The following is a 59,999-nucleotide window of genomic DNA, read 5'->3' as shown; positions in this document are numbered from 1 at the left end:
GATGGTTCGATTTCCGGAAAGTTCTCATCATCCTGGGTATCAAAGCGTCATCTGGCACTTCACTGGTGGTTGAAAATAATCAACTTTGTCAATTGCTTGCGGATGTTAGGTCCACTGATCTTTGCAGTAGCTGGCTTCGCCGCATGGTGCATCCTGATCTTCACATAGCACCCAATCACACATTTCACGAGACGCACCAAACGATTGGAATCAACTGCAGATTCAAACATATGGTCATGCAATTCTGGATAAAGTTTCTTCATGCTCAATGCCCCTGAAAGTTCGGTCATAACCCTGACTGTCACAGTGTCGGCTGCATTCTTTTTTGGAAGGCCCCCGCCATGAACCTTCTCCTGCCATCGAATTGCTTTTTCGGTCAACTGGCAGATGTAGGTTGTAGAAGATGATGGCTTGACAAGGCCTCCACGGTTTTTTCTGTTCAAGAGTGCTGAACCACATGTCTCTGCGATGGTCGCCGAGTGGCATACTGAGCAAGGAATTTTACGCTTTACCATTCGGCACACAAATCCTGCAATGTAACCAACAACGTTTACCAGGTAGGGAGACAGTGCAGGGAGATCTTCAACTAAGGCATCCAGTTCACTTTCACTGGGCAGGTTTACGCCTTGCACGAGGTCTTCTGTGCCGCTTCGCTTTGCAGTGACCGTGTCTAGCTCATCATTGGTGCAAAACTGACTGCTCACATACAAAATACGTGTCTCATCAAGAGATGTACAGTTCCCGTGACCCCCTTTTACCTGGTTGTGTGTGACCAGTCGCTTATACGCAGCCACAAATTGAGAAACGGTAGGATTGTTGTTCCAGCCCCATTTAGCACGCACAGCCGCAAAGAACAGTTCGATGTGATCTTGTGAAAGCTTGTAAGTCAGAAAGTAACGGAGTGGAGCTGCGTTCGTGAGGAGGAGTGTAGATGCCAGACCTATCACACTTTCAATGGTCACCAGAAATCCGAGAAATGGAGTTTTCCTGGGCGTCTTGAAAATGGAAATACCTGATGCGTCAGTGAGCCCCCTAATGTACTGCTTGGCTTCTTCAAAGAAGTTCATCCAGGTACTCTTGTTGTTAGGTCGTAGTGGAGCTTTGAAACCCTTGGCCACAGGGTTGCGTGAATTCAGAAAATCAAACAGTTTATCAAACATACGAATAAAATTTACAGTTCCCTCTGAATGTTTGAACTGGAGAAGTTTCAAGTCTTCACGACAAAAATCTATGGCGTCAGCCACACTTGTGCTTAAAGTCTGAACAGCAAGGTTAACTTTCATCTTCTGTTTCTGCCACTGAATGTGGCCAGCGCGCAGTTTTGTTGCAGCATGCAGGCCTTCTTTTTCTTGAACTTCTTGTAGCTGGAAAATGTAGTGCCAGCTAACTAATGCACCTGATGCATCCCTGAGGCATCCAAGGGAAGAAAGAGCATTTCTAACTAACTTCACCATGTGGCATGCATCTAAGAGGCAGTACACCTTTTCTTGTGTCACAGGGTGAGGGAATGATGTTGACATTGCTGATACATCTTCAACGGAAGCCCCCAGGTCTTTGAACATTGTGAAGTTGCAACGGAGGCCATCACATGTCAGTGATGTCACGCGCACTCCTGCCTCATGCAACTTTGTCAGACATAGCTTCACTATGTTGGCACGTTCTTTTCCTGAAAGACCGTTGATAAAAAAATAGCCACACGGCACCTTCCAGTGCGAGTCCAGGGATACAAGCATGAAAACAAGCGCTTCAGACGCAACCGCATTGCTATCATCGTCCACTCCGTTGCCAATGTCAACATAGCCTCGAAATTATTTTGCCATCCCATTCAAGATGCTTTCTAATGTCCATTTCATCAACAACGAGGTTGCAGAGAAGTTGTTAGTTGTTCGTCTCAGCCTCATTGGCTTTTGCTCGGATGGCATTCATCGCTTCGCCTGTGAATCCAGGTTCTCCATTAATAGAACTATACCACTTAGTTATAGTTGATGGATGTGGCAAGGCACACTCAAAGGTCTCTCTCACATAGTTATACGCCTTTGTTGAGTAGAACTGCAGCGTGAGTGCAAACATACGCAGTGCAGGGGAATATTTGTCTCGGCTTAGCTTGGCAGACGACTTGTCGCTTTCACTGGCTGTTTGCTTGAGCAAACGTTGCGTCACTTCCAAGGGAACCCCGCGAAGCACCTTTCCAACATAGCAGAGGCATCTTCGGAAACTAGGTGCTTCTGCTTGAGGTCGTCAATTATTTCATTAAATGTTTCGACCCTCCTCCTTAGCCGACGTTCTCTTTCAAGACTGAGCTTCAGCTTTCTTTTCACTGCAGCTGCTGAATCTGTGCAAGCATCCAGCTTTCGCTTGAGTGTTTTTGGCGTGTCAAGGACCGCATAGTTGTGCTCGGCGACCTGAAAGCAAAGTATTGCAAGTTAGAGCAAAAGCTAGTGAAAGAGCCATATTTCATAAAAACTAATCTTGTTAAACATTAGAGACTTTTTGCTGGCACAGCACACATGCACTGTAGCCAAGCAGGCTACGGTGCGTTTACAGCTCACGGTATATAACGCAGAAGTTGAGCAACCAGGTGCACACTGGTTGGGTCTCCAAATTAACTTTGTCTACGACGTTTGTTTTTTCCTGTGCACTCGAAGAATAGACCCAGACAGGAATTTTGGCATTTTGTCTTGACTTTATATAATGCTGCCACAGCCATGAATAAAAGCTATGTTGCACTCAGCTGCAGAACGATTAAGGTACGAGGCAACCATATCAGAACTCATCGCTTGCTCTTGCAGCTATATTTCATGGTTAACATGAATGGGTGAAAAGTTCCAAACGCTGTACAGTAGTGTATACAGTACAAAATTACTGGTAAGTTTTTTTTTTACATTGAATAACCTGGCAATATCCACTGCAGCTGAGATTATGATGGGCTGAGAACAAAATGAGTTGCACCACTGCTAACCTAGTGCTTCAAATTGGATACTGGCCTTAGTGTGAAAAATGTATAACAACCTGTCTCATGTTAGTTACTGGGACATTGCAAGAAAGCGTCCTCATTAAAGAACATCAGAGTAATGATATTCAAGTTGGGCCGTACTGAGTGGCTGCACTGGGGCCGCATAATATAAAAAGGCAACTTGCATAAGTTGAGTTCGCTTGTGACGTGGTTGGCGTGCTGTAGTTAGGCTGGTGCCGTGGGGACGCATCCAAAATAGGGGTTCTCTGTTTAGGAGGTTTTCTCTCAGCAGTCCTCTGAAATAGCCATGTTTCATTCAAAGAATTATTCATAGTTCTTATTGCAAGTGGAAAATAATGTTAGTAGAATAATTATGCGGGCAAAGCATATTACAGCAATGTAACAGTTTGTGCATTATAACATTAGCATCCTAGACAGCTATTATATATAGTTACCACTAAGGTATGCAACACAGATACTAGCATTTGAAACACTTAAAGAAAAAAAATGGGTAACTGAAAATTCAAAACGACACGCTTTGTAGTGTGAGTTATGGCGCTGTTTTTCCAATTACGTTTTATTGTTTACAGTACTTTTTTTTCAGTGTCACTTCGGAAAACGCTTCCTCTGACACAGTTTGTCACAAACTCCATGAAGATGTTCTTGTTTGCCGTTTTAATGTGTAGCACGTCACTGGCAAAGACGCCATGCAAATATGTGCAAAGAAGGTCGCGCACATGCAGGCGATTTTTTCTAATCAACGTAGCATTCACTGCAGGGCAAGTTATACGTATACGTACGCTAAACGAGCGAAGTGCGACGGCTTAACGTTATTATATTTATTATGTCGAGGCCTGTCGTACCTTTTGCAAATGCTTTGGAAAGGAAAACAACGTGGGAACTGCGTCAGGCTGTAGCCGAGTCCGTGCGCCCGTTCTAACGAAACAAGTATCAGTAAAGTGGTCACTGCAAAGCCTGCTGCCTGGGGATGGTGTCCATTTGTCTCTTCTTAAGTTTGCGACCCAACGCTGGTGCAAATCCGGCCTAGAGCGAGGGAATCTGCGTAACAAGAGGAACAGCTGTAAAACTGACACTGATACGACACGAGTGTTTCGCTACGTATCGCGTATGTTCTACATAATATCGTAATACTTACAAGTGAAACGTTTTGCCAGACGACTTCTCTGGTCTGCTTGTACAGCTTATGGCGCAACAAGCAGGCATTTTTCGATGAAATGCGAGCGACACCGGCCCTTACGCATCAGTAGCTATGCTTGCACAGCGGCCATTTGCCCAACTTCCGGGACGAGCGGTCGAGCTTCCGGTGGCCGCGCGCCGGAGAGCTCGAAGCGCCATCCAGCAACCCTAGTGGAGATCAGTGGTGCTAAGAGGCAGACACGGACAAGAAGAAAGAGCTGCGCGTGCTACTCCGCCGGCTTGATAGCCAGCTCCTAGCGCCATGTTTTTATGAGCCTGCTACCGTCAATAAACGTCGCGTCGCCAGTTCTCTCTCAAGGCACGTGACAAAGGGTGGAGGTGCGGCGGAAAAGTCTCTTGTACGGCGGTATTATACGCGAAGGTCATGTAAGGCACGATGCGATCCTTTGTTTTGTGCTGGACGTGGATATCCATAGAGATCATGTCTGTGATGGTCTTGTTTAATCGTTCCATAAGTCCTTTGGACTGCGGATGGTAAGCAGTTATCTTTCGATGCTTGGTGTAGCTTAGTTGAAAAATTTCGTCCGTGAGTTCTGCTGTGAACGCCGTTCCTCTGTCTGTGATTACAATGAACAGGGCACAATGGCGCAATACAATGTGACACATCAACTGTGCTACCTCAGAAGCCGTGACTCGTGGGAGCGCCTCTGTCTCGGCATAGCAGGTCAGTCGCGACAATCACCACTTGTTGCCAATGGTTGACAGAGGAAAGGGCCTTGAATGCTGAAGGCGAGTTGGTGGAATGGTTTATGGGGTGGCTCGATCGGTTGCAATAACCGGGTGCGCGTCAGGGTCGGTTACGTTCGTCGCTGACATTCACGGCAGCCTTTAATGTACTGAGCGACACTTGCCGAAAACCCGCGCCAGTAATATATCTCGCGCGCTCTGGCAAGCGTTCGTGAGGAGCCTAAGTGGCCAGATGTGGGCTCGTCATGGCAAGCGAAAAGAATATCGTCCCGCAAGTCTTGAGGAACTACCAGGAGGCAGGCTTGGTCGTTTGAACCGGCATTTTTCTTGCAAAACACGTTGTCTCGCAGACTGAAAGACGTCAATACGCGACGTAGATGGCGTGGTATGGTTATTGGGCGAACCTCGAAGGGATCGATGATAGGTCGAATTTCAGGGTCGTCACGCTGCCGTCTGATTAAGTCTGATGCAGTCATGGCACCTAGGAAGCCGTCATCATCCTCTGACTCTCGACTGACAGATTTAATGGGTGCACGCGACAGGGTGTCAGCATCTTCGTGCTTGCGGCCAGACTTGTAACTGATAGTGACGTCAAATTCCTGTAGCCGCAAGCTCCACCGTGCCAGTCGTCCTGAAGGATCGCGTATGTTTGCCAATCAACAAAGAGCCAGGTGGTCTATCACCCCTTTGAAGGGGCGGCCGTAGAGATAAGAGCGAAACTTCGTGATCGCCCACGCACCCGCGAGACACTCCTGTTCTGTGGTAGAGTAGTTTGCCTCGGCACGGGACAGCGAGCGGCTAGCATAAGCGATCACTCTGTCAAAGCCGTCTTGACATTGGACGAGTACTTCTCCAATATATATATATATATATATATATATATATATATTGTAAGGAAGATGAACATCGGCGCAGAGTCAGCAGCATCGGCAGCATCAAGCGCGCAGCAGAAGCTCGAGCGAGAGGACTGTTCTCGGTGCATCCTACGCCCGGCTGTCGCTACGAACCTCGATAAATCTCCTTTATAAGTGGTGGAGCCGTGCTGGGTAACGTTCCACTCTACCATCCTGGAACTTCGTTCGCGGACGCTACCCTCTTCCATGCCGGACGCCGACCAGCAGACTCTTCCATCGCCACCTGTCCCTTGCACTGGCACCGTTCGCCAGCGGGAACCTCCCATCTTCAGAGCAACCGACGACAACGACGTTGAAGAGTGGCTGTCATCTTATGAACGGGTGAGCGTTCACAACAAATGAAATGACTCGGACAAGCTGGCTTACGTTTCCTTCTATCTTGCGGGCGTCGCCAGTCTCTGGTTCAGGAATCATGAGAGGGATATCCGAACGTGGTCGGCGTTCAAGACGTTGATTACCGAAGTATTTGACCGACCCGCCGTCAGGATACTCCTAGCCGAGCAGCGTTTGCGTACACGCGCACAGGACACGGGTGAGACGTTCACCAGCTATATAGAAGACGTCCTCGATTTGTGCAGGCGCGTGAACGCTGCCATGACGGAAGCGGAAAAGATTAAGAACGTCATGAAGGGAATCGATGATGACGCGTTCCAGATGCTTCTGGCCAAGGATCCGCGCACTGTCGGCGACGTTATCAGCTTGTGCCCGAGCTATGATGAATTGCGTAAGCAGCGAGCTCTGACAAGGCGACATACCACACCTAATGCGGCTTCACTCTGCAGCCTGACCACCGGCCCCGAACAAGCCTCCCTGATAACCCAAATCAAGGATTTCGTCCGTGAAGAAGTCACACGACAGCTGTCTCTGGTGTCCATCACTCCGGAGTCTGCCAGCACTTTGCCGTCTCCTCTCCGTAATGTGATCCATGAAGAGGTCGCGAAAGCGCTGCCAACTGTTCACCAGCAGGATGCCGTGGCTACACCGTTAACTTATGCTGCGGTTGCTGCAATGGCCCCTCGCAGTGCACCCGTACCACGTTTCCAGCAGCCTGTGCACCGCCCTCCTCCTCCCGTTCCCTGGGCTAGCACTGCCGTCTCTAACCCGTGGCGTACACTGGACAATCGCCCTATATGCTTTGCATGTAGGTATCCCGGTCACGTCGCAAGGTTCTGCTGCCGCCGATCGCAGGCGTTCGATGACGATCGACGAGCGTCCTATGTGCCGCCCGATCTAAATGCGCCTTACGGACCCTTCAATCCATCACCACCTCGCTCCTAGACTGATCGCCGTCCTCGCTTCGAACGCTTCCGGTCACCCTCCCGACGTCGCCGATCGCTTTCCCCTATGCGTCAGCGACCCGTCTCTAACGAAGAGGGAAACTAGACAACGCAGTTCTTGAGGCAAGAACTGCGCAAGTGTCGACATGCCGAAGTCCTCCTCCTTTACCTGCCAATGTCATTGATGTGTTTGTCGAAGATGTCCCTACAGTCGCCCTCGTCGATACCGGTGCCGCTATTTCAGTTATGTATGCCAGGTTTTGCCGCTTGCTTGGTAAAGTAACGACGTCTCTGTCTGGATTGTCGCTTAGAACGGCAAGTGCTCAACCCATTCGCCCTACTGCTGCTTGTAGAGCCCGTGTAACCATACAGGACGTTTTATACACGATTGAGTTCATAGTTCTTTCATCGTGCTCCCACGCCGTTATACTAGGATGGGATTTTCTCTCACGCCACAATGCCATCATCAATTGCGCTCGGGCTGAGATCGAACTTTCGCACCTTGGTGACCTGGTCTCGGTCGAAGCTCATCCTGCCGCTAAACTTCTCGTGAAAGAAGACACCTGTATTCCCCCGTGCTCTTCAGCATTCGTTCCAGTCTCGTGTAGTGCTATATTCGATGGGACGGTCTTATTCATGCCCTCTCATCACTTTGTTACCCGAAAAGCGCTTCCTTTGCCCTTTGCAGCTCTTGACCTCGCCGCCGGTGTCAGCACGATGCCCATTTACAATCATAATTCATCGCCGCTATCACTGCTCCGCCGCGAATTCATTGGTTACGTCGAGTCGGTTGATTCGACACGAATTGTCTGCGTCCACGACGAAATGCCTTCTACTGCCGTTTATGAACTGAGTGCCCTGTCTGTAGCCGACTCAGCATGGACAGATGTGCTCAGCCCATTCATCGCCGACGATCTGACAGATTCGCAGCGATCTCAACTTCTCGAAATCCTTCAGAACTTCCCCCGTTTTTTCGACGTTGCGCAAGCATCTCTTAGATGTGTATCGACAGTCGAGCATCACATCTACACTGGATCTCACTCACCGCTGCGACAAAGACCATATCGCGTGTCCGCTACGGAACGTCGCGTCATTGCGGAACAGGTCGATGACCTGCTTCGTCGGGGCGTCATTCAACCTTCACAGAGCCCATGGGCCTCTCCCGTGGTACTCGTCACGAAGAAAGACGGTTCCATCCGCTTCTGTGTTGATTTTCGACGGTTGAACAAGATCACACCGAAGGACGTCTACCCATTACCAGGCATCGATGATGCTCTGGACTGTTTGCAGGGAGTCGAGGTTTTTTCTTCGCTGGATTTCCGGTCAGGCTACTGGCAGGTTCCGATCGCAGAGGCCGATCGCCCGAAAACTGCATTTGTTACACCAGACGACTTGTATGAATTCACCGTCATGCCTTTCGGACTTTGCAACGAACCTGCTACGTTCGAAAGAATGATGGATAATGTTCTGCGTGGCCTCAAATGGAAAATCTGTCTTTGCAATCTTGACGACATTGTGGTGTTCGTCCCTGATTTCGCAACGCACCTGCTCCGCCTCCAGCACATAGTCACTTGCTTGACCAACGCCGGGTTGCAACTTAACCTGAAGAAACGTCGATTTGCTGTTCGCCAGCTCACAATTTTAGGCCATGTCGTGTCAAAGGTGGGCATTTGCCCAGATCCCGAGAAGCTACGTGCTGTTACTGCGTTCCCAAAAGCTACCACTATCAAAGAGCTACGCAGTTTCATCTGCCTCTGTTCTTACTTTCGGCGATTCGTTTGAAACTTTGCGTCAGTTATATCACCTCTCACGCAGCTCCTTGGTGGCTCTAGAGATATCTCACCATGGTCTCCAGTGTGTGACGACGCCTTCACAACCTTGCGCCGTCTTCTCACGACGCCACCCATTCTTCGCCATTTTAACCCTCAAGCGCCAACCGAACTTCATACTGACGCAAGTGGTGTAGGCCTTGGTGCTGTGTTGGCGCAACGTCAACCTGGCCACACAGAATACGTCGTCGCATACGCGAGTCGCACGTTAACCAAGGCGGAGGGCAATTACAGCGTTACAGAAAAGGAGTGTTTGGCCATTGTGTGGGCGCTTGGCAAGTTTCGCCCATATTTATACGGACGATCTTTTGACGCAGTGACCGACCGCCACGCACTATGTTGGCTATCGACGCTAAAAGACCCATCGGGCCGCCTTGCCCGCTGGGCATTGAGAATTCAGGAATATGACATCCGCGTGGTTTATCGTTCCGGGCGAAAGCACTCCGAAGCTGACGCACTATCTCGATCACCGCTTCCCCCGAGTGCCAGTCACGACTGCTCCTGCGAGTGCACATTGTCATCTCTGGACTTTGACACTATCGCTGCTACACAGCGTGATGATCCCTGGACTGCATCTCTGTTCGACCTGCTCTCGGATACATCGAAAGTTCCAGCGTCACGCACGCTTCGGCGCCAAGTTCCTCATTTTGCGATTTGAGACCAGCTACTGTATCGCCGCAACTATGACCCAGAGGGACGCACATGGTTACTCGTCATTCCGCGAACCTTGCGATCAGAGATTTGCTCCTCGTTCCACGTCGACCCTCAGTGCGGCCACGCGAGAGTCTTCAAGATCTACGAAAGACTTCGACACCGCTATTACTGGCGGGGAATGTACAATTTCGTCCGCCACTTCGTCCGCTCTTGTCATGAGTGCCAACGCCAAAAAGCGCCACCGCACAACTCCGCCGGTGACCTCCAGCCTTTACAATGCCCATCCCGACCCTTTGATCGCGTGGGCATAGATCTCTACATGCCCCTTCCGTTGACTCCTACCGGCAACAGGTGGATCATCGTTGCGGTAGACCACTTAACACGTTATGTGGAGACTGCTGCTCTACAAAATGCTACAGCGCAGGAGGTCGCCGATTTCATACTACGCCGTTTTCTCCTTCGTCATGGGGGTCCGTGTGAACTTTTAAGCGACAGAGGCCGCACCTTCTTATCTGAAGTCATCGAACAACTGCTTGCTGCATGCGCTATTGTTCATCGTAAGTGCACTGCGTATAACCCACAGACTAACGGTACCACGGAACGCTTCCATCGAACTCTTGGTGAGATGCTCGCCATGTACGTCTCACCTGATCACTATAATTGGGACCGAGTTCTTCCGTTTGTCACCTACGCCTACAACACCGTGACTAAGGCCATTACCGGATTCTCACCCTTTTACCTTCTTTACGGCCGTCATCTTTCGCACACAATCGACACCATCCTGCCCTACCGGCCGGACCCATCCGAATGCCTGCCGATCTTGGAAGCAGCCAGACACGCCGAAGAATGTCGCCAGCTGGCCCGCCAATTCACCTCAAATGACCAGAACCGTCAAAAAGCCGTTCACGACGCCCGGAACTCAACTCCCAATTTTCTCCCGGGAGCCCTCGTCTGGTTGTTAGTGCCACACCACAAGCCTGGGCTCGCTTCAAAACTCCTTCCAAAGTACGACGGGCCATACCGCGTTCTCGAGAGAACATCACCCGTTAATTAACTGGTTGAGCCGCTCACGCCGCCGTCCGACATGCGACGTAGGAACCGTGAAGTCGTTCACATTGAGCGCCTCAAGCCGTATCACCTTTCTATCGTTCTTCTGGACAACTAAGTCGCCAGGATGGCTTCTTTATTTCCGCGGGGCCCTTGTAACGAAGATGAACGTCGGCGCAGAGTCAGCAGCATCGGCAGCATCAAGCGCGCAGCAGAAGCTCGAGCGAGAGGACTGTGCTCAGTCCATCCTACGACCGGCTATCGCTACGAACCTCAATAAATCTCCTTTATAATATATATATATATATATATATATATATATATATATAGTCAGCGCTAACTGTGCAGTTCATCATCGTCTTCATGTGTATATATACGCATCCTCACGATCTTCATCATTTTGTCGGGTTGGTGTTCGTGGGCTGTCTTGCGTTGTGTGTCAATACAAGAGCTCTGCCTTCGTCTCGGGCGTCGTCTCACAAGTGGTGGAGGTGCTGGGTATCCCCGTCCTCTTGCTCTACCGGTCACCCCTGGAGCTCCGCTCTGGTCGACGGTTGTGCTCGCCAACACCAGTCATGGCACAAACCACCGCATCCACTGCTGCCACCTCCTCAGCTCCGCCAGCTGGGCCTATTTGGTCCGTCACCGCACCGCAACGCGACCCTCAGGTTTTTTCTGGCCTTCGCGGCGATTACGTGGAAGACTGGCTTGACCAGTACGACAGGGGGAGCGCTTGCAACCATTGGGACAAGTCACACAAGCTCCGCTATGTTGCCTTCTACCTGGGGCAGGTCGCCCAAACTTGGTTTTTCAACCATGAGTGCGACTTCCCTGATTGGCCAGAATTTACTGCGCAGCTGCGACAGATAATTGGCACATCTGCTGGGCGCTCCGAAGTAGCGAAACAGAAGCTCGCTACCCGCATCCAGGGAGCCGAGGAATCTTATACATCTTACGTTGAGGACGTTCTGGCCCTCTGCCGTCGCGCTCAGAGTGACATGCCCGAAGCGGAACGTATCCACCATATCCTGAAGGGCATCAACTCCGTTGCTTTTCACGCCCTTGTTTTGAGAACCCCACTTCCGTTAGTGACATCATCACGACTTACCAACGACTTGCCACGATCTGCTCCTTTCGTCTTCCACGCGCCTCCTGCGACGCTCACCTTACCGACAACGACGAATTGCGAGCGCTCATCCACATCATTGTGCGAGAGGAGCTTCACGGCCATGCTCCGGCCAACACCGCCATTGCGTCTTTGCCTGCTCCTCCTCCCAGTTTGCGAGAGATCATTAAAGAACTGGCGTCCATGCCAAGTGTCACACATGTCCGGTCCCCTGCGCCTGTTTGTGCACCTTCTTACGCCGAGATTGATTCGCGGCCTGCGGTCCCAGTTCCGTCTGCAGCAGCCACCGTTATCTGCGACCACCTGGCCTCGATGGCAGCAAAGGCCCCCGTGCAACCATACGACTCTACTTGGCGCCCTCTCGCCCAGTATGTCTCTACTGTGGCATACGTGGTCATATCTCTCGTTTCTGCCGCCGGCGCCAGCACGATGAACGACGTGGCTATTCCGCCTATGAGAGAGACTATGTGCCCAGATCGGACGCCTACTTTCCAGGACCCTATATATCCTCGTCACGTCGCTCGCCCTCACCTCCGTTGTCTCAAAACACGTCCCGGTCTTCTCGCTCACCCCGTCGTCGTTCCCCGTCTCCGTTCCGCCGTACTTCATCGCCCCTGCGTCCTGCCTCCACTTCTTTCGACAACCATCCGGAAAACTAGATGCTGCAGTTTTTGGAGGAGAAACTGCTTGTTTGCGAACTATCGCAATTCCTCCTCCTGCTATCGCAATTCACACTGGCGCCGCCCTCTCTGTTATTCATCGCGAACTATGCTTCCGTCTACGAAAAGTGCAAACTCCGTATGTTGGTCCGGTCTTATGTGGCGCCAATGACAGTCCGATTTACCCTACCGGACAGTGTACTGCTCGTGTCCTCATCGACGGAATTCGTCATCATATACAGTTTACTGTGCGTTCGTCGTGCGCTCATCCGATCATCTTAGGCTGGGATTTCTTGTCAGCTGCATCTGCTGTCATTTTGTACGGACAACCACTCATGCATATTACGGACCCTAGATAGGTTGATGAAGCCACACCATTTTGAGAGCGGAAGTTGCGACGGTGACAGTGGCGGGCTATATGGCCCGTAAGACCACATGCGAAGCATATGGCCCGGTTATCAATGGTGCTCCACAGATTCAGAATAGTTGGTCCGGTGGGCGAAGAAGGATGGGGCACCGTGCGTGAGGGTGGCGGCGACGTGTAGAAGGGCCCGGTGGCCCGGTAGGCGCCAGAAAGAGATGGGGCCTGTGGTCTGGCAAGAACGGCAGCGTAAGTTAATGGCGTAGTGACAGGCAACGCCGGAGGGGCAGCTGGTAGTGCCTGGGCGACTTGCGTCTCAAAGACGTGACGAAGAGGTGGGTCTAAAGATGACAGCGCTGTCTCAGGTGTGTGGGCGACAAGGGAAAGTTGACGTGCAACTTCCTCGCGGATGAACTGCTTTATGTGTGGTAGCAAAACTTTGTGGTCAGCAGTGGCGTCGTTGGTAAGGGTTGAAATATCTGTTGTATCTTGAGCAGCACGGCGCGTCGACGCACGCTGCTTTCGCAGCTCGTCGTAAGTCTGGCAGAGTTGTATCACATCGGCCACCGTCTGAGGGTTCCTAGCGAGAAGCATCTGAAATGCATAGTCGTCGACTCCTTTCATGACTTGCTTTATTTTTCTCCATCGGTGAGAGATGGGTCGGCGCGCTTGCACAGGGAGAGAACATCTTGGATGTAGCTTGTAAACGTCTCCTCCCTGCGTTGGACTCGACTGCGCAAGCGCTGTTCCGCGCGAAGCCGGCGCACGGCGGGACGACTGAAGACCTCCGCGACGGCTGCCGTGAAGATCGACCAGCTCGTGATTTCGGTTTCATGGTTTTTGAACCAGAGGCCGGCTACATTAGTGATGTAAAAGTGAATGTTCGTGAGCTTGGCGCGGTCATCCCATTTGTTACTAGAGCTCACTCGTTCGTACACGACGATCCAATCCTCGACGTCCTGGTCGTCGGTGCCCCTAAACTAAGGTGGATCGCGTTGTCGGGGCACGCCAGTACAGTGGATTGTCACTGGCACGGGAGCAGCTTGCGATGGGCCAGGATCAGTCATGATGAAAGCTGATGGTAGCGTCCGGCTGCGATGTTCCAGGATGAAGAGTACCCCGCTACCTCCACCACTTAAAATGGGGGTGTTGGTCTTCAAGCAGGCCTGGACGCGGCGTCGCAGAAGGCTATTGGAAAGGCAGTTCTGGTTACTTGCGAGCGCGAGCTAGAGCGTCAACAACAACCACCACTCATCGTCGCCTTCTTTTCCCAGACATCGAAGCGCGGTCATTCGCCTTCAGTACAATATCCTCATCATCACCATCATCAGCGTATATTTAAGTCCGCTGCAGGACGAAGGCTCCAATTCGATCTCCAATTACCCCTGTCTTGCGTGGTCCTTCGAGTTATGAACTCCTCGCGGGCAAGCGAGCGCGCTGAGACACATAGCGCGTTTTCATTTGGCCTTACAGGAGGGCAGTTAGAATGCAAGCGAGATCTTGCGCAGACAAGGAACGCACGGATAACACTGGCTTTCGAGAGCGAAAGTGTCGCATCATCACGATGACGCCCTCTCTCCTCACGCAAAAATCACAGCGTCTCTTTACGTTATCCCCAAGTAAGACGACATAAAGGCGAAAGCCCGATTGTTGGTGTATTAAAAACGTCTACTTTCTGGGGTTTTACGTCCCAAAACCTGGGGCGCTATAACGCCAAATGATTCCAAACTCCTGACGTCAAATTTCCGTAACCACCGACGCAAGCATCGGGCGATGACCCGCAGCGTTGTCTGAACAACCCAATCAAACACTCTCCTCGTTTATAGGAGGTCACCGTTGTTCGCTTTCAAAACCAATAACATTGTCTACACTCAGCGGTTTTTCTTATCTAATTGCTGACAAGAGGCGAGGAGCACGCTTTAGTGGAGAGGGTTTTGATGGGGCCGAGCCAGCACAGTGAAAATAGATAACCGCACAGGTGCCGGCTTCTCCGATTGGTCCGCTTCGCCTTACTTTGCTTGCGGTGGCTGATCGAAAATCGCAGCGGCGTGCAATGGAAGGATACTGTCACAGCTGTCCCCGATTTGTCGTCGGCGCGAAGTCGATCGACGGGGTAGACAAGCCGGTTGGTCGTTCCGTACGCAAGGGAGCACAGTGAAAATAGTCAGAGCCGGGAGTAAACAAAAAAAAAACAAGATATTTATCGGCTGATAAATATACGCAAATTAATAAAATAAAATAATAAAAAAGACACAAGATAGACTAACACACCTGAACTTAATATAACACAATGATGAAGGCAAATAAATACGAGAAATTAACAGCAGATATACAAATGCAACAGTGCGAGGATCGAATACACAAAAATACACTTAACAGCATTTCACTAAAACAAGGTTCAAAAGAAATCAAAGTTCCAAAGAAAACAAATGGTGTCATACGCATGGCGGGGCAGCAGCAGCAAGTCCATAAACCGTGAAATCGGTGCACAAAGCTTTCCCGAAGAATGCTGGCGGTCCGATCTTGTCGAGGTGGATGCGAATTGCTGAGCTGGATTTCCCGGGAGTCTAGATTTGACGTCTTCTCTCAAGCAGGTTGAGCTAACTTGAGGCGAACTACCGTGAGCTTCGTTGCAGATGTTGGTTTGTCGTCTCGTACGTCAACTAGTTCCTCGGAGTTCCGACGTGGACAGGCGGCCCAGGCGATACTGGACGGCACTAGCCCCCCGACGGCTTCTCAGCAGCGCATGGGTTCAGCTTCTAGACTAATCAGCAGGGCCCAAAACCTGCGCGTAAATAGCCTCTCCTTTCCCTAGTTCCCTATGTAGGGAAACTGCCGGTATGTAGAGTTCCCCGAATTCACGGCTCCTAGCTCCCAACAGTCTTGGCCGCGCCCCATTCACCATGGACGAAGAACCGCACATTCTCCTCTCTGCCAATGTCAAGGGCCAAGGTCGAGCCCGGAATACCACGCGGACGTACACGCACACTTCTGGGTCGCGAATCGAGATGTCCCCCGTGAGGCCACGACGCTGTTGACGCCCGTAATTCGGCGTGTCGATAATCGAAATTATACGCCGCATAGTCAGTGAACCACATTTTTGGCGGCCGTTAATTGGCGTCAAAAACCAATCGAACTCTCGAAAATATATGCCGCTCCGTGACAGATACGAATGCCGCTAAAACGGCTCCTCAGCAAGGAAGAGTTGGAAGAGCGACGTCGTATATGCCGAAACGGCTCGATAACGTTTTCATCATCATTAGCCTATTTTATGTCTACTGCAGGACGAAGGCCTCTCCCTGCGATCTCCAATTACCCCTGTCTTGCGCTAGCGTATTCCAACTTGCGCCTGAAATTTCCTGATTTCATCATCCCATCTGGTTTTCTGCCGACCTCGACTTTTCTATTCGTTTCGGAACGGGGCAGTCCGTGGCTATTCAGAAAACTTTTCTGTTTTGTTCGGCATATTAATGAATTTTTTTCGCGTACACGTCACTTTGACGTGGTGAGTTTTCGCGGTTTTGTGACGTCGCATGACAGACAGGCGAAGTGGGCGTAGCCGGAAAACATTGGACCAATAGCAGAGAGCTAATGGCGAAAAGGCGTCGAATCAGGAATGATTATTTTTCTTTGGCACGATTTAATCATGCATAATCAATGTGTACACGTTATATCAGAGAGGCAGCTATGGCGGTTTTCATGACGTCACATGACAGACAGGCGAAGTTGGGAGTGGCCCGAAAATGTTTTGACCAATCGTGGATGCTGATTGCAGAAATTGGAATCAAAACAGTTTGGAATCATTTTACGTTATAGCGCCCCAGTTAGGATTATGAGGCACGCCGTAGTTGAGGGCTCTGGATTCATTTTGACCACCAGGGGTTCTGTAACGTGCACTACAACGCAAGCACACGGGCGTTTTTGCATTTCGCCTCCATCGAAATGCGGCCGCCGCGGCCGGGATTCGATCCGGCGATCTCGTGCTCAGCAGCCCCATACAAAAACTACAGGGTTCATTCGGTCGATCTAGTGAGGAAAACCTCCAACAGGGGGTGTGGCTCACGCGTTCATGTTGATTCGTCGTCTGACTGGTTTCTGCCCCGATCTGCTCTGTAACCTTGTTTTCAACGCCAAGGCACACTTCGGCTTCCTTCCGTTCTGATAATCTCTATTGTACACTCGAAGAGGACTTGCGAGAATGTAAAATCAGGTGGAAGAAAACGCTTAAAGAAGGAACTCGTCCACCATATTTATTCACTAGCTCTACATGCCTGAGATGAGATTAGAAGACAAAAACAAAAATAAATAAACCGACAAAAATTTTTTGCCTTAGCTGACTGAGCCACCGCGGCGGGTGTATTAAACACGGACACATGACGTAGACAACCCGTTTCCTTACACATCCTAATATTTCGCTTACTCATCCTCTTAATTCAAATAGTTAATTCGTTTAGTCATCCCTCTTAATTCGCTTACACATCCTCTTAATTTGCTTATTGATCCGCTTAATTCGCTTACTCATCCTGTTAATTTGATTAGTCTAATTCGCATATCATCCTCTTCATTCGCTTACTCATCCTCTTAGTTCGGTTATTTATCCTATTTATGTGCTTTTCATCCGCTTAGTCTACTACACCCTCTTAATTCGCTTACTCTTCGCCTTAATTCGCTTACTGATACGCTTAATTCGCTTACTCATCCTGTTAATTTGATTAGTCTAATTCGCGTATCATCCTCTTCATTCGCTTACTCATCCTCTTAGTTCGGTTATTTATCCTATTTATGTGCTTTTCATCCGCTTAGTCTACTACACCCTCTTAATTCGCTTACTCTTCGCCTTAATTCGCTTACTGATACGCTTAATTCGCTTACTCATCCTGTTAATTTGATTAGTCTAATTCGCATATCATCCTCTTCATTCGCTTACTCATCCTCTTAGTTCGGTTATTTATCCTATTTATGTGCTTTTCATCCGCTTAGTCTACTACAACCTCTTAATTCGCTTACTCTTCGCCTTAATTCGCTTACTGATACGCTTAATTCGCTTACTCATCCTGTTAATTTGATTAGTCTAATTCGCGTATCATCCTCTTCATTCGCTTACTCATCCTCTTAGTTCGGTTACTCATCCTATTAATGCGCTTTTTCATCTGCTTCGTTCGCTTACTCTACTTAACCCTCTTAATTGGGTCACTCATCATCTTAATTCCCTAAGTCTTCCTCTTAATTCGATTACTCATCCTCTTAGTTGATTAGTCTAATTCGTTTAGTCATACCTCCTCATTCGCTTAGTCATCCACTTAATTCGGTTTATCATTCATCTGGCTTGCTTACGGGGGTATGAACCATTGATGTTAGTTTTCGTACCTCTCCTGTCGTCGCTGCGTTCTTGCTCGAGCAGTTTGAAGTTCAACTGGACGATGAGACACATCAGGCTTACGCCTTAAAGGGCCCCTAAACCACCCAGAGGTCGAAATTTAGTTGTGGTGTTGTACTTAATTTTGCACGGGTCTGCAAAGAACACGTAGCCCCGAGAATTTTTTGAAATGGTGTCGTAATAGCGGAGTTGCACGCGTTTGATCGAACACGGCGCTGGCTCGTTTCGCTCTCTCCTTCGCTACGCTCCTTTTGTCGGCTGGTCTCTCCTCCTCGCCGAGTGCTCCTCCAAATGTCACGTGATGTACGTCATCACCAACGTGCTTTTCAAAACAGGGTCCACTTCCGGTTAAGGCATGTCCACACTAGCAGCAAACATACCAATCGCAGTCTGCCGCGCGAGAGGTGTCAATAGACGGCAGTTCGACCGGCGCACCGCCCACCGTACGACCGATGGGGCAATCGACGACTGCGAAGCTGCGCGCCTCCGCCATTGGCGACGCAGACACCGGCTGCAGCTTCTGTTCCAAGCAAAACCATTTCCGCTAGATAAAGTGAGGCGTAAATTGAACTTTTTATTTTTAAAAAATCGCAGTTTCGGCCGAAAGGCGAAGCATGGATTGCGATAGCAATTTAGTAGACAGCTATACGAAGTAAGGATAGTAGTTTTATCGGTCGTATAGAATTGTAAATATTCTCTTACTAACTAAATAAACAAGCGCGGTATCACGCGCGCGCAGGTAAACATGAAGACATCTCGTTCGATGAGCGCGGAAACTGGTCAAAACGCTGGAGTGAGCGCGCCAGCGGCAGCTCGCAAATTCACCTTCGCGCTGGCTCTCGTTTCAACGCGAACTAAACGTCGAAAGCACAGCACATACGAAGCTACCGGCCCTCGGCGCATGAACTTTGTACCCATCGCAGATCGCTTTGAAGATGAGTTTAAAGATGAGGCCCCGCGGGCGCACGCACCGGCCACATTGCAGATCGCTTTCAAGATAGCGCGGCAGCTCTGTGAGCAGCCGCCGCAAGAGTAGAACGCACCCCCCCGCCCGGTCTCCGTCGCCTCCTCCCCGTGCCTCGCGCGCGAATGTAGACTGCACGCTTCCGGCCGCCTTCGTTATAGGTGTGTCCCTTCGCACGCGCTGCCCAGGGGAAGCGCTTCTCATCACGAACACCGTTTCACACGCGCCTTCTCGTGGTCATCGAGTCTCTCTTCATGTCGGTCTACTTACGCCGCAGCACACCTGCTTACTTAATCAGCTCATGTTTACTACAATTCATATTGCTACCAAAGCCGCTCACCTTACTTCGTATGACATTGCTGTGTTGCTATCGCATTCATTGCTTCGCCCTTAGGGCGAAACTGTGACATCTTTTTTTTGTGGCGTGCCCGCGGCGCGTAGCGCTGCAGCGTTTGGCATCGTTGATCGTGACGGCGTGCTGAACTCGATGCGAGTGTTTGCTTGAATTGTTTAAAAAATATCAGAGCTGGTTTAGGGACCCTTTAACGGGCCAGTCAGTGTTACATTTCGCCCGCTCTGCTCCGTCGAGGGCCAAGCCAGCAAGCGCGAGCCAGCGTGACGAGCACGCCTCGTGCGCTCGTGATGCGGGAACACTCGAAGATTGACGTTGTAACACTAGAAGAATAGAGCGTTTTTTAGTTTGACGTACGCGGAAGATTTGCGCACTGAGGCCGCGCAATCGGTGCATTCGGCGCATTCGTGCGACGCTTATAGCTTCGCTTACGCAACCGTCTGTAGGTGGAAGCCTCGCAAACGTATAGGTCGTTGGTTCCGCATGTCTATTTGCGCCCTCTGCTTGCAGACATGAGCGCTAATACAGCCAAGTTCATTAAAAACAAGCCGGAATCGGCGCCAACGCGCGATTGTCGCACCTAAAGTCAATAGATTTTCTGCCCTTTTTTAAAGAAATAAAAAAATATATCTAGGCTTTTAGTCGCGCCTAGCGAACTCCGTGTTCGTGCTAGCTTGTGCTGCGTTGTCTGCCTGGTAGCTCACAGAGCGCCTAACGTACGTGGGGCGCGCAACGCAGGGGCGCAAATTTCACGTGCTTCGATTTCACGGCGCAGATTTCACGAGATTTAACGTGCATTTAATACTCGCGAGTGAGAGCGAAGATAAGCGTTCTAACAGCTAATGAGATTCCTGAAGGCTCCTTGACGACCCTGATGGAAGCATTCAGCTACTTTATTGAGTAATACACCGGCCTTGCTGGCTCAGTGGCTGTGGTGTTGGGCTGCTGAGCACGAGGTCCCGGCCACGGCGGCCGCATTTCGATGGGGGCAAAATGCGAAAACACCCATGTATTCACATTTAGATGCGCGGTAATGAACCCAAGGTGGTCGAATTTATTCCGTTGTCCCCCTCTACGGTGTGCCTCATAATGAGATTGTGGTTTTGGCACGTGAAACCCTATAATTCTTACTTTATAGAATACAAACATGAATCTTTCAGTGAGTGTGTGTCTAACCTGCGCCGTGTCGGTATAGAAGTTCAATAGCCTCGACAGATAAATCCAGTGTTTTCGAATTGCCAAACAGGTCGGCCGCAAGTACACGTAGCACTTCTCCTTGCCGGGATTAAAAAAAAAAGCCGTGTGCACATAAAGGAGATGCAATGCGTGAAACGCTGAGCTTAGCAGAGGGTACACAGAGGGTCTTTACACTGGCTAACCTCCCTGTCTTTTCCTTTCCCTTTCCTCCCTTCTCCCTCCTTGGATGCTATGGCATCTCATCGATACAAACACCCGTTTTCGGCAAACATGTAAATTGTACTTGTAGAATTTGTGGGTTACTTTACAAAACACTGGATGCTAAGTCTGTACTTCCGCGTAAGCCGGAACTTAGCAATCTGTACGTCGTCAAAATCTGCGTTAAGCACTCGTCGATACATGCTGCACACGAATATATGAAAGCTTACGACAGTAATGCCATTTTTCTTGAAAATGGAGGAAGGACATGAAAGTGAAGAATTGAATTTCCCCGGTTTTCTTGTCTCCCGAAAACTGTAAACACACTGTAAACACTGCAAACTGCATTCCGCGCAAAGTGAGATGTTTCCACTTAACAAAAATTACACCATCTTCCCGTAGGGGAACCCTGAGTAGTATGCGAAGCAGCCATGGGGTCCACTCAAGTTCCCATTAGTTTTCAGATCGGCCTGTCGCCGCTGCCGATTCGTAGCAGCGGCTCGAGCCCTCTTCTCCGCGGCGCTGTCCACGGCGCTGACACTGGCGTTGACGCTGGCGCTGTCCGTGGCACTCATCGCGGCGTTGCGGGAGGAGAATGAGAGGACGAAGTGAATGATGATGAGTGGGCGAAGCATCTGGGGATCATTCGGGCAAAACTCCGGAAGCGTTCTCCGGAAGCCGAACAGGAAGTGGAACCGGAAGCGGAAGTGGACGCCGCACGGTGGAGGGAGGGAGGGAGTGACATAGCCCCGAGCATAAGATGCTTCGCATCTAATATATTCCTCGCTACATTTATGCGAAAATGTTGCATTAGCAATTGCCTTCCAAGCCTCATTTAGTTTCAGAGCTCTGATCTCTAGTGCCCATGGGTCACACCGCGTATAAGGCAAACAGAGGAGGGAAAAGCACTATTAACTTTCGATAAAAGCCAGTTGGTTTAGGGCGTCATATTGTCGTGCCCCTCGCATTTGTATAATCACAACATTTTGACAAGGATTCTGAATATATGTGCCCTTTAAGCGACCTACGACTGTTAAGTTCATGGCTATATATTGCTGGCTATCTTTGGTATGGCGGTGTTCACTCCGCAAGCGTATAAAGTGATATTACCCGCACAAGATTGCCTTAGGCAAAGTAACGACATTGTGTAAGCACTAGCGACAAACCTAGGCATAAAAATCTCACTTATGGTCTTCGTTATCAGATGCGTCGAAGCACCAGCCTGTCAAACTTTCTTGGGAGCTGAAGTTATGAAGCAACTCATCCTCCACTTCAGACCTTTTCATCACGCATTGGACTTTTGAACAAGCACAATCATGATTATTAAAACACTGGTTCTGTTTAAAACACGGAAGACCAACCGAAGTCATCGTCAGATCATACGGAGGAGAACAACGGAGACCACACACTTTAGTTTCCAACTCACTGAGTGCCTCGCGGGTTCGAAGCAATGCTGGTTCAATTTTGTTCATCGAACTTATAGCCGCATTGGCCTGCTCCCTCCGATAGTCCGGTTCCGCGACTACGTCTTCAAGCTTCAGTTCCAGTTTAGCCGTACGGATGTCATCCATACGTCTCCCCAAGCTATCACTTTGCTCTTGAATAGCAGGACGCGAAACTCTGACGTTTTGGAAACGAGTCTTAAGACAGTTGGGAATCACTCTGTTATTTATATCTCTGATTGCTTCAGTAGTCGCGTAGGAATCAATATATTTAACCGTTGAAGGCGAGTGCATCTTACTGGCTGTATTTAGTTTTATAGATCGTCAAGTACCCTTGGGCTTGATAAGTCGGTTTACAACGTTCTAGAAAAATGGTGCACTAGGGGAGTTTTGTACCACTGGTTGCTGCTTGGCCTGCGTGCGTTGCTGGCACAAACACGCCGTTGTAAATAAGTCACAGGAGCTACAGCCGAGGATTTCCGTATTTTCGTCGGCATTGTCTTCCTTGTCTGTGTCCGAGCTCAGATCCGGTGGTGCGAGAGGAAATGTTGCTTTCTTCCACAGCATCGAATACACAGTCAGTTTCTTCCTTGAAGTACTTTCCAAGAGTTGAACACTGCACCTTTAGCCACAACTTCACTTGCGATATTCGGGCAAGGCACTTTTGTATACAAAGCCAACGGTTTGCTCTGATCAAGGCTGTCAACAAAGGAAATGCTGCCTCGAGTGTTCACCAAGGGATTCACGCGGAGCGACTGCCCTCCTTAACACTGAATCTGAGATGTCGCGTCTGGCCAGGTGTAGGTATTCGCTGTAGGGGAGAGAATGTGGTGCAACCAGAAGGCAGGGGTTTGACAGACTTGTTTGTCTCGCTTATGAAGCTCTAGTTTGTGTGACTGAGTAGTTGCGCTAATCCAAACAACGCAACTCGAGGCGTCGCATTTTGATTTCATAACGCCTTCTTCGTAAAACTAGGATCACGCAAGACACTTCCAAGGGGCATTGCACACACAAACACCAAAAAATTATCTAAGCGTGCTTGACACAAAACGTGAAGTGTGGAAGTGAAAGAAGCGGCACGACGCCGAATTGTCTTTACGTAGAAGATGCCGCCGTCTGCCGTCCCAAAGAGCAAAACTGTTGCGACGCCTTCCTAGTTCTAGTACGACGTATGAAAACGAGAGGAAAGGGGCAGGAGAGAATGGCGTTGCGGAAAGTAATGTTGCTGACACTATAAAATGCTTAGCATGTCCCCTGAGCAGTCACAGCGCTCCAAACTGCTTGTCTCCCCTGAAGCACAAGTACACAAGTCTTAGGAGGTAGTAAAACAGTTTTGCCGTTTAAACGTATAACCAAAAGAAAAATGATTGCCAAGGTAAGTACGTCTTCTTCTAGAAAACCAATTTGTTGCAGATCAGTATTTTACTGGAAGCTTTTGAGTGCGGAAGTTTAGATCATATGTAAGGCTTTGTACTGGGCTTCGTTGTGTTGGTGTCTTAGCGAGCCTTGTCAATTATTCTAGATTATTCTAGATTTCGGCTACGCAGGAATATGCCTTCTCCTATGGAATAAGTCTGTAATGAAAGCAAAACAATATTTTTCTATTGCATATGCACGTTTGGGAGAGGATAATGCTTTGTTTATGATAGTAAAACTAAGACGAAGGGGTAAATCATACGCCGCACGTAGAGAACACGCCAAAGAGAGTGGAATGACGAGGTTGAAATACTGCGGCCTTGACTTTTGCATTATACTTCTCATTGCAATGCCTACATTTCCGCGGACATTTACTTGGACGAGTGTAAAGTGTGTTATACATAATCATTGCATTGTGGCCCTCTTCAGATCCTGGTCGCTACCCTTATCCCTGTCGTCCTCTCTGAGGGACCATTTGGACCACAGGGCCGCTTTCTCGGCGGCTTTCGCGGACCTCTTGTAGGAGCAGCCGCCACCCCAGGCATTTCCTCGATCGAGCCAGTCTACGTACGTATGCACTAGACACACGTTAGTGTCTATAGCTGTATTACACTTTTGTCTAAATACACGAGGTGGTATTTGGGTCGGTTCTCTACCAAAACTTTCAACATGTCTGCACACCGTCACTGATTCAATTATGAAGTGGCAAAGCCTACAATGCCCGTCGCAGAAAATTTTATTAGGCATCGGTTTACATCAGCTATGCCATACCCACGAAGAAATATTTCACTCTGTACGAGTACACGACGTTTTTCAGTGGCATAAAGTAACTGCGCTTAACTAAAGAGACGCAATACGCTCCCATAAGAAATAAGGCGTTTAGTGAAACTGCTTCAATACTGCAATGCCTGAAAGCATCTTCGTAGTCTTCAAGCACACAGTGAGTAAGTAATTGCGCCACACATGCGGGATGATGGAACGGCAATAAAAACAAAATGGTGCGAATTGTTACAGGAGTACTTCCTCTTCCGCTAGTTGTTTATACTTAGCTATTCGAAGAGGAGAGGAAAGATTTTTTTCTCGCTAAGTTCAAGCATAACAGTAGGGAATTGATAGGTAGTGCGCTTCGTAGGCTAACCTGTACTTTCTTTAAAATACAGCCTGCGCAGCCATACAGCTTCGGCTACGACAACGTGGACGAGTTCGGCACGCAGTCCTACCACAAGGAGCAGGGCGACGCCAACAACGTGAAGACCGGAACGTACGGCTACCGCGACGCCAGCGGCATCTACCGACGGGTGTCATACGTGGCTGACGCCAATGGCTTCCGCGCCACCGTCGACACCAACGAGCCGGGAACGGCGCCTGGCTACAGCGCTGACGCCGTCTTCAATGCCAAACCGGTCACAGTTCCTGCTGCGGCAAAGTCGGCCTCAGCTCCCGTTCCTGCTTACGCTGCTCCAGTTGCCTTCGGCCAGGCTCCCTGGTCCGGCTGAACGCTGACGGGCACGCTTAACTCCAAATAATGTTGACTTGATGAGCGCCTGCTCCTAAATAAATTTGGCTTATGATAACACCATCAGAAATTTTGTTGCATTTTTTGTTGGCAATTGATTGTATTCTATTATACAATGTTGACAATTCTATTAAGAGTAGGACAGCCAAGATTACAGAAAAAGAAAATCCGAGGACACCGAAGCACTTCTTATGAGTTGTGAATGCGAAAGCATTAATGCCCAACTGAACGCCGCTGAGCAATCCTTCGAGTTATGAACTCCTTGCGGACAAGCGAACGCGCTGGAACACTTAGCGCGTTTTGATTTGGGCTTACCTTGAGGCAGTTAGAACAAAAGCGAGATCTGGCGCAAACAAGGAACGCGCCGATAACACTGGCTTCCGAGAGCGAGGGTGACGTAGCGTCACGGTGATGCCCTCTGTCCTCGCGCAAAAATTACAGGGTCTCTTGATGTTGTCCGTAAGGTAGACGACTTGAAGGCGAAAGCGCAATTATTGGTTCATTAAAGACGGACACATGACGTACACATCCCTGTTTATTCGCTGAGTCATCCTCTCAATCCCCTTACACATCCTATTATTTCGATTACTCGTCCTCTGAATTCGCTTACTGATCCTCTTATTCGCTTGCTGGTCCGCCTAATTCGCTTACTCATCCTCTTAATTTGATTAGGCTAATTCGCATTGTCATCCTCTCCATTCGCTTGCTCATCCTCTTAATTTGGTTGCTCATCATATTAATTCGCTTAGTCTACTTAACCCTCTTAACTCGCTTACTCATCCTCTTCATTCCTTGAGTCATCCAAGGCATCCAGCGCGATGTGTGCGCGAGTGTTTGAGCCTACAATCCGCCTCGAAGATCACTTTTGTATTTTAAAAATTCCGTCTCGCTAATGTGACCTTACTACAGCATTATCACTATAGTTCTAAGCAGCCGTTTAGCAGCAGTGAGTAGGTAGGAAACATGAGACGATCCTAACAGCGTGGATACCATTCTGCTGCGGAATACGTTGTGCCGTTTTCATTGAGAAGGGCTCAATGTGTTATCCGTACATGCAATGCGTGACTGCCATGTTTGCTGGTCCAGTTTCCACCCACGAATAAAATATTTTTGGTTAGTACAAACAGCAAACGGCAGAGTCTCAATCACACTTGTCGAGTAGTCTAGTGACCGGCTGTGGACTGCGTGAGCGTACGAAGCACTGGTAGATGCGGGGTTATAGATCTCTACGCTCTTTATAGCGCATGGTCCATGCATTCGGCATGACCATAGCAGGTTGTATTGCGGTGTTAGCCAGTGTGGCTTTTTTCGCAAGAAAACGATAACTAGCAATATTTTTTTGGCCTTGCTTTTACTGTCGTCTACGACGCACTCATAAGTTTTACGTAAATTGTGTCCTCAAAAAAAGCTGTCAGAATATTTTTATGCAGTCCCCTTTGGATATTACTGATTCACGGGGCCAAAAGGCAGTGCCGAAGCACAAAACTTATATGTATCATGCTGTTTACCAACCGCTGTGGTCGCAGTGTTGAGCAACGCCATCGGCATCATACCGGAGGTTGACGTGCACACAGCATAGTAATTTTAAACTTACTAGACTTGATATGCGTGAGAACAATGCCGGTGGCCGACAGGAATCTTTTAACCCGATTGGTGCTCAGATGTTTCGGGGTTACAATGGGTTGGCCGTATACGAGCGCTTTTATGTTTTAGTTCTTACGATAAGCGATCACATAGAAGATTTTCCAATTCACGCTGGTAATTCGCAGACGCCGCTGCTCTTCGTTGCATAAAACCCAATACAGCAGAAATAGTTCACAGAATGCACACACACCACGGCTGATTATACGCATCGCATGTTTGCGCAGCCAAAAGAAATTTCCGCATACTGTAGTTACCACTGCACTGAAAGGCTACACAGTGGTTCTTCGACGACCTCGCAGAAACTGACATCACGCAAATTTAACGAACGAGCTAAAACCTCTCCAAATTGCCGTCGCAGCACACCGACGGGGACACCAGAGAGTTTTAGCAGTGACAAGTTACCGTACGGTAAGTGCGGTGATACCGCACCGACCGAGGGTTGCGCATGCGCGCACTTTACCCTACGGAAAGAGTTTCCGTATGGAATACTAGACGGTAAGGAGCCTATATACCGCATGCAATAACCTGCGCGGCGTGTTTTGCGAGCAGAGCCGGACCAAGCCAAAACATAGCGAGAAACTGGCGTCGGCCAGAGAGTCCCCGATGTGCATGTTTGCGACTCGCGTGCGTTTTTCGCCAAGGTAGGACCAAGGGACGAGTTGACTTTAATTCACCGTCTGCGATGCGGTGAAGTGACAGCAAGTATGACAGCCCTTCTAACCGGAAGCATAAACTAGAGCTGAGCTGAACTCGTGACCGTACCCTTCGTAACAGGCGAGTAATTTACTCATGCCGAATGAGAAAAAAAACAAAGACTAATATAGACGAAGACCATGTAAAGAAACAGAACATAAAGCGTGGCAAGAGAAAAAAAAAAAAACACTCCGGGTTGGTGGCGCCATCTAGTGACGCAGAGGTTACTTAGAGGGGGCGCCAAGCTTTTATAGCAGTTTTTAACTATATTATAATTATCTGCTGGTGTAAAGTGACGCCAGCGGTGCAATTCACACCAGACAGTCTTATTTTTATATATTGATCCGACAAAAACACCTGCGCAACAAAAAAAGGTGTCACGTGTTGTTGGACAAAGCGTCACAAGATGTCGCCAGCAGCTTCGTGACGCGTCCACGTTTGCCGTAACCCGTAGAGTTAATATACTGACTCTAGAGGAAAAGCTGGGCGGAAAAAGCGGGGACAGCACAGGCGCCGCCTTATTGCTACGACTAATTTTGTAGGACTAAAATTATTCGCAATATTATGCAAAAGCAAGCACTTACACGCAGCACGTAGGCACGCAGAACGTTCGAAGTTCATTCGGTATATTTTTCAGAACGATCGGATGGCTATTTAGAAAATTTTGATGCCAATGTTTCGGCGTACTAAAGGCTGCGTTTGCAGGCGCCATTACTAGATGGCACTACCATAATGATGGAGGCTAGGAATCGCGTTGCTTGCGCGCCTTGTCTGAATCGCATCTCGTCGTCTGCGCCTGCGCGCCTGCATAGGCTAGCAACATGGCAGCACCCTTGCGGTTCCCGATTTCAATACATGTGCGCTATGGGGATCTTGTCCGCTAGAGTTCGTTATATTAGCTCTTTGCCGTAACCAGCACATCCGGGAAGAATAATATGTGTATGGACAAGCAAAAGCTTTCTAGTATTCCCCAAAATTATTATTTCGCGCTCAGCATATAGTCCTTGCATACTCGCAAAGCCCGAATGTTAGCCAATATCATCAGTATCAAGTTACCGTACGCATCGAAGGCACACGCAGCTAAAACGTCTTCGGTCATCGCGGTACGTTAGTACGGAACGGTAATACCGTACAGTATACCGCACTTACCCTACCGTAATACGGCAATGCTAAAACTATCTGCCATTAAGCAGCGCCACGCCGGTTCGCACAAGCTAGAGTGAAGGATAGGCTGGCCGCGCGCTCTTCCCTCCTCTACGGATGAAAACGTCTATAGGAGTTATACTTGGCGTCGTAACAATTATGTGCCCGCATTGCTGATCTGCCCCACGCCACGGGCTACACTTGTAGCCGCACGCAACCTCTGACACAAGCGACATGGCGTCACCACTTGGAAGTGGAATCAGATTCAGCTTTGACCAGTCATGGTGCGCAGCTGCAGCCACAAAGTAACTACTGGCATTGCCTGCTATGCCACAGTGTGTGTGTGTGTGGGGGGGGGGGGGGGAAGCACTTAAGCACGGCACTGTGGCATAACCAGTGTGTAAGCAGTTCACGTCAGTGACTAGCTTATAACAAGATGTACTGGCACGACTATGAAGTCAGCGAAAATCGGAAGCTGAGGCACTTCACGACGCACAAGGATGCCTTCCCTGGCAAAATAGTGTTCGTCAACTGGTTTATCATGCAAAAGATCACTCTTTAAAAATTCAATAAATATTCACTAACTAAATACAGGCACCCGACTTCTCACAAAGCACATTGCCTTTTTAGTAGGTGAAGTCATAGTACTATTTAATATATGCAGAAGCTAGTAAACAACCGGCCGCGGTGGCTTAACGGCTATGGTGTCGCGTTGCTAAGCACGAGGTAGCGGGATCGAATCCCGGCTGCGGCTGCTGCATTTCGATGGGAGCGAAATCCTAAAACGCCCGTGTCCCGTACGTTGCGGGAACGTTAGCTCTTTCCGTACCGCGCCCATTAGGCATGGTTAGCCCTCTATCGATGGTTTGAAACACCCCTTTCGAGACCTTCCGCGCTGCTCACGGACATACTGTGCTATCGGACGTGAAGGAGGGGCACTATATTTTAGTTTTCTAGGCAGTCCGCCAAGTGGCGATATTTAAACGCGCTCCGAAGTTTCGCGATCGCCAAAGCAGAACGCAAAAATGTCCTGCTCCGGAAACGGCGCCCGCGCTTCGGGAGATCGCCGATATCGCGATTCCGCTGCCTCTGCGGCTGATCTTATCGATACATCAAATAGCAGCGAGTCAGAGGACACTGACTTTTCGTCGGTCTTTGAGACTGAATGTGACAGTGGCGCAAACCAGCCCGGAACATCGGTGGCCGCAGCCCGGCACGCCCTATTGCAAAACCCAATATCCAGTGCCCAGTGCCATGCCTGCTTATGGGCCGAGTGTCATGCGCTAGATGCTGGGACGCTGGCAAGGCGCAGCATACTGGGAGGCGCGGGGTACTGGTGCGAAATCCAGCTCTAGAGCGAGAAATACGTGCTGCCTGGCTACCTTATATATTTTTTCAAATACAAAAAGGAACAGAGAGCATTGTAATGCAATAAAAAAGACGAAAAAAAGTGAAAACAAGAAACCCCTAGGACTCGAACCTTCGACCTGCAAGCCCCAATCCCAGTTTCTTACCACTGCGCCACGCCGAATTTTCTTTTTCATGCATGGTATTGCATCATGTATATGCGAGAGAAACACTATCTGCGGAAAACGTGCAAGCACCAGCCAACACATATCTCATATTCATGGCCTAGAAATGGCCTAAAATCTGGTTAAGCACACACTGCACGAACAAAACTACAAGTAGCTTTGTTCTTAAACAGGTGGCAAGTAACTTTGATCCTAAAAAGGTGGCAACGACAAGCAACGTAACAAGAGATAGTACCAGTCCGGTTGAAACTCTGTCAAGTCATACATGTCCTTCAAGTTACCAATCATTTGAGCTTAGGGAAATTTCGCCGAAACAACAGGTTCAGCGTTTCTGTCTAACATGCGCGTCATCCATAATCTGTGTAGTCCAATTAAGAAAAACATATCAAAAGGCACGTCTTCTCCGTGGGGTGCAATCAAGTATCGGATGGTATGGTGATTCAAAATGAAGTCTTTCTTGAGAGTTCTTTGGAGCCCATCCCAAAACAGTATTGCGTCTTTACAACATATGAAGCAATGCTCTATAGTCTCAGGTACATCACAAAGGCGACAATTCACAGTGGATACAAAAATTCATTTTTTTGTGCAACCAAGTTTTGACAGGTAATGTTTCAGTGTGTAATTTAAAGAAAAACGTTTTTGTACATGGGGATAAAGGCATCTTGCGGACTCGTTGAAGTAAGTCTTTCCCTGGCAAACTGGAGAATGTACTACGCCACCCCGATTTCTTTTTGAACATGGAAATGAAAATGTAACACACAGCAACACCGTCCGTCACAGCAAAAACTTGTAAGGAGAAGTTAAACACCTAATCAAAAGTGGATACCAAGCCGGCTCACATTCTTCTTGGTCGTAAATGTCCTTTAAGTGCATGACCATCTGAACGAAATGCGATATTGAGGAAATTGTTTTTTCTGCATTTCGGTCTTGCTTACGAGATTTTCAAGGCTATGCAGGCCTATTAGTAGAAACATATCGAATGGAACATCATCATACGGAGCAACAAGATATCGGATACTCTGAGAATTTAGATCAAAATATTTTTGCAAATTTGTATGGATAACATCCCAAAATAAAATGGCATCTTTACAAACAATAAAACAGTGTGGTTTATGGCAGTGTCAATGGTTTCAGGCACGTCACATAGGCGACAGTTAACTGACGAAACGAAAATATTGTTTTATGCAGCTATGTTTCAACGGGCAATGTTTCAGTGTGTAATTTGTAAAAAAAAGAGATGTTGTAGAAGGGGGAACTGGCTTTTTGCGCACTATTGCAAGCACATCATGTTTATTTATTTATTTATTTATTTATTTATTTATTTATTTATTAGTACCTCAAATACACATTTCGGTGGTTTTACATGAGGGGTGGGCATATCTAGTAGGTTACATTTTCGATTAATGCCTTGAACGATAAATTACTGGATTGGTGCACCGCTTCGGCAGGTAGATGATTCTAGGCTTTCGCTGTCTGTACGAAGAAAGAGTTAAGGTGAGCGGCGGTGCGAGCTGGGGGGGGGGGGGGGGGGATAAACAGCCTTTGAATGGCTATGACGGGATGAAGTTCGATGAGCAGGTATGATGTCGGTCTGGTGAGGCAACGAGTGATAAAACTTGTAAAAGAGACATAGCCTTGCTGTTTTGGGGCGGTGCTCGAGGGTTGGAAGGTTCAGAGACGACTTACGTTTAGTGACACTAGTGTGGTAAGAGTAGTCGGAGTGAATGAACCTTTCTGCACGATTCTGTATAGATTCTAGTGCTGTTGCCAGGTTAGATTGGTATGGGTCCCACACTGAGCATGCGTATTGAAGTTTGAGTCGAACAAATGTTAAATTGCTAGTAGTTTTACTGAAGGGGGAACAAGACGAAGATTACGGTGCAGGTAACATAGAACACGATTGGCATCATTGCTAATGTTGCAAATGTGTGAAGACCAACCGAGATTACTGGACAGGTTAACACCTAAGAACTTATAAGAAGTGACGGCACGTATTTCAGCACCAGCGATAACGTATTTAGCTGAAATAAATGATTGGCGGCGGTGGAAAGTAAGTAGCGACGTTTTATTGACGTTGAGAGACATTAGCCAGTTATTACACCATGTTTCAATGATGTTAAGGTTGGACTGGAGAGAACCAGAATCAGCGTCGTTAGTAATAGGACGATAGATTACGCAATCATCAACGAACAAACGAATTTTCGAAGAATAACCTTTCGGTAAGTCGTTAATGTATATTAAGAAGAGTAGTGGTCCTAGGACAGTGCCTTGCGGCACACCGGAGATAACGGGTCATACATTAGACGAGCATTGGTTAGCGAAAAAGAACTGTTGACGGTTAGTCAGAAAGTTGCGTACCCATTAGAGAACAAAAGGGTTAAGATTTAGACGCGATAGCTTTAGGAAGAGTCGTTCATGAGGAATCTTGTCGATTGCCTTTTGAAAATCTAGAAAGAGGGCATCTACAGGTACGTTTTGATCAAGATGTAAGCTTATGTCATTAACTAACAAAGCTAGTTGAGTCTCGCAGGACATGCCATTCTGAAAGCCGTGTTGATTAGGATTGAAAAAATTAGCGGATGTTAGGAACCTTACAATATGAGAGTAGATTATATGCTCCATTAGTTTGGAACAAACACTGGTGAGGGAAATTGGACGGTAATTGCGGCACGATGACGATGATCCTTTTTTTGGCACTGGAATTATCTTACCTACTTTCCAGTCCTGCGGCACCCCTCCAGGTGATAATGATTGCTGAAAGATATGACACAAAATTACACTAGAGATGTGCGCAGTGTTCTTAAGCATTTGGAATTGATTCCATCGATACCGGCCGACGATGTTAATTTGACGGATTCTATTAGCTTGGTGATGCCGTATGCGTCAAACGTTGTGTCTGCATGGTGGGGTGGTTGAGGCAAGGACAGTCTGGGAGGTCATTGTTAGGTTCAGAAGTGAAAACGGAAGACAGAGTTTAGTATTTCACATGCTTTATGGTCAGGAACACGGTTATTGTCGTCATCATACAATAATAATGGTTTATAGTTATTTGGGTTAATGTATTTCCAGAATTGTTTGGGATTATTTTGCAGCGTGCTAAGGAGCGTTGATGAGAAAAAGGATCGTTTCGCTGTTGCGGCCAAAGAATCAAACCCGTTTTCACTGGCGCGATATTTTCCCCAAGCAGGAGCGGTGTTAGAATGTTTGGCTGTGCGAAATAGTCTTTTATTTTTATTGTTTAGTCGTTTTAATGGGTTGTTGAACCATGGGGACGAAGGTCGCTCGGTTGAGGTGATAGTTGGTATGTAAGTCTCAGCCAGTTCGAGCATTTTATTTTTAAAAAGCGTCCAGTTGGTGTCAACTGTGCGCTTCGGGAAATCTATAATATATCAGCTGTAAACCTCGGTTAGTTCATTGTTAATACGGACGTAATCTCCTTTATCGTAAAGTGTTATTTTTTTCTTTCTTTTTTTTACTCTGAGGTAGTTGACAAGATTATTCTGCATGCAGTACTGAGTGATCACTTAATTCTGGTAGATGTGTTATGGAAGAAACACTGTCGGGATGGAATGTTAAGATAAAGTAAAGTATGTTAGAGCACTGTTCGTTTTTTCGCGTTGGGGTAGATACTAGCTGCGTCAGACCAAAGGTGAGGCATGTGCTAAGAAAATTACTTTCGGGGTTATCTTTAGACAGAGTTATGGCTGGTTCAGACCATGTTATACCGGGAAGGTCAAAGTCGCCTAAGAGGAGTAGTTGCGCATGACTGAATGACGTCGTAACAGATTGCAATGCCTCGTGGAAGTGAATAGTGAAGGAAGCATCTGCGTCGGGGGGTCGATAGCACACACCGATATGAATTTGTGGATACGAATAACTGCACAAAATGAATAAAATTTATAGAGGCGAAGTGATATCAACAGCCGAGCAACATAGGCTGCGACGGGCAGCTACCAGGAGACCTTCTCCGCGTTTGCCTATACGATCCCGCCTGGAAATATCAAAATCTTGGAGGAATAAGTTATGTTCTGTGTTACCGACGGTTGAATTCAGCCAGGTTACTGTTAGTAATAGAAGCTTACAATCTGAAGTATCAATGCGGCTACGAAGTGTTTCGCGCTTGGGCAGCAAGCTTCTTATGTTAGTATAAATAAATGATACAGGGATGCTATTTGACATTGCAGTAGTGCACGATGGTAGCTATGAAGTTGATATGACTCCGTTTGTAGCGTTATCGTACTTGTAAGCTCTGTTTTCCATGATTAGTTTATCATACCGAAGTTTAAAAGGTTTCTGCCAGGTACTGGCCGAACTCGATTAGTTGTTTACGTGCATGCCGAGTGTTAGATGAGTAGTCTTCTGATACGCTGTGGTTGGACCCTCTTAGTTATTTAGCATTTGAAAGAATATTTTGTTTCACTTTGAAGTATGCTAACTTGACAATTATAGGTCTATTTCTATTAGTGTTGTACTTGCCAATTCTATGGGCAGGCAGGACATCTAAGGGGCCCAACTTGATGTTAAGTTTATAATTGCAAAGTTCCGCAATCTTGCTTTCCGATTCTTGCCATGTTTCCCGCTCACTGTCAGCTACGCCAAAAAACATAAGGTTAGACCACTCAATGCCAGCATAATGTGATGGTGTAATGGCCCAATAACCAAGCCATACCCCTGAGCTCTTAGTGCTATTCATCCGCGCACCCGAAACAGAACCAAACTCTTCTATTATAGAAGTAGTATTATGGATGCTGGGTTTGTCTTTGCAGAAGAATGCAATATCATCAGCGTATGCTAACACTTTTATCTCATTACCAAAAACGTAAAAACCACGAACACTGCAGCAGTTCAAAAAGCTCAAACAGAGTGGTTCTTTGATACCACATGTGGTCTATAACCATTAACAGAACGTAATTTTTCTCTGTCAGTACTTTTAGGTTTTACCGCTATGTGGCTTTTTCTGAAAGGCTGTGGTAAATACTCTAGTTCAGAACTTGTTAAAATATCTTCAGTAGAACAGGCGTAAGAATGGACTTAAAGGTTTTATAAAATTCACCCGTAATGTCATCGGGACCGGGAGTTCTTGACATGGGTAACTGATCAATGGCAAACTCTACCTCCTGTTTAGTAAAGGGATCGCTAATGACTGAACAGTCTTCATCAGTTAGAGGAGTTATTAAAGACGCAAAGTATTGTAGAAGCTCGATGTTCTGGTCTCCAGAAGCACCACTGAAGAGCACGGAATAGAGGTCTTCGAATTTAGACACAATATCACTCGTGTCAGTTACTGATAAGTCTTTCGAATACATGTCGGTAATAACTTTCGCAGAAGCGTGGCGGCGTTCATCAATCAAAGCCTGACGGGTCGGCTTCTCGGAAAACAAGGCGCGGTTATTACGTGACCGAACACGGGCGCCTCTATAGCGCACTGCGTCAAACTTTTGCAAGTCATATTTCACGCTTGCTATGTCATCAGCGTACGTTCAAGGAGATTCACATTCAAGCTCATAAAGGCTATAAAAACTTTTCAACAATTTCTTCTCTTCATACTTTTTGTAAAACTACTTAATAGAACCAAGTTCAATGGCAACTGATCTGATTTCTCGCTTAAAAATCTCCCATGCAGCGAATAGTGGCAAATCAAGAGAGAAGCAATTTTTCAGTCCTAAGCATACCTGATCAATAAACATTTTATCACCAATTATAGATGAATTTACCTTCCAGAGTGGTCCACTGAGGCCGGGAACTAGCACGAGTGTCTCCGCCTAGTCGCGTAATTACCATACAGTTGTCGGAGAACGAAATAGGGTGAGTTTTGCATAGGAGACTCCTAGAAATGAACGATGTGGAAACATATATACGATCGTGTGTAGAATGTGAACTTTCTTGAGTGTACGTATATGAACAAGATATTTGCCCCGATGCTCCTATATCTATGAGGCCCGCATTTTCAGTGATGTTAAATAGCACTTCACTACTTTGTCCTTATGGGGGTTACATAATGAATGGTCATTCACGTAGCACACGCTGTTGAAGTCTCCTAAGAGAACAACATTACGTTCACAATCCAATAAAGGAGCTAGATTTTCAAATAAGGCAATTCGTTTTGCGGAATCATTGAACGCATAAACGTTAACAATGCGCCATGGTACGCTACGCTACAAAATATCACAACATATCCACCGCCCATCAGAGTCTACATTACAAGTGAAGGCGGTATACGGAAGGGTCTTCCTCAAAAACAAGAAGCAACCTGCCGATAACCCAACTGAATGAGACACACAAGCATTGTACTCGGACAAAAAGGGCTCTAATGCCCTTGCAGTGTCTTCATCACTGTCGATCTTTGTCTCCTGAAGGGCGAAAAAGTCGAGTCATTTGCTAGATAACAGTCGGCGTAGCTGCAACTGCTTGTCGGGACCGAAGTCCTCGTACATTAAGTGTTGCTGAAAGATATTTGCTGCGAGAGCGCCATGTTGCCTACACACCGTTTCTTGTCAATGCTGCGTGAGACCAGGCGCGGAGGACGAAGGAGATTCCTCTCCTCCACCAACACCAGGCCTTCTAGATCTTGACCGTCGGTGCCTCTCCTTACGTTTGGGTGAACGTCGGACGACGCAGTTGTCTGGAAACGTTTGGCGTGCTGTTCTCTTCATTCGACAGGGAGGTTGTCGAGGCACGGCGCTTCAGCAAAGGTATTGTTGGAGAGTGTGTTCTCCATATATGGGTAGGCACACTGGTTCGGTAGCTGAGCAGCGGCGGTTTTTGCAACTGGAATATCTTCTTTTGCGAGTTCGCTGCTAACTGCCTCAACGTGTGCCCAAAGTGTCGGCAATCGTCGCACCTAGGTGTGCGACAGTGACGGCGAATGTGACCAACTTTGTGGCAGCGAAGGCACAGTGGTAGTCTTCCAGGGATGAGTAGAAGACTTTGTATTCCGCAGACTGTCCGTAAGTGTGCGATATCGGCGACACTGACAGCATCAGCAAGTGACAGAACAACACTTCGATTGAGAGTTCGCATTTCTTCCATATCTGATACTTTCCAGCTTTCCTTGGATATTGACAGAACTTTTCCGAAAGTCTGTAGTGCCTCGCGCATGTAAGCATCCTCTAAATGTTCAGGAAGCCATAGCATCATAATCTTTACTTCCGCTGGCTCTGGATCGATCACAACACATCTCTTAAACTTAACAAGAAATTCACCGCAGGTGAATGATCTGGCCTTCGCAGACGGCGATTGGCATGTCACCATCCAGACGTGGGACATCTAGAATTGTCCGAATGAGATTATTTCTTTCAAGTCTATAATCTTCCGGAGAGCATCTCTGTAGTCTTGAGCACAATATGGGCGTCCGGCTAGGTCAGCATGTAGGAAAATGGAGTCGGTGACGAGCTTACCAGTTGGGAGACGAGGCAGGACAATACGATAGTCATTACTGCTGACTTGAGCCTGGGCAGCACCTCGGCCAGAGGCTGATTGATCTTTTTTAGCGGAGGACATCAAAGCGCGACCGTTTGGAACGCCGTCTACGCTATGCCGATTCGTGATTACCGATTCATAATTTGCCATGTCAACACGCAGACACAGTTGCAGATTTGCCCAGACATCTTGCACAAACATGGTAGATGCGCTATATCGCCCCTAAACTAAAACCTACGCCTCTATCAGAACGAAAAAGTTGTTTTCCGTATTGCATAGTCTGCCTGGAAGTGCTGCGACACTGATTTGCTTTTGCGAATGGCATTGAACTCCGAAAAAAGCCTTAAATGAACCGCCGACCCGGGACGCTGTACGGGCTCTTACTGCCGATTTTGACCGCCGTTTCTTGTTCTTCGCGCATTGGTAATGCAACATTTCCATAGCTCGACAATGCATTTCAATCGACACGTATGTGTAGTCACATATCTCCATCAGAGAAGCGGTCGGTTAATGCGGCTGGCAGCCTTCGGTGACAGCACATATAGGTATGTTTATAACGCGTCATACCGGCGCTCATCGCTTGTTCTGTTGACACTGTAGACACGAAAGAATGGTCTCTTTAAAAACACCAATGCGAAAGCTGAACTACTAAGTGATTTATCCTCATTAGACTTATCGATTCCACAGCCCTAGACGGGCCGATAGAATGTAGTAGGACGTTCTGGCGGGCATCTTGGTTCATAGCTTTTAGACGTTTATATAACTGCGCGAAAAAACGAGGACACACGAAAGAAACACACACGACACCACGAGCGCAGACGGCCAACTGGCAGTCTGCGCTCGTGGTGTCGTGTGTGTTTCTTTCGTGTATCCTCGTTTTTTCGCGCAGATATATAAACGTCTAAACCATAGAGTGTAGACGGACTCAGCGGGTACGGTAGGCTTAACCTACGGTGGAAGTGAACCATCTCGGCGCGGGTACATGATGAATGAGAAAATGTTTGTATTTGAGCTTCAGAACCTTTCAAGTATTATTTTCAGTACACTAGGGAAAGTCGGAAGCGCACGAATCGCCTCAGCTGTCGGTGCGATAACATCAATCATCGGCAGGCTTCCTGAGGTCCGTTGGAATGCTTCTGAACGGCTGCTGGGTTTCGTGTCGACTGCACAGCACTGGGACAACTTGCAGTCATCGCTTGCGTACAAATTGCTGGAAAACGAGGCGTTATCTGTGCCTGTTCTCGAATACAGCTATCCGCACAGTCAAAGGGAAATGCACGAAGCGAAAGTGATCTGAAATGTCGCATATGCATGGGCTAGCTCACGCACCTTTATTCCAAGCTGCAACACCGCCGACACGAAAGAGACATTTATGGCCCCAAATTATAGCGCTATATAGGACAGAAGGACAGGAGGACAGGATAAAATTTATCAAGCATTTAATATTCAACAGTGCCTATACTCCTGCAGTGTGGAAGAAACGAAATCTGCGCAGTTTCCAGTACGAGCCAGGGAACTCCAGCGACAACCAGAGCGCGTACAGCGCACACCAGTGCGCCCCAGCGTCATAGCAGTGAAACCAGCGTCTCGTCCAGTGTGACCCAGCACTTCTCCAGCTGATCTCACCAGTGTCGCAGTGACTCCCAGTGACTCCCAGCGTGCGCCAGCGTCCCCAGTGCCAGTCAGTGTCAAAAAACGCGCTGGTTTCACACTGGAAGGCACTGGAAGCCGCTGGTTTTTGCAATAGGGCGCCCAACTGTAGTCCTTGCAGATAAATGGTTGTAGCAAAATACCTGTTCAATTAAAAATTTTGATTTTTTTGGAGATACTGCCTAATAGACGGCAATACATTTTGTATATCCTAATTTTCGTGACATTTTTTTTCTTAGTAGATACCAAGCGTGTCTTTACAAACTTTGTTCAATTTTATCGCACAATCTTGATTTTAACAATTTATATCTTCTTTATCACATACATCTCGGTAATGAAGCTTTTATGCGTGGAACGTGCATTCATTTTGCTTTCTGTTTATGTATTAATTCAAATATTGAGTGCGCTAGTTCCTTCAGAAAAAAACTTCTGCCGTAATATGCAAAAAACACCTATTTTCCCCAGATGGGGAAACAGTTACAGATCCCCTGGTGGTCAAATTTATTTCAGAGAGAGAGAGAAGAAAGGGAGAAAGAAAGACAAGGAGGTTAGCCAGTGTAAATACCGGCGTGCCTCATAATATTATCGTGGTTTTGGCACGTAATACCTCAGAATTGAACTCAAGCTAGTAAACTGCTGTAAACGAGTACTAAGGGCACGTTTGACGTGATGTTGCCTACCTCAGTAGAGTACTTAGTAAGGCAGCTGAAATATAATTACCAACAATACAGTGGGGCCTATTCGGTTTATAAATGAAGCTAGCATCGTGATACTAGGTCCAAGGCACAGTGTCAGAAGTATTTTCGGTGGACCGACGGCGCCCCGGAAAGGGGGTACTTCGGTCTGAGTTTTGTGCAGAGGGCCCGAGATGGCGTCCACAGTACCCGTGGCCGATGGGAGGTAACATGCGTGGTCGTTCGGGGCCGCGAACGCCGCTCGAACTGAATAACAAAACTCGGCCTTCACGCCATAATGTTGGCAAAAAGATAAAAACAGCGAACAAATAGTGATATTTTGACGATGCAGCCATAGATACCTGTTGAGTATGTTCAATTCACCAGCTCTAATGTTCGCGATAGGAGGATTACTTCGCATTCGGACATATGAAATCGTGTATTTAAACATATGGCGTTGAAATATGACAGAAGTTAGTTCTGTTTGTTGAAGTAATGTTTACCTAGTTAGACAAAAATAACGTATTAGCCGTATTGCAGCAGTTAAATGTACTGTCGATTGCTGTCTCGAACATTCGAAGCAATTAGCAGCCCCTGATTACACGTTAAAATGTGTGATGAATACAACCTTTGTTGACGCTAGTTTGTCGCACATAAAACAGTGAATTTTAGCGAAATGTGAGCAGCTAAGTTTGATACACCGACGACACATTAGAGCATGAAAAAACATCGTGGTTTGGTACCGCGAGAAGGGGAGACATATTCACAGTGGTGGGTATGTGTTTCCGATTCTTCTCTGTTCCCATCCGAGGGATATTTTTCACTGTCTGTGTCTTAGATAGTCGCCCAGAGACAGCGTTACGACTTGGTCCTTTAAGGAACACGTTCATTTGGATGTGTGGAGTCTTTACGAGCGTAGCCAGTCCACCGCGATGGTATAGTGGTTACGGTGCTCGGCTGCTGACCGAAGGTCGCTGGTTTGATCCCAGCCGCGGCAGTCGCATTTCGATGGAGGCGAAATGACTATAGGCTCGTGTATAGCAAGTTAAAGAACACCAGATTGTCGAAGCTTCCGGAGCCTTCCTACGGCGTGCCTCATAATCATATCGTGGTTTTAGCACGTAAAATTCACCACTCTTTTCATGACGACGAGGATGGGAGCAGCAGCACAGTAGTTGCAGTTAGCGCCAGTTTCGGTACCATCTGGCTGTGTAGCTGCCGCACTAATAATGAAAACTTCACAAAACATGACTGTTCTCAAGCCGTCAACGTTAACCTTGTGGCAAGCCCACGCTGTTGTTGGTGAGGAACGCTATTGGCATTCTCAAAAACTTCGTTGATCAGACTTGTGGCTGACACTGTGACTGGCGTTGTGTCGACTACTGTGGCATCAGATTCTACGCAGCTTCTTTGATCCATCTCGCTGACCACGTCGCGCGCCTGCGAGGTCTCCGTTGGCGGGAGTTCTTCAAAGCTGGTTCCATTTTCCAGTCCGACACGGCTACGTTTGGTGGCAATAGGATGTGAACGGTCCGCAGGCGCCTTTCTTTTTTTCTCTGTCTTTGTCAAGTGAGCAGGGCAGTCGGGAAAATTCATCGGCATGGCGTTTTTTCCTAGAGCCGCCTTTCGTGGTGCGCTCACGAGAACGCGTCCTTTGTAGACTGCTTCCAACGTCTTCGTCAAGTTCCTCGGCTTGAAGTGCTTCTCCCACACGTAGTCAGTCGATTGCAGCAAGCGGTCCTTGCGCGGAATGGCATGGCGCCATATATTCAGGCGGTCCGCTTCTCGGGGTGCAGCAGAAGCGACACTTTTTCAGTGCAGGTCTTGTAGCCAGATTTGCACCGTAGCACAAACACTTCTTGCCCATATCACGGCTTGATCACACGAATAGCACAGCTTGTCATCGCACAAAAAAGAATGAAAACAAGGGCGCAACGTGGCGACAACTCCTTCGACCAGACGGCGACCGTTCGTCCTCAAATGCGCAATAGGGGCCGGCTCGCCTGGATTAGAGCACTGCACTGGCTCGGGCTTACCCGAAAGCCCAGGCCCGGCCCGGCCCACGGGCCGGGCCGGGCCGGGTTGGGTAGAGCAGTTTTTTCACGGGCTCGGGCCGGGTTCGGGCATGGCGTGTGCTTTTTGACCCAGGCCCGTGCCGGGCTCAGGTTTTTGGACGCGGGCCCGGGCCGGGCTCGGGCTTTCTGGTGGTGCGTATGTAACGTGCAGGGAGTTATTCTCGGGCGTCTCAACTCTGAAAAACATGTATTTTTCGGTCTCGGGTCGGGTTCGGGCCGGTTTCGAGCCGGGCTCGGGCCTAAGGTAATGGGGTGGCGGGTCGGGCCGGGCGGGTAACGTAGATTATTTCAGGGCCTGGGCCGGGCCCGGGGCCGGGCCCGGGCCCGGCCCCGATTTTTCCGGGCCCGGTTATTTCCGGACCCGGGCCCGGCCCGGGCCCGGAAAAATCGGCCCGTGCAGTGCTCTAGCCTGGATGTCGGCCATGGGACCGCTCCTGCCATCTCGCGGCGTGATGGAGCGCAGGTACTGAAGTTCAACGCAGCGAGTGCACGGTGGCGGCGCTCCATGGTTCCACCTGTACTTCTAACACACAGTGTAAGAAATATAGGTTGTACTGGAGATAATCGGTGCCGGCACGGTGAAGTGTGAAAGAGGAAGTCGACGAACTAGGAGTGCGCGCTCGATCGGTGTCCAGCTGAGACTGCTCCGTCTTCTTGTACTTCAGTCAGGCGCCCTGTGGACTTGCAAGAATATCCCGTGACATTTGGTGGAAGTGCTGGGTTAACGTCTTCCCCGACCTCGAGCTCCGCAGCCGTACGTTGCCATATGCGGCCACAATGACCGACGATGCCGGCCCTTCGCAATCCGCTCCCGCCCCCCCCGGCTGTTGTGTGTTCTGGTACGGTACGTCAGCGCGACCCTGCCATCTTCAGCGGCACCGACGATAACGACGTGGAGGACTGGCTTGCGGAGTATGACCGCGTTAGCGCGCATAACAAGTGGGCTGATCGCGACAAGCTGGCTAACACCATCTTTTATCTGACTGATGTGGCAAATCTGTGGTTTAGAAACCACGAAGCCGAAATTACAACCTGGTCAGTTTTCACCGAGATCCTCACTTCGGTCTTCGGCCGTCCCGCTGTGCGCAGACTCCGTGCTTTGCGTGGTCGCGCTCAACAAAGCGGTGAAACCTTCACGAGCTACATTGAGGACGTCATCGACCTCTGTAAGCGCGTGAATGCGTCCATGACTGAAGCCGATAAGATAAGGCATATTATGAAAGGCATAGACGACGATGCCTTCCATATGCTCGTGGCCAAGAGCCCTACGACAGTTTCACAAGTAATTGAGCTCTGTCAAAGCTTCGACGAGCTGCGCAAGCAGCGCTTTTCCACCCGTCGCACCAGTGTGCAATCCGCGGACCTCTGAGCCTTGGAGCCTGGCTGCCTTAGCGCTGATCACTCCGGCTTGCTGCCGCAGATTCAACAATACATTCGGGAAGAAGTGGCTCGCCAGCTATCTCTTGTAGCATGTGTTGCTGAGCCTGCTTCCACGCTAGAACCATCGCTCCGTCGTGTGATCCAAGCACAAGTTTCTGAGGCGCTCCCACCTCCCTCTCCACCGCCGCCTGTTACTGCGCCTCTGACTTACGCTGCCGCTCTCAACCGACCTCCTCCACGACCGATGCCTACTACCTCCAGACCCGCCGCTAGTTTCTACTCGTCGCCACTTCCGGTACGCCCGGTTCACGTGCCCTTATCGCCTTCCGGACCTTCTCTTAACCCTTGGCGTACTCCGGACAACCGCCCTATCTGTTTCGCATGCGGTATTCCGGGACATGTCGCGCGTTTCTGTCGCCGCCGTGGACTTTATTTTCGTCGTGACGCGCCGAACCTCGGCTACCTTCCCCAAGAGCCTTCGCATCGTTCTATCCCTGATCCCGCGGACTCGCATTCTCGTCGCGCCGCCTTCAATTCTCGTCGGTCACACACGGTGTAAGAAATATAGGTGTTGACACTCGCCGCCCGCCGCGGCGGAGAGCGCGGACGCGTATTACTATTTGCGCCCCCGTACAGCGCTCGACCGCTGGCGCCACGCTGCGCCGCTCGCGCGTACCGCGTTTTTAGGTGGTTGCTTTCGCCGAGGGCGCTCGAACGCAATCATATGGTTCGCATGCTTGCCATCTTTGCCAGTGTGCCTGTATGGCCGAGTGGTGACGGCGCTCGCTTGGGGATTATGTGTCCGCGGGTTCGAATCATGTCTCGGGTCGTTTTTTTTTCTTTTTTTTAATCTTAATATCACGCTTTTCCTTTTGTTTTGCTCTCTGTTTGCCAGCGCGGTCGTTTGAACCCCGGCGCCACGGCGGAAGCCGTGGTGCCGGGCGCCGACGCGAAGCGGCGGTCGTTGGGGTGTTGCGGAGCGCAGCGTAGCAACACCCCAAATAAAAAAATACTGCTCCAGTCAGGTAGACTGCTCACTCCCTGATAGTGAGATTATATTTGGATCATCAAAACAGTGATGCGTTTATTTAGGAATACCACCGATCCCCTAACAGCAGGCTAGTCACCCCCAACCCAGCGTGTTCTCCGTCAACGCCTCCTCCGTTCCAACGGCGGCGGCTACAAACATGGTACGCGCGAGCGGCGCAGCGCGGCGCCAGCGGTCGAGCGCTGTATGGGGGCTGAAATAGAAATACGCAGCGCGGACAGATCGTGTTCGCTGTAGCCACGCCCCGGATGTGAGTCACGCGACCGCTCCTGCCATCTCGCGGCGTGATGGAGCGGAGGTACGGAAGTTCAACGCAGCGAGTGCACGGCGGCGGCGCTCCGTCGTTCCACCTGTACTTCTAACACACGGTGTTTGTTCTAACGCCGTGGTCCATGGTTCCACAAAAGTGTATGAACGTGAAAAAAACCTGGTAAAATAAGGGAGCCTCATCCTGTCGCTATATATCAAGATAAATTATTGGTATAATTAATGGTTATCAGGGTCACTATAGCACAATGACTCCGGGTAGGAGTGTACTACGTAACGCCACCAGGCAACTATAATCAAGAACATACGTGCAGAACAATGAGTAAGGTGGTACGCCACACGTACGTACATATAATGAGACAGCAACTTCATCAGAGTTCTGGCCCTAGGTTTGGGAAGCACATGTTGCATCGGTGGGCACCTATGAATTTGGATAATCAAAATTTTCCACGCAAATTTCTTTAGCCTATACTGTCTGCGTATATGTGTTCTACGACTGCGCCCCTAACTGTTAGTGTAAAATAATGAAATATATTGCAGTTTATCTAAATTGTGTATAGGCCTTTCACAATCACAGCGTAATAGACTACGACAAGATGAGCTTGTAGTGGCTTATTGTATAAATAGTAGAAACTACTAAGAAGCCATTCTGTATAGTAACGGCCGCACTTACTAGTTCACTAGAGCTTGACTAGTACGTAACTTGTAAGAAGATAGTAAAATACAAAGAGATCGAGTAAAGATTTATATGGCAGGCATTGCCAAATCCTGACTGGGAGCTTACCACTGTCGTTGAAAAGAAAAGTGTACAATCATTGCATTCTACCGGTGCTAACATACGGGGCAGAAACTTGGAGGTTAACAAAGAAGCTCGAGAACAAGTTAAGGACCGCACAAAGAGCAATGGAACGAAAAATCTTAGGAGTAACGTTAAGAGACAGGAAGAGAGCGGTGTGGATCAGAGAACAAACGGGGGTAGACGATATTCTAGTTGACATTAAGCGGAAGAAATGGAGCTGGGCAGGCCATGTAATGCGTAGGATGGATAACCGGTGGACCATTAGGGTTACAGAATGGATACCAAGAGAAGGGAAGCGCAGTCGAGGACGGCAGAAAGTCAGGTGGGATGATGAGGTCAGGAAATTCGCAGGCGCAAGTTGGAATACGCTAGCGCAAGACAGGGGTAATTGGAGATCGCAGGGAGAGGCCTTCGTCCTGCAGTGGACATAAATATAGGCTGATGATGATGATATGCAAGTCGAAGAACACAAGACCGGTCGAAATGAATCTGGAGCCCCCGCACGGCCGCGACCCCCATAGCCCACTGTGCAGTTTGAGCACGCTAAATTCCACATTTTAACACGATAGCGTTAAAAGCTGCTTGTAGCGGAAAATCTGGCGCCAGCGTCGGTGTCAGCTTCGGCGTAAGCATCGGTGTCCGTGACGGAGAAATTCATACCGAACCACCTCGAGCGCACAGGCCGTCCGCGTGGCGCAAGGATTTAGTGAACAAAAATTGAATTGCTCAAACTAAAATCCGTCAGAAAAATCGTCAAGTTGAACTAACTGCAACCTACAGGCATGATAGCGTCGGACTGTAATTTGAATGTTAGAGAAAAGACAAGTCTGTTACGTGGAAACAGGTTTTCCAGAATTTGTACCATAACAACAGCGGCGCGCTCGGGTACGTTACTTGCAAGAACCTTATTGAGATGGCGCTCGCCTCCTCGGCTGCGTAAAACGGTAGCGGCGCGCAGAGCCGAAGGTGGAGAAAAAAGAAAGGTGCAGTCTCCGGGACGTCTGACAAGCATTCAGATATCTTTGAATGCTCTTGCGTTCCACTATTAAAGGCGAAGCTTACGCGTCCTCCGAATTTTTTCTCAAAGCTACTAAAGAGAGAGAGAAAAAGGTAAAGGAAAGACAGGGATGTTAACCAGAGGTTGTCTCCAGTTGGCTACCCTGTACCGGAGGAGGGGTAAAGGGATGCGAAAGGAGAGAGAGAGAAAAATAAGTGAAAATAAAGAATAAACAAAAAGGAAGGAAACAAAAGAAAATCACACGCGCACACAAAACAGAACTGTTTCTGTGAGCACTGTCATGAAGTCCGCGAAGGCGTTCCGGTGTTGCATAGTGTGAACGTTCCGTCCTAAGTAACACAATGCAGAGTCACAATTTGTCACTGAGTCCGGTGTCTTTCAAGTAACGCAGCAGTGCCTTCAGGGCGGCTCGCGCCATTGTTTGTGTAGGCCAGTTTTCAAGGATGTTCTTTTCTGTTATTGGGCGTTTGTCCAGTTGATCTATCATCGCTGAGAGAGCTGCTCTCTGCGGGTTGAAACGAGGGCACTCACAAAGAAGGTGTGCGATTGTTTCGTTGCACCCGCAGGATTCACAAAGTGGGCTATTGGCCATTCCGATACGAAAGGAGTACGCATTTGAAAACGCTACTCCAAGCCATAGACGGATTAGAAGTGTGCAGTCCCGTCGTGGAAGGTCGAATGGAATGCGAAGCTGTAAATTAGGGTCCAGGGCATGAAGGCGTGCACTTGTGAAATCGGAGAAATTCCATTGCATCAATGTTAGCTCACGCGCAAGCACGGAAAGTTTTTTCGCTGCGTCGGCTCTCGAAAGAGGAATGGCAACGCAGTTGACACCGTCATGGGCAGATCGGGCCGCTGCGTTCGCTCGATCATTGCCATGTATGCCACAGTGACTAGGCAACCACTGATATATTATATTGTGCCCTTCATCAACTATGCGATGGTGTACTTGTCTTATCTCTGTGACAAGCTGCTCATGTGATCCATGGCGCAGTACTGAGAGTAAACTCTGGAGGGCTGCCTTGGAGTCACAGAAGATTGACCATGGATGGGGTGGTTCCTCCAGAATGAAATGAAGTGCCGCACGGAGGGCTACCAGTTCAGCAGCTGTCGTTGATGAGACATGTGACGTCTTTAGCTGCATCTTGACGGATCTTGCTTGAATCACCACTGCGGCAGCTGAACTTGTAGGTGTGACTGAGCCATCGACATAAACATGTGCGCGGCCACTGTGAGCCTCATGTAAAATGCCTAACGTGGCCTGTTTCAAGGCAGATGACGGCATATTAGCTTTCTTCGTGATTCCTGGGATGGTGAGGCGTATGTCAGGTTTGTGCAGGCACCATAACGGTGAGGATGGTCTTGCTGCAGGCATGTAGTTCGATGGCAACGAGGTATGATTGGCTGCAATTATACGACTGAAAGTTGTGTGTGGCCTTTCTGTAAGTAAAGATGCAAGATGGTGGGAAGGTAGTCGGGCAACGTGCCGAATATGCGCCCTGAGGGCGTCGGTGGCTAAGTACGTTGATATTGGGTGGTCTCGCGCTATGACAATCGTTACCACCGTAGACGCACACTTCGGAAGACCGAGACACGTCCTTAGGGCTTAAAACAAACCTGCGTGTACTCCAGGGACTACAAGCTCAAAGCTACTAAACATTCTGCAGGCGTACGCACCTAAGTAAGTCTGCTTCCTAGCTGGTGGCTTGACAATTGCGGCATTCTCACAGGAATCTGTTGACTACACGCTGATTAAGCTCACAGTGCTTTCTGTTCACTATGACGAAGCATGGAAAATAGATGTACCACTCGTTAATGGTGGGAGAAGGAAGAAGAAGAAGCCGAGGTGCGGACGCGCCTCACATAGTATGGAAAACGCAACGGCTGAACAGGAGACTCAGGTAGGGTATAGCAGCGTTGAATAGGGAGATTGAGGAACACACCAGAAATTTACCGAAACAACAATGGGACGAGCTTGGTAATTCCATAGATGGAATTACAAATGAAACGAGGTGGAAATTGGAATTCACTTAAACATTTGTTTCATGAGAACGACACGAAATCTATTAGAACAGCTATAGCACAATTCGCCCATCGTGAGAGTCAGGACACAAAGGAGGAGGCCATTCCGGATAGGCTCGCAGCTAAGTATTTACCACTTAAGGATAGCAACGAGAATACCGACCAGCCTGAATATACAGGGGAAGACTGTGAGCCTATGGATCAAGACTTCACAGAAAGCGAAGTTCGCGCAGCCCTGTACGACCTCAACAGTAGTACCGCTGCCAGTCCAGATGGAATTTACAATCGGTTGTGGAAAAATCTGGACGATGATTCTATAAAATATTTAACAGAGTATTTCAACGAAGACTGGAAAAGCGCTGACTATCCATTAGAATGGAGAATTGCTCACACAATTCTTATTCCCAAACCAGGCAAGCAACTCAATCTAAATAACCTAAGAGCAATATCGTTAACATCATGTCTGGGCAAGACCATGGAGCATGTCATACTCAATAGACTGATTAAGCATGTAGAGAACATAAATGTTCTTCCGCATAACCTGATCTGTTTCTGTCCTGGACTTTCAACTCAAGATGCAACACCTTTAATCAAACATCGCCTTATTCTTGCTAGCCCGCTACATACGAGAGCTCTCCTAGGCCTAGATGTAGAAAAAGCCTTTGATAGCATCAAACACAGGGCCATATTGGATATTCTCTCAGAGATAGTATTAGGTAAGCGATTGCACAATATAGTCTAAGCCTTACTCGGTCGCCGGTTCTGCTTGTCTCAAGTTAAGTGAACTCCATTCGACACCCTGGAACTTGGGAATCATGGGACACCACAAGGGTTTGTCCTATCTCTCATGTTATTTAATTTGGCAATGTCAGAAGTGGCTCGAGGTCTCGCGCAGATTGATGGTATCCACTTTGCCATATTTGCAGATGATGTAACAATCTGGAGTGCTGAAGGTAATATGGGACAACAGAGACCGAACTACAGGAAAGCATTTATATGGTGGAAACAATACTTGAGGGTATGGGATTGAACTGTTCTGCTAAAACATCAGAGCTATTGGTACTACGGAGCAGTAAGTGTGGGCGCAAGCCGGACGGATATATCCCGGAGGAAGAACACCGCATTGACATATACGCCAAGAACGGAGAACCAATCAGGCAGGTGGAGACTATTAGAGCGCTAGGACGTCTCCTTGAAGCGAATGGATCTAATTGCAGGGTGATACAACATATCTCTTCTTCTTTCTTCTTTCTGGGGTTTTACGTGCCAAAACCAGTTCTGATTATGAGGCACGCCGTAGTGGAGGGCTCCGGATTAATTTAGACCACCCGGGATTCTTTAACGTGCACTACAACGCAAGCACACGGGCGTTTTTGCATTTCGCCTCCATCGAAATGCGGCCGCCGGGGCCGGGATTCGATCCCGCGACCTCGTGCTCAACAGCGCAACACCTTAGCTGACTGAGCCACCCCGGCGGGTTCAACATATCTCTAACAAGTGAGAATAAGTCATTAGGCTTCTGTGTAGAATTACTAACAAGCATAAGGAGCTAGGAGAAGACAGTGCCATAAGATTTGCACATGCATTCGCCTTTTGCCACTTGTCGTACGTAGCAGGCATGCTACAATGGACAGAGGCTGATAAGAAAAGCTATACGCTTTAATCAGACGACTTATAAAGACTACATTAGGACTTCCCATCAGCACTGCTAATGATAGAATATTGCGCCTAGGGCTGCATACCACACTAGAAGAGATAGCTAAGGCTCGACAGGTGGCCCACCAGGAGAGAATAATGGGGACACGACCTGGGAGGGCACTACTTGAAGAAATAGGCATAGAAATTAACAACACCAACAAATGAGAATTATTAACAGCATTGCAAGCCGGACTACGAGAAACAATTAAGATAACCCCGTTTCCTAGGAACATGCACCCGACACATAACCTCGAGAGACGGAAGGCAAGGGCCAAGGCACTCCTTCAAGACATAGATCAACATAAGCAGCGGGCAGTGTTTGTTGACGCCTCCTGGGTTATAAATAAGGATGCGTATACCTCAGTTGTTGTAGACCCTCAAGGTAACATACGGGATACCATCAACGTCTATACCAAGGACCCAACAGTAGCAGAACAAGTAGCAATCGCCTTAGCCATCAGGGCAAATCGGTGGACGCATATTTACAGCGATTCTAGAATAGCCATACGCAACTTTAACGGATATGTGAGACGGATAGCAACCAGGTTATTAGACAAGGTCAACAGTGAGAAGTCGAAATCCGCTGGTTTCCTGCACATCTGGGGGGTGGTGGACGGAACTTTGAGAAACCTCAATGAGGCGGCCGATGAAGCAGCATGAGGACTTTCTAGCCGTGCTCAAGACCGAGCCACTTACACTTCACCCGGGGAACGCAGGGATCGATTATTAATCAATAATGAAATCACGAAACACTATTATCTAAGCAGAAGGGTATACCCAATGCTACACGGTAAGCTTTGCAGAGCCCAAGCGGTCACATTACGTTTGCTGCAGACAAGGACATGCCCAAGACCAGATTTTATAATTAGGATCTATCCAGAGAGGCACATTAGAACAAATTGTAATGAGTGCAATGGCATCATTACTCTTGACCAAATGCTTTGGCAGTGCCCCGCGGTCTTCACAGACTGTGACAAAGAACAAGAATGGTGACGGCAAATGCTACACAGTGAATCACTCTCTGGCCTATTACGGACAGTCCACACGGCCCGCGATGTGGCTGAAGGGCTCGGCCTGACAGTCCCAACGTGGGAGCGGCCCGCGTCAACCTAGGGTTGACCTTCAGGACCCTATACAGTTCTTCATAACCTAACCTACTCGTTAATGGCGTTCTGTTCACCCTGTTTTACTTTAGCTACTGTCCTCCGAGGGTTTTTTTTTTTTATTTGCGCTGCAACTCTGGAAGACTTCGAGCCGTCATATAATTCAAACCATGGTCTTGCTGCGGCAACACAATTCTGCGATTATATTAAAGTATGATGGCCACGTACCGTCGCAAATTTAGTAGACACTCGCGCGCGCTTGTATATATTAGTTTATACTCTTCACTAACAGCCACGCCTATTCCCTGAAATTTAGTCTCGAAGTCGCGTACCAGAAATAAGTGCATTTGTTAGAGATTGCGCCGACCAATGAGCGGTTTACCTACTCACGTTACAATGTTAGATGCTGAACGTTTCTTCACGAACCATAACTTGAATGAGTGGCGAGTGATAATGCGTCTTTTTATTTTGTAACTACTTCAAAATGTCAAAACATGGGTGATTTAAGCTCGCAGCGTGGCCTAAATCAATATAGCGCAATTGACACATTTTCTAGTGATTACGACGAAGATAATGTCGTGGCACCTCACCAAAAAAACTTTGCAGAACCAAACACATCATAAGCTGCGAGTCCAATCACTTAGCACTATATAAAGAAATAACATCGAATGGATGGCAGTATTATCACATTTATCACAGCGACTGAAAGTATATGCAACTGTGCCTTGGAAAACAATTTCTAGTCCTGCCTTCTAGTACGAGCATACTACAGCAATGCACCATTTGGACAAGGCGTAGTTAGCTCGGAAGGATGGATATGCAACATTTACACTTCTTTTGAAGCTTTGGTCAAAGTTTCGGGCCTTTCACTCAGTCACTGTCCGCGATATATGTTGAAAAATCGGCTTGCTGTGCCGCTTCAACGTTGTGCGCTGCCGTTGTAAAAACAGAGGCACCGGAGGCCGGCTGAGGCAACCAATGGACGTGTCACCACGCGATCAAACATGGCGGTACACATAGTAGCTAGATGAAAGCGTTTACCAAAGTATTGAAGGTCCCCGGTTGGATCATTGGGGCACGCTTAAAAACTGCAGCATGGGACATGTAGTTATTAACGGATACGTTTTTTTAGAAATTCGTTGAGGGGAGTAGGGGGCTTCGACTTGTCAAACCATATCACTGAGGCGTATTTAGAAGAATGTTATAATCAGTACAATAAAACTTGGAAAAGTCATGATTGAGTGAGCCCCTTTTAATACAGTTTTCAATGGAAAATTTAACGTCATCAGCGAAACAAGGAATCGCTAAGCCTGTCGGAAGACCAGCCTAAATCCAATCAGCATAGTCGTTAGTATGTTGCATTTTTAGGACATGACAGATTGGCATTCATAAGTTTTTTAAAATATTTTATATATGGATCGAATTTATATACATGAGTATGTAATCTTTCATTGCATTTGGATCCATTCATATAAATACAGGAGTCACTTTAGCCGTTTTCTATATTTCAGGAAATATACCTGTCGCGAAACAATTAAGTTTGTAGCTTAAAGAAAAACTGGCAGCGAAATATTGCGTTCGTCTTCTCTCTGCTTTTTAGGCAGCGATCTATTCCATGATAACGATACAAAACTTAAATTAAGCGCCACAAATAATCAATTAGAGCAGATGTACTACGACCTCTTCAAAATGCCCGTCAAGTGCAGCGTGAATTCATATGCGAAAAAAGAGACTTATCACGTTACCGAAACAGTATTTGGTGGTCATGACGTAATAGTTCAGCGGAAATACGCTAGGTGGCGATTAGTAATTAAAGGGAAACTGAGACATCCACCCAAATGTAGCAATTGCTACAATGGAAACCCAACCGGGTTCCTCGAAAGAAAGCCTCGCAGTTGAAGAAAAATTCGTCCTGGTCCGGGACTCGAACCCGGGACCACCGCCTTTCCAGGGCAGCCGCTCTAGTGCCTTTGCTTCGAGTTGTCGACAAATTCGACTTCGCCCTGCCATCCGCTAGCCGCCTGGTTAGCTCAGATGGTTCAGCGGCTGCCCCGGAAAGGCGGTGGTCCCGTGTTCGAGTCCCGGACCAGGACGAATTTTTCTTCAACTGCGAGGCTTTCTTTCGAGGAACCCGGTTGGGTTTCCATTGTAGCAATTGCTACATTTGGGTGGATGTCTCAGTTTCCCTTTAGTTTGGTGGTCATGTGTCATGTCAAACAACTTAAGATCCCGCTAGTATAGCCCCGATGTGGTGGTTGAAGACCATAGAATGAACGTGTCACCAAAAGCGGCCAAATTGTACGGTGCAATTGTAGGTTTCTTTTCGAATCTCAGGGGGACGCGCTCTCCATTTTTTTTTGCCGCCGAGTTGTGAATGAACTGAGCTTTTGGCAGCAATGCCATAGTGTGCATGTGTGTACCTGTCGGTGGCGTCTGGTACCACGAGACCACCACAAGTTTGGGAAATCTGATAAGGCTCCTTTTTCCACGTCCGAAGCCGCGCTGCTCTTGGTGCATGTTTTGAACTGCTAGCATTGAAGGTAAAATTAAGGATCTGTTACACTTTCGGCAAAAAAAAACCATACCGTATTTTCTGCGTGGACGGCTATACAACAACGCAATAAACGCAAGAGAGAAGTTCTGTAAGAACTTATGAAATCTGGGTGAAATGAAATAGCTATCCAGTTTAATAGGCCTTCTATGAATATTATTATGTCACGGACCAGTTGATTCTAAGCGAGAAATAATGGACTGAACTTCCTCTGGGCAGGCAGGTAAAACCGTACTTAAAACTGCGAGGAAGATTCAGGATAATAAGTCTTAGAAATGAAATTACCTCTGTAGGCCAAATCGCGATGTACTTCGGTGTACTGCGCAGTTCGTCGTTGGAACGTAGACTTCAAAGTGCTGTGTCGTTTAGCGATTTTTAAAAAGTGATAAACAGACAGACAGACAGACAGACAGACAGACAGACAGACAGACAGACAGACAGACAGACAGACAGACAGACAGACAGACAGACAGACATTGTTTATTTTGAGGCGAGTAAATAAACAAAAATAAAAGCCTCAGCCCGCACCATATAAATATAGCAGGCAAATGCCAATTACAAAATAAATGAACATGGACTAGATAAATTGAATTTAGAGAAAAAGGGAAAAAAAAGGGGAAAAAAATGTGCCATCACCATCAGCGAAACCACCCCAAGGGGACGGGCCTGATCAGCGGGATTTATTATTCCTTTGTTTTACATTTGTTGTACAGTCGTTACTTGCTGACTAACAGAATTCTGTTTACTCTGACTTCCGCACTCCCTCTGTGCTTCTTGTTAATGGGTCTTGATCTTGTCTTGATCTTCTCTGGATGACATCTTGAGTCCTTCTGGAGGTGCTGTTGTAGCATGTCTGTTTCCTGTCTGTGAATCTTCATCTTGTGTGGTGATTTCTTGAACCCTTCTTGAGGAACTGTTGTTTCATGTATTTCTGTTTTTGTACTGAAATAAAGAGCTTTAAAAACAATTAGAACCCCTTCCCGCCCCAGTTAAATAGCTAGTATTGTTCTCTCCATTTAAGCTTTAGGGCCTAATAGTTGTTAAAACTATTAAGTAGTCTTACAGATGTGGGGCAGCTTTTTATTTTGTTTTATGTGTATTTTGTTTGCTTGTTGAGACGGTAGTTATAATTAGACATTAGTTATAGGCATTAGTTATGGACATTAACATAGACATTAGTTATAATTCCGGCTGTGCCTTTACTTACTTAATGCTTTCCTCCATATTGATATGATTTCTTTCAATTCATTCAGGGGATAAAATTTGTCTTTAGTTGCAGTGTTTGTTGTAATTGATATAATTTCGCTTTTCTAATGTTTCCATTTTTGTATAGATGTTGTGACATCAGGAACTGTACGTATCTAATTTACTAGTAAATTTAGTGACTGCGAGCTCATTTGATCACCATCAAATACGATGAAGTATTGTCTACAAGACAAATACCGAAGGTTGAACAGTGCAGCATGTGACTTCAATGACAGGTATTTTTTTTGTTTTTTTTTCCTTTTCCTTTTTTCCTTTTTCTTGGTTTTGTCTCCTTTTTTATTTTTTTTATTCTCTTTTTTTTTCTTTTCTTCGTTTTTTTCTTCTTTTTTTTCTTTTTTCATTTTGCTTTTTTTTGTGTTCTGTTTTTTTTGTTTTTTGATTTTTTTTTCTTTTTGTTTTTTTTCCTTTTGTTCTTTTTTTGTTTTTCTTTTTTTATCTTTTTTTTGTTTTTTTTTGTTTCTCTTTTCTTTTTCTCTCTTTTTTTTGTGACAGTCTGGGTTTCATGTTCAAAGGTTTGCCTACTACTGCATAACAGCAAACACAAACAATTTGGTTTGAGAGTCTTTTTGCGTGGATGTTTAATAAATTTTTTTTTTTTTTGGGACATGCTCGTGTGAGGGGCGTCGTGGATGCGTGGTTTATTCCTCATTCATGACGTACATTTCCTCTCTTGTTCTTAGGTCTATTTATATCTTTACGATGCACTTCTACTAATAAGTGACCACAATGGGTGATGTTACAGCAAGACAGACAGACAGACAGACAAGAAACTTTGTTTGGTCTTAAGGGACTAGTAGTCTTTGTCGTAGTCGCGGCCCGCACCCGCGCCGGGGGCCAGTGGCGTAGCCAGGGGAGGGGGGTTGGGGGGGTTCAACCCCCCCCCCCCCGAAATTTTTTCCGCACATCCCCCCCCCCTACCCGCCCTTTGTTTTCGTCGCTTCGCACTGACATACTTGATGAAACCGGTGCTACTATCACAATTTCATTCCTGGGCGCTTCCGTTTGGTTGGTAATTTACAGCGAATCATGTCTGTATATGGAAAAAACTGTCACGGTGTTTGTCAAGGCTTTGACACTCTGTGAAGTTTTGGGCGAGAATGTGGCGGCCGCATTCTGAAGCAACAAATGTGCAACAAATGAAGCAACAAATGCGGCAGCCGCATTTTAGATGATGGCGAAAACGCTCGAGGCCCGTTTACTTAGATTTAGGTGCACGTTAAAGACCCCAGGTGGTCGAAATCTCCGGTATACATTTCCGCCGCTTCCCTTCAGGTGCCGGTTAGGCCGCGCTCGCGCAGGATCTTAGGCTACGTTCACACTTGGTGTCGAAGCTGTAGGAAGCGGCAAAATCTTGCAAAAATCCGCCCGCCTAGGCGGAAAAACATGCAGAAAAACAGGCTGCGAGCCAAATCAGTCTCAGGCCGATTTTTTCGCCATGGCGAAGCGGAAACGCGGCGGAAAGTCGTTCTGCTTCACTGCAAGCTACACTAGCATCTAAACAACCGGTCGTAAAATTGAACATGGCACCAGAAGTGTAGGCTGTAATGCTGATCGACGCGATCAAGAACCAGCCCTTGCTCTACGACAAGAGTGGCACTAAAACGTACTGTCAGCAATACTCGCGATAGTATTCAACGTCTCGCGACCGGAGGTGCGGCAACGCAGCCTTGGCGTGACCCAACTTCTCGCGCTTTTGCAAAGCCAGGCGAACCCACCACCGCCGTTTCCGAGGTGTCCGCGTCTTCCGTTTATTCATTGTCCATTTCTAGAAAACCAGTAGGTAGAAGTATAAAAGCCATTTCTTCTTCCACTTCCACGGCAGACAATAGTTAGGCATATTCCTCGTTGGCGCTCCATAATTCTCCTCGCACGTGTACGGTATGTTGCAGAAATCGCGGGGTGCTTTTCTCGTCGCGACGATAGATTGGGAGCGTAGGTCTCACGTAGGACGCGCCAGGCTTTGGCGAGCCCCATCACAAGGGCCAGCCCGGGTTTTAGCTGTGGTGTTCCCGTTGCCCCTTTGGTGTCCTGGAGGCGCCGACAATACGAAATGATGAAATGTTATTACAACTTGTAAATAAAAGCTATTAAAGAAATATTCTCACGCCTAGGCACCAACCTGTGACTCAGCGCTACCGCGCCCGTGTGCGGAGAATTACGGAACGCCAACGAGGAATTTACCGAAGGTCGCAGATGACACGCGAAGTTGCGTAAAATGATCACTTTTGATGACGGTACGTGGGTCAAAGAATGAACATACCGCTCGACATAATGCGATAATGAGCGCCACCACGCCGACAAACGTACGCAGACGAGATGGATCTGGACGAAAACGGCAGCGGCGGCCGCGGCGGTAGCAAAACAAATGTGAACAACTTGGACAGGCGCGGAAAAAATTTTCCGGCCCCTTTGGCCTTTCCGCCCGTTTGCCGCTTCCCAAGTGTGAACGTAGGCTTAGTCTGCGCGAGAAACGTCTCTTGTTTGCGATTGCGCCCCTATGGAAGGCTGGTAATTACTGTTGTGTTGTTGAATCACAAACCAGCAATTACGGAAGGCTGGTAGTTGCTGTTTCAGTTGTGGAATCCCAAACCAGCAATGTACACACGTAGGGGTTGATGACAGCAGTGAAATTCCACCGACTCGCAATAGAATGCACGAAACAGACAGCCGACAAGCATGAATTACTGCTGTGCGCAGTACAGCGTAAGTAAACTCTTGTTGCAAGCGCTGACAGTTCTCGTCGGAGTTCACGCGTCCTGAGAAATTGATTATGTGCACTATGTGCTGAACAATACCGGATTTCATTCCTGCATCACTAGTACACCAATAAGTCGAGATTCTGTGAGGTACAAAGCCGCTTCCTGTTTGCACCGGCGTAAGTGAAGCAGAAATGAGTTGCACGCACTACTTAAAATGCGTACACATGCTGTGCGGTGAAATATTGTGTACAATTCTGAATCTGTTTACGTAAAGGCAAATTACGGCTGCACGCTCGCACACAATGGAAGACACAGCGGTCCATGCACTTTCCGCAGGAAATGCAACCCTCTCGTATGAGGGAGCAGGGCGACGAAAGCTTCGAAAAAAAAAGCCTTACGCGTTTTTGCGCGTATTTAAGTTTTCTAGCGCAAAGACGCAGCGAACAAGCTATTGCTATATGGGAGTAGGTACAGCCTGGTCACACGTGCATTTTCACGCCTATAGCCGTCCTTGACTTGTGAAACGCACTTCGCCCCGACGAGGACGACGCCATCTACGCTTAACGGAAATTAACAATTAATGATGTCTTCTCCGATCGCACGGGTAGTCTCAATGATGCGTTTTCGAAGACTGGTCCATTCAGTGGCGCGATGAGAGACCGGCGCTCCAAACGCCCACTGTACCTGTCGTACTTACTGTATTTACTGAGCTTACTTTACTTTCTACTTAATTTCTTCACAAGCACACGCACACGCGAGTGGGGGGGGGGGGGGGTCCCATGTCTTTGATATACATGTATAGAGTGTGCTTAAACTACCGACATTTATAATCGATCACGTGACCAAGAGGAAAGCAGAAGCTTGCCCCCCCGGTCGGGCCGGTGAACCCCCCCCCCCCCCGAAAAAAATTTCTGGCCACGCCCCTGCCGGGGGCGGAAGACCGTGATCTTCAGCCTTCTCGCAGGCCCTTTGGACAGCGCGGAGCTGGACTTGAAGGTTGTCGCTCTTGACGGCTTCTTCCCAGCCTTCTTGCATGTTGAAAGGCGATTGTTGCAACGCAGAACATTGCCACAGCATGTGGTTCACACTGTAAAAAAATTTCTTCAGTTTACGGTGAAAGTTGAAGGTAAAACGTTGCCGGACACTTTTCCGTAAATGAAAAACAGCGTTTCCGTCAAACGGATAGTCTGTAAAAATTTTTTCCGTTGAATGGAAAACGGAGAGTTCCGTCAAATGGAAAACGGTGATTTCCGTCGAATGGAAAACGGAGAGTTCCGTCGAATGGAAAACGGTGATTTCCGTCGAATGGAAAATGGTTATTTCCGTAGTTGTGATCACGGAATTGTCTGTATTTTCCAAATACAAAACGGTGAGCTCCGTAGAACGGAAATTCTGTAAATTGAGCACCGTACTTTCCTAATTAAAAACGTACAGACCGTAGTGAGGAAAGGTGTGCACATAAAACACACAAAAAGAACAGAAAGGAAGACAGAAACACTTTTTTTTGTTCTTCTTGTGTCCATGTCTTCTATGCTTGCGTGCCTGTACCATGAATCTGTACGAAATTGCTCAGCTTTATCTTGCTTCGTATCAACAGGTGCAAAATTTGTTTTGTAAATGACGATGCGGGTGTATATCTCCAGCAAATGAGAAAATTGTTTGTTTCATTGAAATAAGTTATACCAAGTTGTACATTACAACATGGCTAACTCACATCAGATATAGCTTGAAATGGGGCAGAAATCAATGCACATAAGTGGACATACACCACACTGAAAATGCTGTGTGTGCACGTTTCCTCCTTGTGTAACTGTCTTCTACACCGCTTCATCTTCGTGTCAGTGTTGCATTTGAGTTCTGTACATGACGTGTACAAAGCATACATACAAATTCACGCCCAAAAAGCAACAAGCCACCTGAATCTGAACAAAACTGCGTGTTTATTGTGATTTACTGAAAAAAACTTGCAAGATAAGACACTAGAAATGGGCTGACTAGAAGGATTGGTTGAGAATCGGAATGACTGGTTGCTTGCAGATGCCTCCTGCCTTTGCCTGAAAAGGAAAAAAAAAAACAATCAATTAAGACTCTTTATTAGTAGTAAAATCTCGTTACAAGAGACACTCGGTTT

At 47.8% G+C, this 59,999-nt stretch overlaps 1 protein-coding gene and 1 long non-coding RNA gene across 2 annotated transcripts in view; one reads left to right on the top strand and one right to left on the bottom strand.

Annotated features, from left to right (window-relative positions):
* Positions 1 to 23,618: 23,618 nt before the first annotated feature.
* On the top strand, positions 23,619 to 25,167 carry LOC119440140 (cuticle protein 10.9). The gene is made up of 3 exons (XM_037705078.1): positions 23,619 to 23,630; positions 24,101 to 24,238; positions 24,832 to 25,167. Exons 1-3 carry the CDS (start codon positions 23,619 to 23,621, stop codon positions 25,165 to 25,167), a joined length of 486 nt encoding a protein of 161 aa, XP_037561006.1.
* Positions 25,168 to 59,818: 34,651 nt separating this feature from the next.
* The window catches only part of LOC125943054 (uncharacterized), a 6,869-nt gene continuing 6,688 nt past the window's right edge, over positions 59,819 to 59,999 (bottom strand). The window contains exon 3 of the long non-coding RNA XR_007465517.1: positions 59,819 to 59,922. This is a non-coding gene — a long non-coding RNA (uncharacterized LOC125943054). The remainder of the gene's footprint in view (positions 59,923 to 59,999) is intronic.

The sequence above is a fragment of the Dermacentor silvarum genome, chromosome 2 (genome assembly GCF_013339745.2).
Source record: "Dermacentor silvarum isolate Dsil-2018 chromosome 2, BIME_Dsil_1.4, whole genome shotgun sequence".
NCBI lineage: Eukaryota > Metazoa > Arthropoda > Arachnida > Ixodida > Ixodidae > Dermacentor > Dermacentor silvarum.
Note: the sequence above shows the minus strand (reverse complement) of the source record. Positions and strands in the feature narration are given on the sequence as shown.

Coding starts and splice junctions, on each gene's coding strand:
- LOC119440140 (XM_037705078.1), top strand. Junction 24,239..24,831: donor CCTCGATCGAGCCAGTCTAC/GTACGTATGCAC, acceptor TTTAAAATACAG/CCTGCGCAGCCATACAGCTT.